Source organism: Hyperoodon ampullatus, assembly GCF_949752795.1.
Source record: "Hyperoodon ampullatus genome assembly, chromosome: 10".
Lineage (NCBI taxonomy): Eukaryota > Metazoa > Chordata > Mammalia > Artiodactyla > Ziphiidae > Hyperoodon > Hyperoodon ampullatus.
This window is the reverse complement of record NC_136923.1, coordinates 68,886,014-68,957,906: the sequence shown is the minus strand read 5'-3', so window position 1 is coordinate 68,957,906 and position 71,893 is coordinate 68,886,014. Positions and strand designations below refer to the sequence as shown.

General features: G+C 48.6%; 1 protein-coding gene across 1 annotated transcript; it reads right to left on the bottom strand.

Annotated features, from left to right (window-relative positions):
- Positions 1-43,322: 43,322 nt before the first annotated feature.
- On the bottom strand, positions 43,323-71,626 carry FGD2 (FYVE, RhoGEF and PH domain containing 2; the record flags this gene model as incomplete). The annotated part of the gene is made up of 16 exons (XM_079712765.1): positions 43,323-43,873; positions 44,221-44,367; positions 45,543-45,689; positions 48,720-48,851; positions 56,163-56,255; positions 56,694-56,724; positions 56,810-56,889; positions 62,333-62,422; positions 63,148-63,294; positions 63,538-63,593; positions 64,104-64,242; positions 64,430-64,586; positions 65,823-65,971; positions 66,676-66,756; positions 68,332-68,563; positions 71,559-71,626. The coding sequence occupies 16 exons, from the start codon at positions 71,624-71,626 to the stop codon at positions 43,658-43,660; spliced, it is 1,965 nt and encodes a 654-aa protein (XP_079568891.1). The 3' UTR covers positions 43,323-43,657.
- Positions 71,627-71,893: the final 267 nt, after the last annotated feature.

Here is a 71,893-nt window from a genome sequence, read left to right as displayed (position 1 = left end):
CTCACTAAAGTAACACAATAAGCTGGGTGATGAGTTCCATCAACCCGTCTTTTACAAACTGAGACTTAGAGGAAAGCAGCTGGAAAGGAGCACACAGCTAAAAAAGTTCTAAAGCCAGGGTTCCAACCCAGGCCTGTCGAACTCCAAAGCTCTTGTTTTTATAAGATCATCTCAAGCTATTGGACTAGTGGTACAAAACATACATATATCACATAATCCTTGAAATATTGAGAGCAGGGCCAAACAGAGAAAGAGGAATAACCTCCAAATTAATAGAGGGAAGCATTCAATGGCAAAAAAAAAAAAAAAAATTAAATCCAAAAGAGGGAAAAAAGAGGAGAGAAAAAAGAATACAGGACAGATGGAACCAATAGAAAGCAGAGAGTAGATTTAATCCTAAATATATTCACAATTACATTAAATATAAATGGATGAAATGTTCCTGTTAAAAGATAAAGGCTGGGGCTTCCCAGGTGGCGCAGTGGTTGAGAGTCCGCCTGCCGATGCAGGGGACACGGGTTTGTGCGCCGGTCCGGGAAGATCCCACATGCCGCGGAGCGGCTGGGCCCGTGAGCCATGGCCGCTGAGCCTGCGTGTCCAGAGCCTTTGCTCTGCAACGGGAGAGGCCATAACGGTGAGAGGCCCGCGTATCACGAAGAAAGGAAAAAAAAAAAAAAAAAAGATAAAGGTTGTCAGAGTGGATAGAGGGCAAATCCCGACTCTGGGGTCTGTAAGAGATACATCCAAGACATAAATAAGGATTCAGAAAGGTGGAGGGCAGAACCCAAGTCTGAATCAAAAGTCTCTGAGGCTGCAGGACTTGCTCTCTCTCCCAGATCTCAGCCCCCTAGCTTGTCCCTTTCTTGCCTTGGCCTCAGTCATCCTCTGAGCATGTGGTTTATTGGAAGGCACTCAGGCACTGGCATTAGACAAACCAGTGTGACCCTGGACTTTATTAGGCCACCTGGGCCTCAGTGTCCTCCTCTGTAAAAGGAACACTAATTAATACCTTAGAGCAGTGCTGTAAAAGCTGGAGACAACAGGTTCATGGCAAGCGGCACACGGTGGAACTTGTATTATGTTTATTTTTTGTTCACATTGTGATCATTTTACTTGTGCCTATGTAATCGATAAGACCCCGTGGGCTGCCCTGACAGTGTGATAGAATATGAAAACCTTTCCTCTGCGTGTTTTTGGGTAGTTGGGGGAGCAGGGTGGGTGGGGAGTAGGGGTGAGCCCACTCTTGATTCTGTGCTGGGAAATTCAAGTGGGGCCAGGATGCCCTGTTCCTGTTTGTTTGCAAGCCTGACCAACCTGTCGTTCTGTCTTTGATTAGGTCACACTCCTGCTCAGGCCCTAACCGTGGCAACTTCCTACCATCCATGTGTCAGGGTCCCTCCTGTCTACAAGGCCTCCATGCCTTGCTTTCTGCCCTCTCCTTCTGCCTGTGGACTCACCCCTGCAGGCAAGCTATCAGCCCTTCCCCTGCACACCCCTCCAAGCCTGGTCGGCTCTCCCCCCAGGGCCGCCCCTCCTCCTCTGTCATTCAGGCTCACACTCCCTTGTCTACAATTCTGAAAGCCAAAAGCTCTAAAAATCAGACTTTAAAAAAAAATAGGTTTGATATAAACTGATTTGGCCACAAATCTGGTCTGCCGTGATGTGAGACTATTTAAAGTCTTTAATATGTCTCTTACTGTTCATACATTTCGCCGCAAAAGCTTTGCTGTGTTTAATTAAGGGTGCTGCCCAGACCCTGCTGGGTGTTCTGTAGTGTCAGCACCCGCATCATGTGAGCTTTCTGAAATCTGAAAGCTCTGAAAACCCACAGGCGTCTGACCCCAGGGCTTCGGGTGAGGGGTTGTGAGCCTGCAATAATGACAGCCTGAGGGCCCGCACCGTGCAGGCACTTTATGTATTTATCTCTCATCCTGGTTACAGCCCTGTAAGGTGGGCATTCCTCCATCTCACACATGAGGGTACAGAGGCCCAAGGTCATACAGCTGGCAAAGTGGCTGAACCAAGTCCCTCTGAGTTCCCAGCTGCCCACACTTTCTCCTTTGCACCCACTTCCTTAGTTTCCTCAGGAGCTAGCCCCCCTGCTCCCTGTTTCTGTCTTTCTGATGCTCCTGGGACTTCCATATACAATAATGCCTAATTTCATTCATCTGACAGTATTCATTGAGGGCTTCTACACTCTGATATGCACACAAAATCTTAAGATGCTGAATCTGATGTAATAGGTTTGGATGTGTTATTCTGCATTCTTAACCAGCTCTCAGTTGCTGGTGGATCCCACTTTGAGGAGTAAGGGGCTAAGGGAGAGGTGGGGACAGAGCTGAATAAGATTCAATCCCTGCTGTCATCACTCTCATGTATAAGAGCTCTCTATGTACCTGATCCGGATGTGGGTGCTATTATTATCCTCATTTGACAGATGAGGAAACAAGCACAGAGAGATTAGGTAACTTGCCTAAGGTCACACAGCTCAGAAGTGGCAGAGCCAGGATTTGAACCCGGTGAGCCTGTCTCCAGAGTTCACGCAGTTAGCTACTACACAACACACAAGTTGGACAGCTGGACCCTGTCAGTGCAGTGTGATGAGACAATCATTGCAGGCAGGACTGGCAATACCAGAGAGGAGGCCTGGGCTCCTTTTTAGCACATGGTCAGTTTTCAGGGCAACTGAAACTCTGCCCTTTAAACACCTAAACCAGTTTTCTTTAGAAGATCTTTCTAAAATGGATTGTACATCTTCCTGCTGTATTTGACCTTTTCTTGATAACTCAAGACCACTGTTACGATTACCAATGTTTGTAACAGCTTTCAGTTTCTCATAGCTATTTCTATGCATGCTTCCAATAAACCGCGGGCTGAGAAACCAAGTGACCAACCTCATTAGAATAATGTGTAAAGTAAGGGTATGGAGGTGCAGAGTGGGGCTAGAGCAGTTTGTTGCTTTTTTTATTTTTTTAAATTTATTTTATTATTTATTTATTTATTTATTTTTGGCTGCGTTGGGTCTTTGTTGCTGTGCGTGGGCTTTCTCTAGTTGCGGTGAGCTGGGGGCTACTCTTTGTTGTGGTGCGCGGGCTTCTTGTTGCAGTGGTTTTACTTGTTGCAGAGCACGGGCTCTAGGCGCACGGGCTTCAGTAGTTGTGGCACGCGGGCTCATTAGTTGTGGCTTGCGGGCCCTAGAGCGCAGGCTCAGTAGTTGTGGCGCACGGGCTTAGCTGCTCCGCCGCATGTGGGATCTTCCCGGACCAGGGCTTGAACCTGTGTCCCCTGCATTGGCAGGCGGATTCTTAACCACTGCGCCACCAGGGAAGTCTGAGCAGTTTGTTTTAAGACAAGCATGTTTCATCTTTTGTGCATAAAATTTATGAGATTCAGTTTGGTTGCTCATTTACATATTTTTGCTTATTTCCTGGGTCATGGCTGTGTTTTTTGAGAGTTGAGGGGGTTGATTAAGCATCCTCTATATCTGATTTTCAACCTGGAATGTGATCAGACTCCTAGGGGAATTTTCAGAACTGCCTAGAGTCCTGTTTTGTACTCCGAGGTGGGATGTGGGCCTCTGCATTTTGAAAAACTGCATTTGGAACCATCAGAACTTATTGAACACCTACTGCATCCTCACAAGTACTGAGCACTATGAACAAGAAAACCTGCAAACCCAGCCCTCAGGCATTACAGCAAGTTGAGTAGACAAGTTGAAACACACAAAATCAACTAAGGCTAGTTCACCTTCAGAGAGGGCTAGTGAGCGTACCGCACTAGCGGTACCGCAGCATAGTGATGACATCTGTGGGGACGGGACAGGAGGCCACTTGGTGTGGTGAGACCAGCTTGGATGTGGGGTCAGCAAACGTGGCTCTGAGTTTCTGCTCCCTGGCCTGCCAGCAGACTCAGATCCTCTCTGAACATCAGTTTCCTCACCTGTAAAATGGGGATAAACTACTCTCCCTCCCACAGTTGTTGTGATGAGAGAAGTCCTAGGAATGCATCACATAAGCTGTAGAGTACTGTCCACATGTGTCGGGTAAGACTCCTACAGGCTGCAGGGGACACAGACCAACTCTGGTTACTTCCAGGGTTGAGCCTTTATTGTAAGGTTGTTTAGGAAGCCCAGGAGGGGTCTCACCAGACAAAGAGCAGCCCTCTGGAACAACTGGGTCCTCATTCTGGAGTCACTGGATGCTTGCAACAAGCCCAATTATGGATTCTCTTCACCTGATGTCTTCTGCTGCCTCCTGGTTTCTACCTCCTGACTCCTGTCCACTACCTTCTCCCCATATAAACCTCACTTTCTTTTTTTTTATTTATTTATTTATTTATTTTTTTTTGTGGTACGCGGGCCTCTCACTGTTGTGGCCTCTCCCGTCGCGGAGCACAGGCTCCGGACGCGTAGGCTCAGCGGCCATGGCTCACGGGCCCAGCCGCTCCGCGGCATGTGGGATCCTCCCAGACCGGGGCACGAACCCGTGTCCCCTGCATCGGCAGGCGGACTCTCAACCTCTGCGCCACCAGGGAAGCCCCTTTTTTTTTTTTTAATAAATTACTTCAGTGACTGTAAAGAGAACAATTAGAAAGTGGTTGTAGTGGCACCTGTGGTTGTATCTATATACATATATATTTTAAATTAATTAATTAATTAATTTGGTTGCACTGGGTCTTAGTTGCGGCAGGCAGGCTCCTTAGTTGTGGCATGCAAACTCTTAGTTGCGGCATGCATATGGGATCTAGTTCCCTGACCAGGGATCGAACCTGGGCCCCCTGCATTGGGAACTCAGAGTCTTGTCCACTGTGTCACCAGGGAAGTCCCCAACCCTCACTTTCTGACCACTTAATGGTCCTCTGGTTTTCAAGCATCCTGGTGAGAGAGAGCTGGCTTGGTGAGCCACTGTCCAATAGAGAAGGTCCCCACCGGGCAGAGTTTTAATGCTGGGCTGCTCCTCCTGCACATCCAGCCTATAAATGGCTGCCTTTGTGTCAGGCTGAACCTTGGCCAGGGCAGTTGTGGCCAGGGTGTGGGCTCCCATGCCCCAGCAGTGCCAGGTTGTGCCTGTGGGGGCTGTGGGTGCGGCTCGCCCTAAGAGAGAGTAGCGCGGACTGTCCATTGTAGAATGTGAGCTATTTTTATAGAGGGAGGACAGCACTAAGGCTGCTAATCTGGCCAGTAAGCAGCACCTTCCTGCCATGTCTCACGGGCCACTCAGGGTGGGCTATCCGCAGGCCACGCCATGAGTCCGTGAAGGCTGTGGTGCCCTCAGTCTCCACGTTCCACAGGTTTTCGGTAGACAACACTCTTCTCAATGGTGTCCTGCCCCCAGACACTGGCATGTAAGTGTGTGCTCCCTAATCCCGTGATTAAAACTTGCTCGCAGCATCTCTACACAAGAATGTTCATTGCAGCATTGGATATCATAGAGAAAAATTAGCACCAGCTTATTGTCCAGCAGTGGGAGGACTAGTTCCCTATTTGGGTATATTTATATGACAGTGTACGTGTATGTGTTAAGAGTTATGATATCAAAGAATATTTAGTGACATGGTATAATAATAAAAGAAAGTGCCGATTTGGCATTATTTATACGTGTGTATGCGAATGTGTTTGTGTACGTTTATCTACACATATATAATTCACATAGAAAAAAGACCAGAAGGGAATTCCCTGGCGGTTCAGTGGTTGGGGCTCCATGCTTCCACTGCAGAGGGAACAGGTTCAGTCCTTGGGTTGGGGTACTAAGATCCCACAAGCCGTGTGGTGCGGCCAAAAATAAAATAAAATTAAAAAGACCAGAAGATTTTTACATAAAAATATTAGTTTTGTTATCTCTGGGTAATATTCTGTGAGCAAATTTTGTTTTATTTTCTCATTTATGCTTTTCTCTTTTTCTACATTTTTCACAACAAATGTGTTACTTTTATAATGAGGAAAAAAAAGAAACATTAATATCTTAAAAAATAAAAAAAACAAACCTTGTCCTCAGGAAAGAAATTTAAAACTCAGTTTGTATTCTATACTCTTAAAGGATTCACAGTTCCCATGAGGGAGTTGTATTTTCAAGGAAAATGAAGTTTTCTGTTAAAGGTATGACATCTTCACAGTGGAATTTCAGGCATCAGTGACCTAGTAGAGAAATGTTTGGACTTCCCTGGTGGCACAGTGGTTGAGAATCCGCCTGCCAATGCAGGGGACACGATCCCTGGTCTAGGAAGATCCCACACGCCGCACAGCAACTAAGCCCGTGCACCACAGCTACTGAGCCTGTGTGCCACAACTACCGAAGCCCGTGCACTCTAGGGCCTGCATGCCGCAACTACTGAGACCGCATGCTGCAACTACTGAAGCCTGTGGGCCTAGAGCCCATGCTCCGCAACAAGAGAAGCCACCGCAATGAGAAGCCTGCGTGTTGCAACGAAGAGTAGCCTCCACTCGCCATAACTAGAGGAAGCCTGCACACAGCAACAGAGACACAACGCAGCCAAAAATAAACAAACAAATAAATAAGTAAAGTGTGTCTTGGGGAAAAGAGAAGTGTTTGGAGGCAGAAAGCCTCCTAATTGCCTTGAAATCAACCCCCAGAGGCCTCTTTCCCTGGTCTTCCTCACAGGGAGGTGATAAGGGCAGCCAGAGGTGGGGGAGGTACAAGTGTCCAAAGTAGATGGAGCCAGGACACGTCTCAGACAGAGCACTTTGTCACCAACATATTTAAAAGGAATTAAAATCAACTGTTTATGTTGTCAGTCAAAACAGTGACTGAGTTTTTGTTTCACTTCTTGGGAAATCACTGCCCCCTTCCCTCCAACAGGAAGAGAAGAAGAGAGGAGCTGTAACAAACATTATCAAACTGCCATCAGTGATGACCCCTGGGTGTGTGGGGGAGGGGAGAGTGAGGAGTGGGGAGATGAGGGTGTTTACTTTTTACCTTTTGTCCTTTATACAGTTAAAAAAGAGAGAGCATTATGGGTGCTTTTTTTGTGCTTTTGTGGGTTTTTTGGTAGCCCTCAATTTTTTTAATTGTGAACACAAGATACTTTTGTAATCAGAGGAAAAAATGTCATAATGAAAGGACCAAACAGATGTGGTTGGCCACTGGGTGGCCATCCTGCTGCCCCCACCTGCAGGCCACGACCACCCTCACTCTAGGGCCAGCATCCTCAGGCTTGCAGCTGTCCACACTTGGCAGGGGGTGGTGGGATGGGGGTGCGGGAGATAGGGCAGAGAGCAAGAAACCTCGGTCCTCTCCTCTGCCCCCTCTGGCCCCTCTGGGCAAAGCTCCAACCCCTGGGCAGCAGACCAGGTTGGCTCATATTGACACCACAGCCTTAGCTATGTCCCCAAGCTTGACCCCATCTGTGCCTCCCTGCCCTGTGTCAGCTGCCAGGCCTCCCTGCTTAGCTGGACTCCAGCCTGACCCCTTTTGAACAACCCTTCCCTGGGCCTGGGAATGCCCCAGCATTTCACTCACTGGCACATGGTAGTTGGCTGGGTATTTGATGCTAAAACTGCAATCTCAAGAAAAGCGTCTCCAGCCTTCATGCGGACTGTCCGGCACTTATTTGGCCTTGGAGATCAAGGCTCACCCTCTTGGTCAGCAGGTGAGCATAGCACAAGATCAACAGAGAAGGCTGAGTGAGAGAGAGAGCCTGGCCATAATTTATGAGGCCACCTGTGAAAGCATCACAGACTTCGGGGGCCTGAGACACCTGTCCAGTCATGCCTCCAGTGATTGTAATCCCAGCTGGGGGACCTTGAACACATCCCTCTGAGCTGTGCTTCCCTCATCTGTAAAATGCAGATGATGATGATCTCTTTTATCCAGGGATACCATCAGGAGCAAATAGGTTAACGTATGTGAAAATGCTTTGTGAGTCGAAAGTACTTAAATGGTACTTTCCATGAAGATGTTACCTCACCACACTCCCTGCTGCAAGGATCACTGTGAGGTTGGCTGTTGATGGAGTGGGACTTCTAACCACCTTGCTGATGGTCGAGAGCTATGGGTCTTGCACTAATGGTCCAATGCTAACAGCTGCACACCCACCTTGCCCCTATTACAATTCCCCCCTTTTCTTTGATATTCCTCAATCTTGAGGAGAACACATGAGTATAATGTTTTGGATAGAGAGGTTAATCATAAACTCAGCAGAGGAACTCAGTTTTAGGGGGACTCAGTTTCAACCTCCAATCCTGTTTCATCCTTCCCCAAGTCTTTCAAGGAATGGGGCAACGACCACTCTGGCTACTTCCTGCTAAAATGGGCTGTAGTCCTACTTTGATTTGGGGAATGGATACCGAGTTGGAAATAGTCCTGAGTTCCAAGTCCTGGATCCAAGTCTTGTATAATAGTTTTAACTAAGTAGGTTTTAACCTCTAATGTGGTATTAACATATACATAGCTGGAGTTATTGGCCACTACATGTCTCCTTTTTCTGCTAATAGTTACCAGAGGAGACCTTGAAGTTATAAGGTTGAAGCTGCCATCTGCCAGCAGACACTGCTTTGAGAATGGCTGGGGGAATCCTGAGTATGACACAGCTCAGAAAATTCAAGTCCTCAACAATACAGGAATGGGTCTGAAATCACATCCACAATGGCCACCTAGTTTTACCTTGAATGTCTGAAGCACAGCTATTCCATTTTTGACTTTCAAATGTATCCCCCTCCTGAATGGCCAAGACAGATGTACAATGCATGCTCAAAAGGCCACAAAACAGACTGCTCTGGTCAGTAAATTTTAAGTTAAATCACGTATCAGCCAGAATGACTTCCCCATAGCTCAAAATATGTGCATCATCTCCTTTTTTATTTATTTATTTTTTCTTTCTTTGGTGGCACCACACGGCTTGTGGGATCTTAGTTTCCCAACCAGGGACTGAACCTGGGTCCCCGCAGTGAAAGCACCAAGTCCTAACCACTGGACCACCAGGGAATCCCCTGTCATCTCCCTTTTCAATTGCAAATCCTTCAACAAACCAAAACATGTCCCTTGACGCTGGAGTTATTTAGCTGCTTGCCCTGGGTCTAGATCGTGCCCCTCAGTGCTAGGCCTTCTTTATATTTGCCTAGATATTCACATTGGGGAAAAGTGATCAGATATTGTGAACAGGCTCTGAAGTATGTTAATGGGGAAACACTTTATAGGCCATATATTGTGTCACTTATGCCCAGTTGTCACACAAGCATTGTGCATGTGCTTTCAGCAACAGACTTAAAGCAAGCAGTGTTTTTCACAAACATGCCAAATCAAGACTAATTTGTTTGTAAAATAAATCTGGTCAATTGACTACTAGGCTCCTCTGCACTGGCTTTGATGGAACTCCTCAGGAGTCTTAGACTGAATTCCCAAAAGGCCTCTCAAGGCCAGGAAATGCTAAAAGCCTGCCATCAGATTCTGCCTTAGTGGAATTCTCGGCCCCCAAAATATCAAGATTCCTGTGCATGCTAGGAGATAGTCTTTCCCTTTCACCTGATAAGGCTGCCCAGAACCCAAGAATCTCCAGTTTCTGGAGGGACCAGCCAGAGAGAAAAGAAAAATATTTCAATTTTACTCAAAGAGGTAAAATTTACCAAATTGTTGTTAAGTCAGGAGTAACGTGAGGGGAAGGGCTTCCCTATATCTGGAGAACACAGATCAAAATCAGTAATACTCCAGACAAAACCCATAAACATTGTAACCATATTCACCAGTTTACACGGTACCCAATCTTTCTGTTAACTTTTTATGAAGTCATCACGTTTTCCATTAGGATTTTAAATTTCTTACCCAGTTCAGCAGTATAATCTGAGATTTATTAGAGACCTGTACTTGTCAGAAAGTCCTTCCTATGAATCTTCTTGAAGATGAAGCACTTTTGCAGAGCATCAGATTAACTATCTATTAAAGACTTAAAAAGGCAAGGTTAAAGATCTGATCACAATGTGTTGACAAAAAAGCTTAATCAAGTTGCTCTGATATAACCAGAATTATGGCTGATAGATTATACCAGGACATATCTATATTTCAGAAACTTTATATAATTTCTAGAATATCTATAGTAGTAACATTTATCCATACCGTATAATCTGAGAAGATTTATCACTCATTTGACAATGCTTCCCATGTAATTCAATATACCAAATAATACTAGTTAAATATTCCTCTCTGAGATGCCTCAGGGGCCCTCTAAAGCATCCCAAAGTTAGCTGGAGGTCAAAAGAACTTTAATTAAAATTTGATATTTGGCAAGTTTTTCAAAAAGTTTCAAAACATTTCGTTAAATAAGATCATAGGTCACTGTAAGACATTACTTATTTCTTATCCAAAGTGAGAAGAGATCTCAAAAGCCAATACAGATCACTTAAAGGCAAGGAAGTTCATATAATCTGTTATCAAAATCAGTATTCTAAGTAAACTTGTTCTTTTAGCAGAGAGGAACCAAATCTAGTCTTGCACTACCCTACTTTTAATAACAAATTCCATTTACCTAACTAAGTTTAATCTAATCTCAGCCTGACCATGCATAAAACTCCTTTTATAACAAAGTGAATCAGCTATACATATACATATATCCCCACATCTCCTCCCTCTTGCGTCTCCCCCCCACCATCCCACCCCTCTAGGTGGACACAAAGCACCGAGCTGATCTTCCTGTGCTATGAGGCTGCTTCCCACTAGCTATCTATTTTACATTTGGTAGTATATATAAGTCCATGCCACTCTCTCACTTTGTCCCAGCTTACCCTTCCCCCTCTCCATGTCCTGAAGTCCATTCTCTACGTCTGTGTCTTTATTCCTGTCCTGCCCCTAGGTTCTTCATAACCTTTTTTTTTTTTATATTCCATATATATGTGTTAGCATACGGTATTTGTTTTTCTCTTTCTGACTTACTTCACTCTGTATGACAGACTCTAGGTCCATCTACCTCACTACAAATAACTCGATTTCGTTTCTTTTTATGGCTGAGCAATATTCCATTGTATATATGCACCACATCTTCCTATCCATTCATCTGTCGATGGACACCCAGGTTGCTTCCACGTCCTGGCTATTGCAAATAGAGCTGCAATGAACATTGTGGTACGTGACTCTTTTTGAATTATGGTTTTCTCAGGGTATATGCCCAGTAGTGGGATTGCTGGGTCGTATGGTAGTTCTATTTTTAGTTTTTTAAGGAACCTCCATACTGTTCTCCACAGTGGCTGTATCAATTTACATTCCCACCAACAGAGCAAGAGGACTCCCCTTTCTCCACACCCTCTCCAGCATTTATTGTTTGTAGATTTTTTGATGATGGCCATTCTGACTGGTGTGAGGTGATACCTCATTGTAGTTTTGATCTGCATTTCTCTAATGATTAGTGATGTTGAGCATTCTTTCATGTGTTTGTTGGCAATCTCATACCAGCATTTTCTGATTGGAAACTTATGCTTTAGTTTTCCTCTCCTCAGAATGCAAAGACAGGTAAACTTAGATTTGCCCAGCAACCAATGTTCCAATATTTTAGCCTATTTGATTTTTGTTTTTTGGGTTTGTTTTTTTTTGGCCGCACCACGCATCATGCGGGATCTTATTTCCCCGACCAAGGATTGACCCCGTGCTCCCTGCAGTGGAAGCTTGGAGTCCTAACCACTGGACTGCCAAGGAATTCCCTTATCCTATTTGAAATGACCCAGATAGTCAATAAATTCTTGCCATTTAACTTAGTTCAGTTTCAAGTTACCAAAATCTGGAAAGGCTATTTTATTTTATTTATTTATTTATTTGGAGAGGCTATTTTATTATTATTATTTTTTTTTGTGGTACGCAGGCCTCTCACTGTTGTGGCCTCTCCCGCTGCGGAGCACAGGCTCCGGACGCGCAGGCTCAGCGGCCATGGCTCACGGGCCCGGGCGCTCCGCGGCATGTGGGATCTTCCCAGACCGGGGCACGAACCCACGTCCCCTGCATCGGCAGGCGGACTCTCAACCACTGCGCCACCAGGGAAGCCCCCTGGAAAGGCTATTTTAGATAGACTTAAAGTTTCATCATATCAAGTTATTTTCCTTGCTGACAAATTTGCAACAGATATAAGGTCTTATTTGATCTCTAGTATACCTAGATACAACAGAAGTATTACACTTAACAAACCAATAAGCTTAAGTTCGCTTCAGTACCAGATATCAATTCAGTACTACATATTTCCAAAATCATAAGGACCTGAAATTCATTTTGGCCAATTTTCTTTCTTTCTTTCTTTCTTTTAAAATTAATTTTTATTGGAGTATAGTTGCTTTACAATGTTGTGTTAGTTTCTGCTGTACAGCAAAGTAAATCAGCTACATGTATACATATATCTCCTCTTTTTTGGATTTCCTTCCCATTTAGGTCACCACAGAGCATTGAGTAGAGTTCCCTGTGCTATACAGTACATTCTCATTAGTTACCTATTTTATACATAGATATAATCTGTCAATCCCAATCTCCCAATTCACCCCACCCTTGGACAATTTTCTAAATATTAGGAAGTATTTAATTTCTAAGTGCTTACTTTTAAGTCTATGAAATATAGCTCATTTACAAGTTAATTCAGCAATATTATAACTGAAAGCGGTCCAATTCTGGAGAATGCACCTGAAGGGGCTGCATTTGGGAAACAAATTTGAGTTTCCCATAGCCGGCACACTTACACACAAGACAAATGCAAACATACACACAAAGAACAAAATCTAATTCCTGCAGGACAGAAACAAAAGGGTGAAGTCCAACAATTTCCTTAACTTTTTCAAACAAGGATCCCTCTTTTTAACAACAAACAACATGCAAATGGAAAGACAGGGAATCGTGACTGTGTGTGTCATGGCAATTCACCTGACAAATGCAAAACCAAAAATAACAGTTGAAATAAGTTAAATTTACTTAGTTAACTTCAAGATTTCTCCTAGAAATATTTTTATTTTCTCAGGGTCAGGATTCTGAAAAAAGTATTGCATCAAGCCAGCTTTCTCCAACTGCATATGCAAAAAGAACCAATTTTGGAATTTCAAAGGAGTTTCATCATAACCAATTTTCCTCTGAAGTCTAAAGAATATAGTGGCCACGCAGTGTTAAAACAAACAAACAAACAAACTACTTTCTCTCTCTTTCTAGGAGCATACTAAAAATCTCCCAGTTTTGCAAAATACACTCTAGGGGGCCTATAAAATGGAAAGAGCTCTGATTATCACAGCAGGCATTATCAAATATCAACCAAACAAATGCAATGCCAAACGGTCTTGCAGGATCACAGTTCCCTAGCACCAAAAAGGGAGCTTCCCAATCACTGCAAAGGGAAAATCCCAAACAACGCTTCACCACAGGTGAATCCCAACACAATAGGGAAGGATACCTGGTGTTGTCACACTCAGCTCCATTTATTCACCAAAGACGTCTCAACTAGCCAGTGCAAGTACTGATTCACACACATACAACATACAAATAACAAACATGGTCCCACAAACAAAAGTCCCACAAAAAAAAGCAAACCGGAGTGGCTCACCCCAAAATGATACACACAAAAACACAACAGATAAATTACCATCACACAGAAAATCAGAGGAGTTGTAGTCTAAATTCCACTTCCATAAGTCAGAAAGAGAAAGACAAATACTGTATGATATCACTTATATGTGGAATTTAAAATATGGCACAAATGAATCTACAGAACAGAAACTGACTCATAGACATGGAGAACAGACTTGTGGTTGCCAAGGGGGACGAGGGAGGGAGAGGGATGGACTAGGAGTTTGGGGTTGGTAGATGCAAACTATTACATTTAGAAAGGATAGGGACTTCCCTGGTGGCGCAGTGGCTAAGAATCTGCCTGCCAATGCAGGGGACACGTGTTCGATCCTTGGCCCAACTAGAGAAAGCCTGTGCACAGCAATGAAGACCCAATGCAGCCAAAAATAAATAAATAGAATAAATAAATAATTAAATAAATAAAATAAATAAAAAATTATAAAAAAAAGAACGGATAAACAACAAGGTCCTAATGTATAGCACAGGGAACTATATTCAATACCTTGTGACAAACCATAATGGATGTAACAGAATATTGAAAAAGAATGTCTATATGTGTGTAACTGAGTCACTTTTCTGTACCACAGAGATTGGCACAACATTGTAAATCAACTCTACTTCAATTAAAAAAAAAAAAAAATTCCACTCCCACTCCCAGAGGGAAGCCTCCAAACAGAGTTGACCAAGGGACTTCCCTCGTGGTCCAGTGGTTAAGAGTCCGCTTTCCAATGCAGGGGATGAGGGTTCGACCCCTGGTCCGGGAACTAAGATCCCACATGCCGCAGGGCAACTAAGCCCACACGCCCTGAAGCCTGCGCACAACTAGAGAGAAGCCCACGCAACGAAGAGCCCGCGGGCCGCAGCTAAGACCCGATGCAACCAAATAAATACCTGAATATTGAAAACAAAACAAAAAAGAGTGGCCCAGCTCTCAAAAGCGAATGGGCCCAAAGTGGCTCACTTCCCGCAAGGGAAGCAGCGCAAATGGGGTGGAGAGGGCTTCCCTGGTGGCGCAGTGGTTGAGAGTCCGCCTGCTGATGCAGGGGACACGGGTTCGTGTCCCGGTCCGGGAAGATGCCGCAGAGTGGCTGGGCCCGTGAGCCATGGCCGCTGGGCCTGCCGCAAACGGAGCCTGTGCTCCACAACGGGAGAGGCCACAACAGTGAGAGGCCCGCGTACCGGAAAAAAAAAAAAAAAAAAAAAATGGGGTGGAGAGAATTCCCAGCCTGTGCAAGCTGGAGCGACTTACCCTCAAGTGACACTGAATGTGGACCACAGCTCTCTGGACTGCTCCAAACAGCCTCGAGCGGGGAATGGGGGAAAGGTTCACTGCTGCCTCAAGGCCTGGGCCCCGGCCAGTGAGCGGCTGTGGCGAGGGCCCTGGAGCTCTGGAGAACACATCCCCCAGCCTGTCCCCGGCCTCGCAGCTCACTCATCAGCCAGAGGGCGTGGAAGGCCCTGGGGAGAAGGCCGCCATCCGCTCTGCCTCTCACCGCGCTCTCCGCCTCGAGGACCACCTTGAGGCTGACAGTCAGCAAAGCCGGACCTCTAACTGCGGCGGTAACGGTCACGTGATACCGCTCTTGCGCTAATGGGTAGCATGCGCGCGCGCCCCAAGGGCTGCGCATGCCCCCTGCCCCTAGTTCAAAAACGCTTCCTGGAGTTTTTGAGAACTTCAACAGTATCAACTTGGAGAAGTTTAACAATGTCAACTACTTCTCAAGTGTTTTTTACCCAGTAACTACGTGTGCCCAGTACTCGGTTTAATTCCCCTGGCAAGTCGAGGAATAGAAGATGCATTGGGCCTCACCCAGGACCTTGGGCTCCATTTGGGGAAATGGAGCCCTCATGTTAAAAGTTTGTTTTCTTTCCGTCAGTGATTGGGAGCTTGAATCAGGAGACACTCAGCCAGCAGGGGGACGAGGGCAGGGATAAGACTCCTAATTTGGAGGAAGACAAATCTGAGTACAAATTAGGGCTCTTCCCCTCACTGTGTTCCATGAAACTGTGGGTGAGTCAGTTTCTCTCACTGGGGCTCAATTTCCCAGGCTATAAACAAGGAATAGCAACGCCTACCACAGTAAGTCATGGTGGGAATGAAAGAAGATAACATGTATAAAGTGCCTAGGTTGGTCAGTATTATAAATCCCTCCAAAGTGAAGAAATCAACAGGTTCCCCCTCCCTTTTATTCATTTATTTATTTGACTGCACCACGTGGCTTGCAGGATCTCAGTTCCCCGACCAGGGAATGAATCCAGCCCCAAAATGCTAAATCCTAACCCCTGGACTGCCAGGGAATTCCTCCCTCCCTTTTAAAATGTTATTCTAATTATGGTAAAAAAAACCCATAAAATTTACCATCTTAATCATTTTTAATCATATAGTTCAGTAGTGATAAGTATATCCACATGTTGTGCAATCTCTAGAACATTTTAATCTTGCAAAACTGAAACTATACCCATTAAACAAAAATTCCCCATTTTCTCCTCCCCCTTGTGCCTGGTAACCACCATTCTACTTTCTGTTTCTATGAACTTGACCACTTTAAATACCTCCCATAAGTGGAATTATGCACTTTTTGTCCTTTTGTGTCTGGCTTATTTTACTTTGCAAAATGTACTCAAGGGTCATCCATGTTGTAGCATGTGACAGGAGTTCCTTCTTTTTTAAAGTTGAGTAATATTCCATGGTATGAATATACCACATTTTGTTTATCCATTTTTCCTCAATGGACACTGGATTGCTTCCACCTCTTGGTGGAATTGTGGATAACACTGCAATGAACAAAGGTGCACAAATAGCTCTTTGAGACCCTGCATTCAATTCTTTTGGATGTGTATACATCCAGAAGTAGGACTGCTGGATCATATGGCTAGTTCTATTTTATTTTTTGAGGAAGCTCCATACTGTTTTGCATAGCAGATGCATCATTTCAAAATCCCACTGACGGTGCACAATACTTCCAATTTCTCCACATCCTTGTCAACACCTGTTATCTTCTTTTTTTTTTTTTAAGTAGCTATCTTAATGTGTGAAGTAAACAGGATCTCTTTTTGCAGAACTATTATCATTTCTTCTCACCACTCCAGAAATGCTGCAAATGAGTCCGATTGCAGGATTGACCCAGCATTTGGTCAAAGGAGTGTGTTTTGTCTGTGATCCTTGGAGAATCAAGCCGAGTTGGACAGGGATGCCAGGGCTTTCAACCTGCTGAGAGCTGTCCACTGTGGCCTGCAAATGGGGAGGCGCACACACGAGCTGCTAAGGTTGGCCAAGTCTGCTACTATATTTGCTTTGGCTCCAAAGATCTCACAAAGGAAACAAGGGACCGCTGCGGGGGGGGGGGGGGTGAGGGGGGGCAGATTCCCCCCCACCCCGCCCCGTGCAGCCCTTCTCATCCTTCTCAGTGACCTCTCCCCACTGTTATCTTGCTCCTGACATGTCTCCCGAGATTACCTTTGGTGAAGAAATTCTTGTTGAGAAGTTCAAAGCCAGGGCTTTGGGGCTCTGTTGAAGGACTCTGGGGGCGGGGCCTCGAGGCACTACGGAGACCAAGTAAAGAGGTGGCTTGCATGGGGTGCTGCACAGCTGGAAGAGGTCCCTGCAGTTGGGAAGCTGCATCAAAAGCTCGGGTGCTGGGCTTCCCTGGTGGCTCAGTGGTTGAGAGTCCGCCTGCCGATGCAGGGGACACGGGTTCGTGCCCCGGTCCGGGAAGATCCCACATGCCGCGGAGCGGCTGGGCCCGTGAGCCATGGCCGCTGAGCCTGCGCGTCCGGAGCCTGTGCTCCGCAACGGGAGAGGCCACAACAGTGAGAGGCCCGCGTACAGCAAAAAAAAGAAAGAAAGAAAGAAAAAAAGCTCAGGTGCTGCCCAGGAGAGAGGGATGAGCAAGAGGAAAATTCCAGATATGGGGCCCTGCAGAGAGAGAATCTCAATCTATGAGGGGTGCAGCTGAGCAGGGCCAGTGGTGCTTCCCCAGAGAGACAGTGAGTGCAGTGGTTAGACCATGGCTTGTGAAGTCAGAAGAGACTGGGGTTCAAACCTGACCCGGCTCCACCACTTACTAACTGTGTGGTCTTGGGCAAGTTATTAAGCCTCTCTGAGCCTCAGCTGCATCTTTAAAATGCGAACAAAAATGCAACCTCTGTGAGTTATTATGAGATCAGTATCAGTATTATTTATCACAGTAGCTACTGTTTTTTGTTTGTTTGTTTTCTGTTTTTTGGGGTGCACCATGAGGCATGCGGGATCTTAGTTCCCCAATCAGGGATCGAACCCGTGCCCCCTGCATTGGGAGCACAAAGTCTTAACCACTGGACCTCCAGGGAAGTCCTAGCTACTGTTTATTAAGCACTCCTACCCCCACCGCCTATGTGCCAGAGGCTTTGTCAAGCACCTGCTAAGCATGCGGTGTGATAACAGAGGTCAAGTGTGAAGGCTCTTGGTGACTGACAGACCTTGGTGAAAAGCCCAAACCTGCTACTTGTTAACTGTTGGACCCCAGACAAGGCTGTTAACCTCCCAGCGCCTCAGCCTGCTCATCTTTAAAATGGGGATGATAAATGGGAATGATAATACCTGTCTCCCCAGGTATCACGCAGTGCTTTCCTTCAAGGGTTCATAACATGCCTTTGTCACTTCCATCTTCCCTGTGCAAATGGGAGGGGTGGGATGGGGTGTCCCGAGGCTTTGAAACCATCCTGGTATTTACTGCAGCCCAGAGAAGAGACTCTGGAACTCGTGACTGGAAAGATCTGCAGGAGATTGCACGTTCTGGTATGAAGATGCCATCAGACTGGGGCACTGGAAGAATGCTGGCCTGACGTCTGGGGGCCAGGAGAGAGGGCAGTTGTCCTGTTCAAAGGGTGGGTCTCCCAAGAGACCCAGTGCTGACTGCTCAGTCCCTCATTCTCCCCAGGAGAGTGTCCGGGGCACACTTGTCCTGCTTCCGTCCTTGCTGAGAGCTGGCCCTGGCTGCCGGCTACAGAGCTATCTCTATCCACCCCCTTGCCATCCAGCATGTGCATGCTGCCTGTGCGTGGTCGGATTCCTGAGTTTTCAGCCTCACTGCCCTCCAATCCCAGGCGCAAACCGGTCCCTGTCACCAGAGACTTTTCTGTGAGGCTGACACAGCAAAAGGAGCCGAAATGCTCTCTCGTCAACACAGACAGAGCAGGAGAGAATAAGAGCTGTGGTGGGGGGGGCCCTTGCTGAGCCCGAAGGGACTCCGGACCGGCCCCTGGGAGCGGTGCTGACCTGAGCAGCTGGGCCTAAGAGCGCCTGCCTAGGCCAGCTCTTCTCCCCCTCATCCAGGGGAAGGCTCCGAGAACCAGCCGACTAGTTCCTCCTCCTCCAGGCCTGTCACCATTTCCACACACAGCAGGGTCTGGGGGTGGAGGCTTTTTCCAGACATGTATTTAAGTGAGGAGAGAAAACAAGGCGAGTCGCCCAGGATTTGCCAAGTCAGTAGGCAGGAACACAACCCGAGAGGCCAAAAATAAGACAGCGGCGAGGGTCACCCTGCTCTCCTGAGCTGGAGACAGTTTACAACCCGTGCTGAACACTCCATAATCACACTTTTGTTTGAGGATGCCCCTTGATCCCAGGGCATCGGTCTCCTGGTTGGAAGGTAGCTGAGCCCTGATTGTGGGCAGTGAGTAATGGTGACTCAGGGAAATTCGAAAGGACACAGGGAGCACCATTGAAGTCATCTGGGGACATGCCCTGGTTCCCCCTGCCGGTCAGGGAGCCAGGAGTTCTGGTCTCCATTGTAAAGGAGGAATTTCTGAAGTTTTCTCTGGAACTTTGGCAGAATTCTATGGGCTCTTTCACAGGAAGCATTACGCTTTGGGTGTTTTTTTTGGGGGGGGGAAATTACTAAGATTTCTTTCACCTTTATAGCTACTTATGAATTAGCTCCTTTTCTGTTTTAGCTCCAGATTATACTCGTCTCTTTATTCTGATGGGGCATCTGTTACCTTGTATGACGAACAGCACTCCAGAAAGCAAATAATGACAGTAATAATGGCTAAAATTTATTCAGCCCTTATGGCATGCCAGGTACTGGTCTCTCCATATATTTTTGTGTTTTGTCAAATCTGAGGCTCCATCAATCTTCAGATATTCCACATATGATGTATCACTAAAGAATGCTGCCAATTAATCCATGACATGCCATTGATTTTAAGACTCGGCCAGATTTCAGAAATGTTAAAACAGGAATCTGAGAATCAATGAAATCCAGTAACCGATTCTCCGTTGTCATCCTTGCCTTACAGATGGGTAAACTGAAGAACAGAGAGTCTGAGTAAAGCTGCCTGAAGTCACATAGCGAATATGTGGTGGAAATGGAACTCGAACCCAGAGTCAGGTTTCAAAGACTGGGCTTAAACCACTGTGCTGTATTGTGTCTGAGAAGTGGTTTCTGTCTATCCATGGGCAGGACAGAGGGAAGGACGCAAAACAAGAGGGAAAGTTGGACTCCACCCTCTGCTCCCTCTTCCTCATCGTCCCCAGGGCCAGTGTGGATGTCCCTTCTAAAAACCGCTCCCAGATCTTGCTCCTCCTCTCACTCCCAGCAGCTGGCACCCTGGTTCTCTCCTTCCTTGACACTCTCTTGCCCCTGCTTGGATGATTGCAGTAGCCTCTTAGCTGTCACCCTCCTCCAATTCCCCCCCACCTGCATGCACACTGACCCAGAGTCATCTTCTTAAAATGTGAATCTGGTCTTGTTACTGTTCTGAAACCTCTAAGGGATCCAAATCCTAGCAAGCGATTCCTCATTCATTCAGCTGTTTCAGCACCTACTCTGCATCAGGCTCAGAGGATGGAAAGGTGAGCAAACCCCTATGTGGTCCACAGCCACCATCTCACGGAGAAGCGAGACCCCTCAGGGGGCAGATAGGACCCAGTGTGAAAATGCCTCAAAGGTGGGGTGGGGTAGAGTGCTGAGCTGGTGGGAGAAGCACCTGCTCTGGGGACTCAGGGACCCGTTTGTGGAGGTTGAATGGAGTTCACCAGGCAAAGAACAGCGAGGATTCCCAGGCAGAGGGAACAGCATGTGCAAAGGCCCAGAGTTGAGAGAGAGGCTGGAGCAGAGTGTGGGTGTGTCTCCGATGAGTCTAGAAGGACAGGCTTGGGGTGGCTGGGCTCTCTCCTTTTCAGCCTCTGCTCCCTCCTCTTCCTCTCCCCACAACATCCCTCTGCAGTAGGTACTTGTTTCTCAAACTGGCATCTTCCTCTTCACCCATCCTCCACAGGTAGCAACCCCTCTGCTCATCAAACTCATCCTTCCAGACCCTCCTCTGTGAAACCACCCCTGACCCTTGACTTCACTCTCTGGCTTCTGAGCCAGGCAGAAGCCTGGGAAACTTGTCTTGGGTTCAGTGTGGGGGATTTTGGAGAATCTTGACAGATTCAGCTGAGTAAAGGCCAAAGTTCTTACAAAGGTTTATAAGACCCTGCACAGTCTGGACAACCCGCCCCCAGCCTTGGACCCTGTTTTCCACTGCTCTCCTCTTTGCCTGCTCTGCTTCAGCTACACTGGTCTCCTTGATGGTCCTTAAATATGGCCCCCACCCTGCATTCTTACCCCAGGTCCTTTGTACCTGCTGTTTCTAGTACACCTTTTCCCTCCCTTATTTTACACCTTCATCAGATTTTCCTCAAATATCACCTCTCAGAGAGGTACACCCTAATACTCTACTTAAAACTGCAACCCCTATCTCACGCTCTTCCCTGCTTTTTCCCCACAGCACTCACCATCTTCAAGAGCTCGTATGATTCACATACTTATTTGTTTACTGTCTGTCTTTCCCCGTGAAAAGTGAGTTCCAGGAGGGCAGGGATTTGGGTCTGCCTGGTTCATTCTGTATCCTTAGAACCTAGCAACGGTGCCTGGCATACAGTAGGTGTGTAATAAATATTTGTCGGTTGAATGAATGAATTCTGAGTTCTGACTGTGTGCCAGGCAGGCTCTGCCCTGGATGCCACGGAAGCTGGAGAGCAGGAGGAACAGGGTCTCTGTCTCTCCAAGGGTGCCAGCCAAGCTGGTTCCAGCGGGCAGTGGGACAGGTCCCTGACAGCTAGGTGAGTCCTGGGTGAATCACCGCTAATGAGATGGTGAGGGCCACGCCAAGCTGCTTCCCACACAGGCGGCCGACAGGTAACTGCCTGTCGCCAGGAAACTCCTCAGTAAGGATTGAACAGGACCCTGGGCTGGGGCAGGAGGAAGTGCCCGCCTCCCCTCGAGACCCCACCCATTCCTGAGGACTGAGTCAGCTCACCTGGGCTCCCCCACCCCCAGGCCTTGGTGAGACACTGGTTTCTCAACCTTGGCTTTGAGATGATTTCTTTCCTAAAAGGAGTTTCACTCGCTGCATCCCACAACCCTCCTGGGCAGGGCCTGTTTGTCAGCTAGCCCTGTCTGTGTCACCGAGTCTGCAGAGGGAAGGCAGGTGGGCCTGGAAAACCCCAGGACCCCGTTGGGAAGCCCTAGGGAGAGTCAGTCGACCAGAGTTTATTAAGTGGGCACATAGGATCAATGGGGTTTTTAAAGCCCGACTGGACAGTGTGAAGGGGTCTCCCTGACCACATTCCACCTGCCCATTGGAGCCTTGGGCCCACCAGGGTGCCTGTCCAAGCCCAGGCAAGATGACCACCCAAGTCGGGCCATTGATTTCTGTGAGCCTCCATTTCCTCATCTGCAGAGTGGGGCAAAGCCTCCTGGCCCGTGGGCGGCCGCAGGGCCAGCATGAGATCATGGGTACACAGAGCAAGGAATGCAGGTGGGCAGCCAGGCCTCCACCCCACAGCCCAGAAGATGTGGCCAATGTGGCAGATGTCTGGGGAGGAAGCTGGCCAGACCCTGTCCCAGAGTCAACGAGACCGGTCCATCAGTACCTCTCTCCCTTCCTCTCAGTCGGGGCACTTGGAGTCCCAGCAGGCCCTCCTACCCAGAACCCAAAAAGCCCCCAGCTGGGTTGCCTCACTGCAGCCCTCTGTCTGGGTCTGAAATCCCCATCCTTATTTATTTGTATCACAGTAACACGTCTATCGCTTTCAGTGAATGTATTTGTTGGCCAGTTATCAGATGTCCAAGGGGCACTGCCCAGCTGCCAGGCACAGTGCCCGGTGATGGATGCAGAGATGGTGAGGCCTGGCCCCGTCTCAAGGGTGCACAGTCTTGTAAATATACCGCATGTGAAAACACCAGCAGGGCTCCTTGGGCACTCAGAGCAGGAGTGGTCGGTGGGGTGAGGGGGGTGTCGGGCAGAGCCTCAGAGAGGAGCTGCAGCTTGGACAGGGCTGTCCTTGTGCTTTGCTGACCTACCTTTGCCGTTTAATCCTCACCACAGCCTTGTGATGCTGCCAGCACAGGTATCATCATACCCATTTTATGGATGACAAAACCAAGGTTCAAAGAGGTGAGGGGACTTGCCCAAGGCTTCCGTGATAGTGAGTGGCAGGGGCTCATCTGGAATCCCAGTTTCCCAGTCTCCATGCAGCAGTCTCCCATGCCCTGCCTCAAGTTCCTTCTTCCCCTCACGTGTTCATTTTTATGGCAAACACTACACGGGTGCTTGGCATGTGCTGGGCGCTGTCCATAAGCTGGCGACTTATAGGTGGCAAGGTAGGGTCTAGAGGAGAAACCACACACATACCCAGATGCTGAAATCTTTCATTCAGTTTTCCATTCAACAGGTTCACTGAACACCTACTGTGCATCAGGTGCTGGGGATACAGCAGTGAACAAAATAGGCAAAGAGGACTGCCCTCGTGGAGGTTTTCTTCCAGTAGGAAAACAGACAATCAAGTAAGTGGGCAGTGCCCTGAAGGAGCATCACACAGGGTAAAGGAAAGAACACAGTGGTCAGGGAGGGCCTTTCCAGAATAAGTCATATTAGCTTGTGGTTTTTTCTGAGAAGACATTTGAGTGGAGGACGCCTGTGGATAGCCAAGGAAGTGTGCCAGGCAGAGGAAACAGCAGTGTAAAGGCCCTGAGGCAGGAGTGTGCTTGGGTGTTTTGAGGAGCATCAGGGAGCTGAGTAGGTAAGGAGGGGAGTGGTAGGAAGTGAGGTCAGGGAGGTAATGGGAGTGGAGGAGGTACAGATCCTAAAGGCTTGTAGGTCATACTGAGGTCTTTGCTTTTAACCCTGAGTGAGGTGGGAGCCATTGGAGGGTTTTGAGCTGAAGGGTGACCTGGTTAGACTTAAGTTTCAAAAGGATCTTTCTGGCTGCTATGGAGATAGGCTCTAATGGGGCAAGGGATGGAAGAGGATAGGGAGACAATGGGGGGCTGCTGAGACCATCCAGGCAGAGATGGGCTAGGTTGGTGGTGGTAGAGTAGGAAGAAGTGGTCACCTCAGGATGTTCTGAAACTAGTCCCAACAGCATTTGCAGACTGGACAGGAGGTATGCAAGAAAGTGACAAGGTCAAGAGCGACCCTGGCTCCAGGAGCAGGAGGGCAGCTCTGCCCAGGCCAGGTCCAACCAAAGATGGCACATCCTTCGCCTGGAGCATGGCATGGGGCGTGGCACTGCCCAGGAGGACGTTGAGGCTGGGCAGTGCTGAGCCCGCCTTCCCTCCCACCTTGCGGCCGCATGGCCTCCTCATTTCATTTCAAACGCTGTGAACTGGGCCCAGCAGCTGCCACTCCCCTCCTACCCTGGATGGGACCATCAACCTGCACAATGTTTCTGGAAAGCATTTTGTCCATACGTATCAAGAGTCTTAAAACTTGTCATGCCCTTGGACCCAGTGAGTCCCTTTCTAGGAGGTTCCCCTGGAGAAGTCACCTGAAACGCTGGCAGCAGTTAATGCATCAAGAGCTTCACTTAGGCTCTCGTGCTGCCCTTAAATTCTTGTTTCCTAAGGGTTTTAATGTCAAAGGACAACATTTATGCTACAATGTCAAGTGGATACTATATTGTGCATGAGACACATATACAAGGAAGGAAATAGACAGTGATTACCACTGAGTGACTGGAACTTCGATCGCTATTTTCATTTTCTTCTTTATACTTTTCTGCTTTGTACTGATGTTCTAAAATGGACATGCTTTGCCTTCATGATAATTTGATTAAAAAGCACTATTCAAAAAAGAAAGAGAAAGGAAATGTGAGTTCCCAGAAGCTGAGGAAGCACAGCAGAGGCCAAGCCAGGAGCAGAAAACCAACTGACCCATCCCTTTCAGGGAAAGGCAGCAGCCACGTGGAGCAAGGCAGGCCTGGTGCCCCGCCAGCCGGACAGCCGGCCCCTGGGCTCACTTCCTCCAGCATAACTGCCCAGAGGCTGAGCTGAGAATAGTGGCGGGAGAGAGCAGAGCCAGGTCCAGAGGCCACTCTTCCTCCCCTTCCTACTGCTCAGGCCACAGGGGTATGTCCCTTTTCCTTGGGCCCCTATAGCCCTTGGAGTTTGCCCTTCCATCTCCTCTGCTTCCATAATATCTCACCAGAAACCTGCTGCTTTTGTGCTGTATTTATAACCTTGTGTCTCCACTGACTATGAGTATCCTGTATCCAGGGGTTCTCAAAATGTGGTCCTCAGACTAGCAGCGTCAGCACCACCCAGGAACTCGTTAGACGTGCAAATTCACAGGTCCCACCCCAGACCCACTGAATCTGAAACTCTGGTGGTGGAGCCCAGCAACCTGTGTTTTAACAAGCCCTTCAGGGCTACAGTTTGAGAGCCACTGCCTTATGATACAGCCCCACTGTGGTCCTTGTTTTGCATCGATTATTTCATTTTACACATTGCCATGATTTCCAAAAAACAAGCTCAGAGAGGTTAAGGGACTTGGCCAAGGTCACACAGCCAGTCAGAGGCAGAGCTGGGACTCTGAGCCCATACTTTTATTTTAATCTTTGTGCTCTGAGGCTGCCTGGACTTCAGGCTCCCTTGTGGGTCTTGGCTCTGGGCATACACAGTGCCACGGACATGGGTTGAACAGGAGTTTGCACACTGCGGCATCAGAGCCCTGGCTGCTCGGTCGGAAGACCAGAGCCATTCCGCATGAGACCCAGTCAGCCCGGCCTCCTGTGCGCTGAGGGAGGCAGGCTCTGTGTGCCTGCTGAGGCCCCTCCAGTGAGGACAGCCAGTGGCAGTCAGGATGGACAAACACCTCAGTAGAGGGGCGCAGTGCCACCTGCTGGCCCGTAGCACATCATCAGCGATGCTGGCTGATAAACGCAGGGACCCACACACACTCAGGGACACTGTGACAAGCAAGCACGTGTCTCCTCCCACTGCACTTGGATGGACACATCCACACATGGATGTCTGGACCTGTGGGCACGTGGGGCTCTCAGCCACACGGCCTGGCAGATAGCATTAAATCCACTCATTTATTCATTTCTTCCCTCACCAAATGTTCGTTGAGATATGCCAAGCCCACAGCTCTGGCTGGTTGATGATCAAGAGACTGGGCAATCACTAGGCGATGTGGATAAAGGTCCTGGGAGGAATGTGCCCGGTGAGGTCACAGAGGCAACCCCTAACCCATCTAGACTAGAGTTAGGGGCAGGGACAACTTCCCCAGGAAATCCATGCCCTGCTAGGTCTGAGTATGTGAGCAGGAGATGGCTGGGTGGGTGAAGAAAACAGAGGCTCAACAGAGCAAAGCCCAGGGGAGGAGCTGGAGAGGAGAGTTGGGAGCCCCAGCAAAGGGTCTTACACACGGGCCACAGAGTCTGGACTCTGTCCCCGCAGGCAGTGGGGAGCCATGGAAAGTTTTCAGCAGGGGAACAGCATGGCCAGTTTCTGGTGCCAAACCTACTGACACATTTGTACTAACACTTAGGCCCCGAGGGTCTCTTAGCCCCTTTTGTGGCTGGGCCTTGCATGTGATTTGTCCCTGTGTACTGTCTCCTCCTGCTGCAGCAGCTGCCCTTGGATGAGTCTGGGAAGGGGAGAGGCACCCCCCAGCACCCAGAGGGAAGCTTGTGTCCAGTCTAGAAATGAATGAATGAAGCAAACAGCAGCCACCGTTAAGGCAGGCATCCCTGTGTGCCCAGTATATGCCCTTTTTTCAACTCACCAGGCCATCCGAGACAGCTCAGAGGGTGTGACCTATTCCAAAACGTAGCTCCCTGTGCCCACTAGGTCCCCCAGTTCCCCCTACTAGAGGACCGGTGCCTGTCTGCGGGATGGATGAGTCATGATGGGTAGTGAATACAGTAGGGGAGGCTGGAGCACTGACACAAGCACAGTCCGGGTTAGAGCCCCGCAGGACGGCGGGGAGGGGACCCTGGGTGGCTGATAGAGAGGGGAGCAGCATGAGGACTGCCCAAAGAGGAGGTGGCAGGTGGAGCTGAAGAGAAAACCTTGGCAGCTTCCCAATTCAACTTGGCCGTGACTTTGTCAATGGCCAGCTCTGCACAAGTCTGGCCCCTGGCCTGGCTGCGGCCTGCGGTTTTCCTCAGTAGAGCAGCGGTGGCAGCTTCCGAGAAGCCCCACCAAGACTTTCCTGTCAGGGCAACTCCAAGTTCCTCTTAAGGAAGGGGAAGTGGTGGAGTTTCTCCTAAGGGCTTTCAGTTTCTTTCTAAGAAGCCGGAGTGTCCCAACCCCAGGGCCCTGTGCAGAGCCAGGTGTTAAAAGGAGAGAGGGTCCACATCGGGGGCTTTCCCACCTCAGTTCCACGTGAAGCTCATTTGTTGGGGCCCCGGGGTGGACATTGCAGAAGAGGAAACAAGACCTGTGTTTTGCAGGTCCTTTCCCATGCCCCCTCCTTTCTTCCTCCTCCAGGGACACACCCCCTGCACTCCCTCCCTGCCCCCACCAACAGGGCACGTGCACAAAATGCGGCCTGCCCTCCCTCAGGGACATCCCAGGTGGAAACTTATTTCCTCAACCCTCAAATCCAACTTCTTCTGAGTCCTGCTTCCTCCGGGCTCTGCTGGGCAACTGAACATCTAACCTAAACCAAGAGCCAACAGGTGACATCAGCTTCTTGCTGACTCTGGGCCAGGAAATGTGCCCATTTTGGAGACCCAAAGCTTCTTGAGGACACAGTGTGGGAACCCCAAGAGCCGAGAGCCCACCTTTTTAAGAAGACCTGGCTTGGCAGTAAAGCAAAAGTCCTGATGTGATTATAACAATAGCCATCATTGAGGTTAAGCACTTACCGTGTGCCAGCATTTTACATTAATTTCCTCCTATAACCCAGTCCCCCTGGCAATCCCATGACAAGGACACAATCATTATCCCTGAAGTCAAGCAACCTGTCCAACTCACACAGCCCACAAGCCCATTCTTCCCAGTAGACCTCTTCTCAGAAAGGTGGGGAAGAAAGACTATCAGGCCTTCAAAGTAGCTGGCTGGGGAGGTGTGATCTCCAATATCACCAAGATTCTCAAAGTAAGCTCTGAAAGCTGAAGAGCAAGCGATCTAGTTAAAGCCTGCTTGCAGCACTGCCACGGCTGGGGTTCTCCCCAGTGACTTACACACTCCGGTTGACTCTTCTATTTTCCTCGAACGGGCACTGTTTTAGGGTTTCTGTATTATGTCCACATGCATTATGGGACAATGGGGGGATTCCCCCAAACCGTGATGCTGTTCCGTTCAAAAACATTTGCCTAGAGGTCCACAGCTGTGTGACTCATGCTGCTGAGGTGGCAAGAAAACTCACAGCTGCAGGGGGGAGGGTGGGCAGTTTAGTAAATAAAAATACAGGACACCCAGTTAAATCTGAATTTCAGATCAACAGCAACATTTGGGATGCCCTGATACTAAAAAAAAAAACCAACAACAACAGTGTTGTTTATCTGAAATTCAAATTTGACTGGGCATCCTGTTTTGTACTTGGCAACCCAAGACACTCAGCACCTGGGGCAAAGCTCCAGCCTTCCCCAAGTTTCGGCAGGGAGCTGTCAAGAATAAGAGGCAAGCAAAACTGAGAGAAAACTACTCACCTGGGATGAAAACAAACCTAGGAGTTTGGTCAGAGAAAGATGGAAACACTGCTTCAAGGGTTCCTCCTGAGCAATCTCAAAATCTCACTCTCAACCCAGGGCAGAGTTCCGAGTGCAAATTCTGAAAAAATGCATGGTGTTCCTGAAGAAGACCTTCCTGCTCCTGGGTCTCAGTTTTCTCATCTCTGTCATGGGTAGGAGGTTTGGACTCTATGATGGCTAAGGACCTCCTAGCCCTTGGCTTTTCTGGCCTCATTGAAAATCTGCTAGAAGTGAGAGAAGGTGGGAGGTAGCCAGGGAGCAGAGAAGGAAGAGACAGCTCTGCTTGAAAAAGTGCCATCCCTCCTACCCTACAGCACCCAAAGGGGATTGGGGCATTGCGACTGGACCCTGGTTACTTGGAGGGCTCCTCTGGGGTCAGGCCATCCAGCTTTTCAAACACCCCTGGAAACACCTGAGCCACAGCTGGGATCATTGCTAGCTCCAAAATTAGAAAAGTATATTGTAAGGATGAAATGGCGAAATGGCTACAAAATGTTAACTAGATGATTGTAACTCAGCTCCTGTAGTTTATATAACTTGTGTAACTTATATGTGCTGTGGCACGTGGGTCCATTTGAATACATTTGAGGGATGTGGCCTCTGAGAGTAAGATGCGCAGGGCTTTGAAGCCCCACAAAGAGCGGTTCTGTAGATGTGCAGACAGTGAATTCCTCCAGACCACCAACCATATTCCGCGGTCTGATGGCGGTGTAGAGGTGACTCTCTGGAGATAGAGATGAGGGAAGGGCAGGTCTGGGAGTCAGGGAAGGTCCCTCTGAGAGGGTCCCAAGTGGTCCCTGGAGGGGGACTGGTGAGACCCAGCAGGGGCCTCAGGGCCAGTCTCCACGTAGGGCTGCAGTCTTGACAGGGAGCTAGAGCCCACATCACAAGGCAAGCCCTGGGTGCTTCTCAGGCTGATGGGTGCTGGGATTACTTCCCAACCTTCGCCTGCTATAAAGGCCAGGGTTGTTCACATGTAGGTTGCAGTGGTGGCACCTAAAGCACTGGGTGTGCCCAGGGCCCCCATGGTCACCATCAGCTCCATACCTCAGAGTCACCACCAAAAGGTAACAGTCTTTGCTGTGGACAAAGCACATTTTCTCAATCTTGCATAAAAGTGTATCTTTAGGAAACTTGGTGAATTAGTTTGCTCAGGGATGTTGGCAGAGTTGATCTCTTCTGAGGCCCCTCTTCTCTTCTTTGTCTTCACGTGGCCTTCCCCGTGCCTAGGTCCTAATCTCCTCTTTTTTTTTTTTTTTTTTTTTTTGCGGTACGCGGGCCTCTCACTGTTGTGGCCTCTCCCGCTGCGGAGCACAGGCTCCGGATGCGCAGGCTCAGTGGCCGTGGCTCACGGGCCTAGCCGCTCCGCGGCATGTGGGATCTTCCCGGACCGGGGCACGAACCCGTGTCCCCTGCATCGGCAGGCAGACTCTCAACCACTGCGCCACCAGGGAAGCCCCCTAATATCCTCTTTTTATAAGGACACCAGTCATATCAGATTAGGGCTCACCTGTTGACCTCATTTTACCTTAATTACCTCTTTAAAGACCCTATCTCCAAATACAGTCATATTCTGAGGTACTGGGGGATTAGAACTTCAACATAACACTTCAACAACAACAACTTCAGCCAATAACACTTGGTGATTTTTAACCTAAAATTGGAGATGAAAACAGCATGCTGGTTTTGGAAATGCAGGTTGAAGACTGGTCTCAAGACCACTCCTCAGAGATGACCACCTTTCTCTAGACATTCTGGAGCCTCTCCTGCCTACCAGTTTTGATCAGGGGTAGTTTGGGGATGCAGCCCCTGTACGTGGCCCCCACTGGCCAGTGGGCTGGGAGGGGGTCAATATTGTGACCAAAATGCTGGGACGTGGAATAGGGTGGGCAGCTCTCTCTGCCCAGTGATAAAGGTCTGGTAATCTTTGTGCTTGAAAAAATGTGGTCTTTAAAAACAAAGTTTCAAATTATCTACTGGGAGCTGCTATTTATAGGATCATTTATGAGTCTCTAAAAAAAGAGAGACAAACTTTCAGCATTTGTATTTTTACAAAAGTAGTACATGTTTATCGTTGAAAACACAAATGAAAAAGAAGAAAAAATTAACAATAATCAGTAATTGGACCTCCCAGAGATAATCACCATTAACAATGGGTTTCTATATCTATCTGTATCTATCGATGTGTCTTAATCTCCATTTCATCTACATTTATATAGTTGAATTTACTTTAAAGATAAGATTAACCTTACCATTTCATAACTTCTTATCCATTACTATATCATGATCACTTCACTGGGCATTGAATTGTTTTCTATGATGCCACTTTCGATGGTGGCAGATACGCACCATAAGCTACTCAACAAATTTCCTACTGTTGAATAATTGGGTTGTTTTACCATTTTTATGTTATTAAATGGAGCTGTGACAGCATCTTCATAGTTAAATCTTTGCCGTGATTATTTACTAAGGGTAAATTACTAGAGGTGAAATTTCTGAGTTAAAGAGAAAGCACTATTTAAAAATTTTAAACTTTATTTTTGAATAGATAGTATATTCACGAGGTTCAAAATTTAAAAGGCATCTCCCCACCTCTGTTCTGAAGTCAGCTAGTTCCCCTCCCCCGAGGCAATTGCTGTTACCAGTGTCTTATTTTCTTCCCAGAGATATTTTATGTACGTATATAATATATACATGTACATAGTATGTATGTATATATACACACATATAAAAATATGCATATGTACATATATATCTCTCTATATATACATATATGTATATACATAATTTTTTCACAAATGATAGTATCTTCTATATACTATTTTCTTTTTAAAAATAAATTTATTTATTTATTTATTTATTTTTGGCTGTGTTGGGCTTTCATTGCTGTGTGTGGGCTTCCTCTAGTTGAAATGAGCGGGGGCTACTCTTTGTTGCAGTGCATGGGCTTCTCATTGTCATGGCTTCTCTTGTTGCGGAGCACGGGCTCTAGGCACACAGGCTTCAGTAGCTGTGGCATGTGGGCTCAGTAGTTGTGGCTTGCGGGCTCTAGAGCTCAGGCTCAGTAGTTGTGGCACACGGGCTTAGTTGCTCCACGGCATGTGGGATCTTCCCTGGCCAGGGCTCGAATCCATGTCCCTTGCATTAGCAGGCAGATTCTTTTTTTTTTTTTTTTTTTTTCTGTACGTGGGCCTCTCACTGCTGTGGCCTCTCCCGTTGCGGAGCACAGGCTCCGGACACACACAGGCTCCACGGCCATGGCTCGCGGGCCCAGCCGCTCCGCGGCATGTGGGATCTTCCGGGATCGGGGCACGAACCCGTGTCCCCTGCATCGGCAGGCGGACTCTCAACCACTGCGCCACCAGGGAAGCCCAGCAGGCAGATTCTTAACCACTGCGCCACCAGGGAAGCCCAAATTTTTTTTATTTTTAATTTATTTTTAGACCGCATCACGAAGCTTGCGGGATCTTAGTTCCCTGACCAGGGATTGAACCTGTGCCCCCTGCAGTGGAAGCACGGAGTCCTATCCATGGCACCGCCAGGGAATTCCCCTCTATATACTATTTTTGCACTTTGCATTTTTCACTTAAATCATCTTGGAGGGCTGTCCATGTCAGTACATAAAGAACTTCCTCTTTTTTCTTTAAGCAGCTGCACGGTATTTCATTATATGTATGTACTGTAATATACTTAAATAGTTCTCTGTTGATGGACATAGAGGTTGTTTACTAATTATATAACTATATAACAAATTACCCCAAAATATAATGACAAAAACCACAATAATTTATTTTCTCTTATGGTTTCTGTTGGTCAGAAATTTGAGAAAGGGACTTCCCTGTTGGTGCAGTGATTAAGAATCTGTCTGCCAATGCAGGGGACACGGGTTCGAGCCCTGGTCCTGGAAGATCACACATGCCGCAGAGCAACTAAGCCCGTGCACCTCTACTGAGCCTGCTCTCCAGAGCCCGCGAGCCACAACTACTGAGCCCGTGCACCTAGACCCTGTGCTCCGCAACAAGAGAAGCCACCACAATGAGAAGCCCACGCATTGCAGCAAAGAGTAGCCCCTGCTGGCCACAACTAGAGAAAGCCCGTGCACAGCAACAGAGACCCAACACAACCAAAAAAGAAAAAGAAAAAAAAAAAGAAATTTGAGAAGGACCCAGCTGGGCAGTTCTCACTTTGGTCTGTCATGAGGCTACAGTCAGATGTTGGCTGAGGCCACAGTCATCTGAAGACTCAACTGGGGCTGGAGGATCATTTCTAAGTTTACTCACTCACATAGCTGGCGAGCTGGTGCTGTCTGTAGGCTGAGTGCCCCAGTCCTTTCCACATGGAGCTCTCCACAGAGCTGCCAGAGCATCACTTCTGCCACATCTTATGGGTCGAAGCAAGTCACCAGGACAACCCAGATTCAAGAGGAGGTGAAATTGGGAATTCCCTGGTGGGCCAGTGGTTAAGACTCGAGCTTCCACTGCAGGGGGCATGAGTTCAATCCCTGGTTGGGGAACTAAGATCCTGCAAGCCAAAAAAAAAAAAGAGGAGGTGAAATAATTCCACCTTGTGGTAGTAGAAGCAGCAAAATCATGTTGCAAAGAGGCATGAACACAGGGGTGGGGGTAATTCTCTCCAGGGCCATTATTGTAACAATACTCCATAGGGATGGTACACAAAGTTCCTACACTGGGTCAGCATGCCTCACACATGCACCCAGAGACCAATGAACTTTAGCCTCACTCTTGACAACAACCTGGCGCCTCCCAGCTTGTTCCTAACTCCCTTCTCAGCCAGTCCAGCTCAGAAGCTCTGCCCATTGGCTGTGCCTCCGGTTTGGGGCCCTGTTTATGCCCTTTGGCCTTGCTGATGCATGTGAGGACTTTGATTCGGATTACCTGCCAGTCTTCCCGTTCTTGGGTGGCCCCTACTCTGCTTCCTGGAACTCACAGCCCCACACCCTCAGCTGCCCTCTGGCAGGGCCTGGTCTGCCCTCCCCCTGGGAAAGTTCATACAACACCAGTGGATTCTTCTTGACCAATTTCTCAGGAAAACCTCCTAATACATCTGAAAGTACGATATATGTCTTTCCCCTTTTATTCACCCCAACCTAATAAGCTCCAGTAATTCAGACCTTTGAGAAATTCTACAATTTATGCTCCAAATTTTAGTCCCCCCCTTTTTTTCTTGGTCTGTCATACATGTCCTTTAGAACTCATGAGTTACTGAGAATATAAACCAATGACACTGTTATTTGATAAGAGCTATAAAAGGAAAAGATAATACCAATAAGATAGAATCTCATACAACGGTTTATTGAGTGGGCCGAAAAGTTAACATGAGTCACATTTTCCTAATTGAATCGTATTTTTTGATGTAGTAGTTTGCTGCCTAAGGGCCCTCAGAAGGCCATAAGGCAGAGCACAGAATTATTTAGTAATAAAATTTTAGATTTTTTTATAAACCAAATTTTTTGTAAGGGGAAGTCTTTTGGTAAAGATATTAATTTGCTAATTATTAAAATAACTCTAGTGTTTTAAGATGTATTGTTAAGTAAAAAACAACAACAACAAAAAACGAGGTGTACAACAACTGCACAGTCAAGTACCTTTAGGGTGAAAATGGGCTAATCTATACAACATAACAAAACATAAAACATAATATGATGTAATATGTGTGTGTCTATGTATCTCCTTTCTTTGGAAATATCTATAAGAAACCAGTAATATTTAGACTTCCCTGGCAGTCCAGTGGTTAAGTCTCTACACTTCCACTGCAGGGGGTATGTGTTCATCCCTGGTTGGGGAACTAAGATCCCACATGCTGCTAGGCCAAAAAGAAATTAAAAAAAGAAACCAGTAATATTGACTCTTAGGAGAAAAAAATTGGTGTCTGACAGCAGGGTGGGAGGAAGATTTGTCAGTTTATCCTTTGTTCCTTTTGAGTTTTGTACCAAAATAAATCAAAACTGTGGGAACAGGTATCACCTGGGAGGAGCATGAGGGAGTTCTCCAGGGTGCTGGAAATGTTCTGGGCCTTGGTCTGAGTGATGATTAAGTGGGTGAAAACATGTGAAAAGTTATCATTCCATACACTTAAAATCTATGCACTTTATTATAAGTTATACTTCCAAGAAAGTGGTGACTTTCAATGAAAAAAATTAAATATATTAAAAATAATTTTTTGTTGTTGATTTTTGTTGTTTTTTGGGGGGCGGGGAGGCGCCGTATAGCATGTGGGATCTTAGATCCCTGACCAGGGATCAAACCTGTGTCCCCTACAGTAGAAACATGGAGTCTTAACCACTGGACAGCCAGGGAAGTCCCAAAAATAATTTTTTAAGAAGAAAAATAAAGTCAGACTAGGCAGGCTGCCAAAAAATAAAGTCAGACCTTGCTTTGCTCTACAAAAGTAGATGCGTTTCTGAAAAGTTTCCTTAAGCCAGTTTCTATAAAGTGAAGCATAATTTCCAGTTGGCTTCCATGATAATGTCTAAGAAGTGTTTGTGGACTTCATCCAGTGCTGGTCTTGATCTGAGCATTGGAACCCTGCTGGGGTGAACCCTCCCGCCCTCTGAGTCTGGGCTTGGTGATAGTGAGAGAGGGGAAAGGTGATGAGTCTCCCTGAAAGGCCTGAGAAAGGGGAGCCCAGCAGAGAACAGAGGAAAAAAAGTTATTTACTGAGCGCCTCTGTGTCTGGGCCCTGCACATACTGGCACAACCAAGGCAAAGAACCCTTCAGAGAGGCAAGAGAGAAAATAAAAATTGGAAAACAGAACCATATATGATTAATCCACTCATATGCTCAGCATTTCAACATTTTCAAAGCCCTTTTACACCCATTAGTTCATTTGACCCCAAAACAACCCCATGAATGGACAGGGTACGTGCTGTTCATCCCATTTTATGAATGAGGAAGGAAGCTGAGGCACAGAGAGAGAAGTCACACGGAGGTACCAGAGTCAGAACTCAAACCCGTGTTTTAAAATTCTAAGTCCGATGTGATTATTGCCGCTTCCCAGAAAGGTCACAGAGCATCCGGAGTCAGTTCTGGCTTCCCCACTTACCAGCAGTGTGATTTACGGTTAGTTGCTGAATCTCTCTCTGCCTCCCTATTCCCATCTGTACGATGGAGCTGGTTTGTAGATTAAGTAAGTGTTCATTAAAAGTTAGCTCTTGAGGGCTTCCCTGGTGGTGCAGTGGTTGAGAGTCCGCCTGCCAATGCAGGGAACGCGGGGTCGTGCCCCAGTCCAGGAAGATCCCACATGCCGCAGAGCGGCTGGGCCTGTGAGCCATGGCCGCTGAGCCTGCGAGTCCGGAGTCTGTGCTCCGCAACGGGAGAGGCCACAACAGTGAGAGGCCCGCGTACCGCAAAAAAAAAAAAAAAAAAGTTAGCTCTTGGGACTTCCCTGGCAGTCCAGTGGTTAAGACTCTGCACTTCCAATGCAGGGGCCACGGGTTTGATCCCCAGTCGGGGAACTAAGATCCCACATGCTGTGGTGCGTCGCCAGAAAAAAAAAAAAGTTATCTCTTGTTTTTATTCCCACAGGTAAAGAGAGACAGTTAGAATGCCAAAGATGAGAAATGAGAGAATCATGGAGAGAAGAGGGTAAGGAGAAGAAATCAGAGGCAGAAATGGCTCCAGCATGTCAGTGGCTCAGGGAGTTAGAACAAGAAGGATGTGACAAGGTAGAGGCCAGGGTCAGGCCAGGAGCACCAGTAGGAAGGTGCCCTCACCTCCACCTTGGCCTTTGACTTGCAGAAGCTCACTGTGTATAGGCCGAAGGCCAGCTAGCAACTGGCCCAGGATAGAGCCTGAGGCCAGGCAGAGGAGAGAAGAGATGGAAAAGGCACCTGGGTCACCTTGAGGGTTGCAAGCTCAAGACGTGGACAGGTGAGCAAGGTGGCTTCACTCAGTTACCTCAGGATGCCAGACTTCGTGGATGGTGTCGTGCTGGCAAAAAGTAACAATCAGACCTCTGTTGGGGGATGAGGGATAAGAGGGGGGCTGATTTGCCAATTTCCATGGCAGGACCACTCCCACCATGGCCAATTTCAGGAAGAAGCAGGGCCCTGGGGTCCAGTCATGGGGCAGAGACAGGCAGCCAGAAGGAAAAGGCAAAGGTATGAGGCCACAGTCATTGTTAGGAGACCCTTGTCCTGGTCCCTGAGAGAGTCCACAGAAGTGCCATATGACCTTGCACACATCATTCGCACCTCTCTGACCTCCAGTCACCTCAATGGAAGAGAATTAATGCCTGCCATGTTGGTAGCCTGACAGCGCTAGTGTGAATCCAGGCCAGAAGGTGTTTTTCAAGCACTTACTATGTGCTAAGTTCTGGGATACAGAGATGAATAAACGAGCTCTGAGAGGCAGCCAGGGGCCAGATCACAGAAAGCCTGGTGGACTGTAGGAGGGAGGCATCAGATTGACTTCTTACCGTGATGCCACGGGAGGGTTGGGACCAGGACCCTGGATGGGAGTTTCAGATGGAAAAGAACTCCTGCGTCTGCTGTTTGGAGTACGACCACCAGGGGGAGAGTGTATGAGTGCAGGAGCCAGGGAGCAGCTCTTGCAATCAGCCACCTGAGAGAGGGCATGGTGGCCTGGACCAGAGAGGTGGCTGTGTGAGAGGTGTGGGGTGCGAGGAGGCTCCATCTGGAATATATCCTGAAGGCAGAAGCAACTAGACTTGCTGCTGGAACAAATTATCCCAGGAATGTTGCTACATAAAGAGCGTAGCTAATAACAACTCCCAGCTGTTGAGCCCCTCCTGTGGGCCAGGAGCTTTCCCTGCATTATCTCCTTTGGTTTTCACACCAAACATGCAAGGGGGCATTGCTCAATCTATTTACAATAAATAAATGGAGGCTCAGAGACACTGAGTGATGTGCCCAACGTCCCACAGCAAGCCCACCACAGAGTTGGGATTTGAGCCTTTTAGACTGTCATGGATGCCCTTCCCATGATACCAGCTGCCCCTAGGATTTTGGAAGGATTAGGATACTGTCTGGTACATAATAGGGCCTTAAATGATTATGTTTGCAAAATATTTACTATTACAGGCCCTTATTTCATTACATTCATAAACTCCCGCCAGCTTTATTGAGGTAAAATTGACAAATAAAAATTGTATAGATTAAAGATGTACAACATGATGTTTTTGATACATTCATAAACTTAAAAAGTTGTAAGTACTACACACCCACCAGAATGGCTAAAATTTAAAACAAACAGGGACTTCCCTGTTGGTCCAGTGGCTAAGACTCCGTGCTCCCAATGCAGGGGGCCCGGGTTCGATCCCTGGACAGAGACCTAGATCCTACACGCCACAACTGAGAGTGCACATGCCTCAATTAAAGATCCCGCGTGCCGCAACTAAGACCTGGGGCAGCCAATTAAATAAATAAATAAATATTTTAACAAACAAGCAAAAACCCTGCTTGTGCCAAATGCTGGCAAAGATGTGAGCAATGGGAAATTCTCATTGCTGATGATGGGAATTCAAAATGGTACAGTCACCCTGGAAGACAGCTTGGCAGTTTCTGAGAGACGTAATCATACACCTACCATATGACCCAGTGATCCAATTTTAGGTATTTACCTTAGAGAAATGAAAATGTATGACCACAAAAAAAACCTGAACATGAATGTTTACAGTTCATAGCAGCACTATTCACAATTGCCCCAAACCACAAATAACCCAAAGGTCCTTCAGCTGGTAAAGGGTAAACAAACCATGGTATACCCACCTAGGCGATACTACTCAGCAATGGAAAGGAACAAAGTACTGGTCCATGAACAACGTGGACGAGTCTCAAATACATGAGGCTGAGTAAAAGAAGCCAGACCCGAAAGTCTCCGTACTGTATGATTCCAAATATACGACATTCTGGAAGAGACAAAACTATGGGTCAGAGAACAGAGCAGTGGGTGCCAGGGACCAGAGGGTGAGGGGAGAGGGTGACTACAAAGGGGCAGCACAGGGAAAGTTCTTGGGGTGGTAGAGCTGTTCTATGTCTTGATTGTGGTAGTGGTTGCATGACTGTACCTTTGGCCAAAACTCATAGAACTATTTTATAAAGGGTGGATTTTGCTGTATGTAAATTATACGTCAATAAATCCTAAATCATTTAGTGCCATAGTAAGGCCACTTCCCCCATTCCCCACTCAGACTAACCATTGCTAGGGAACCCCTGGGGACCTGAGCCAGGGTTCCCAAGCTCAAGAACTGGTCCTGCCCTTTCTGAAGGGACTGTTCATCAGAACCACTGGTGAGCTTTAAAATGCTGATGTCACAGCCCAGCCAAATGAGGGGTTCTGATTTAATGGCCTTGGGGTGCAGCCTGAGCATTGGGAGTCTTTCAAAAGCTTCCCAGGTGATTTAAAAGACCTAGACACTGAGCTCCCTAAGAGCAGGGACTATGATTTACTCCACTTTGTATTCCCAGATACTCCATAAATATGTGCACTGCAGTGCATAGAGGCAGACAGTACAGAGTGAAACAGTGAACGCCTGTAATAATCACGTGTGGCCACCACTGCTCTGAGTGCTGGACCCCCCTCCCCCGCAGTCCCCAGGGAGGTAGGACCATGGTTAACCCCCTTTGCCAGGTGAGGAAACCCCAGCCCAGAGTAATGAAGTCTCACCCAAGACAATGTAGCCAGTAAGTGGCAGAGCTGTGGGGAGGCCTGGACCCACTAACCACTGGGGATACTGCCCCCCAGTGCCAGCTACGGGCGGACTTTGGAATAAGACGAGCCAGGGTTTGAGTCTGGGTTCATTACTTACAGCCTGGTTGACCATGGACAATTTATTTAGCCTTGACTGGTTTTACCTTCCTCATCTGTATGTAAAACGTGGACAGTCGAACCGATGCCAAAAGGCTGTTACTGAATGAATGAGATGACGTGTGCCGAGTGCTGACTGCATGGTAAATACTCAATAATTCTAGCAATAATGAATGTAGGAAGAAATGAGTGAATGAATGAGTGAATGCCATTCCCAGAGCCCCAGGACCAGGAGGGAAGGCAGGGAGAGGCAAGGTCTTCTGCTGACTCGGGGTCCACGAGGCCCTCCAGAGATGCCCCCACCCTGGCATCTGCCAGCCTTCCCTCCCCCCACCCCCAGCTCCCCTTCCAGGGTCAGGGCACGTGGGCAGCAGAGCCACCAGACTGCTAGGGGAGCCTCCAGCCTTTTAGATGTAAGGGGCTTCAGGAGTGAAAATTTGAACCCCTTAGAGTCTTCCCTTCCTGATGTAGACCATGAGCCTGGGACAAATAGGGTCATTGTGTGAGCAAAGCCAGGGTGAGATGCAGCCAGGGAAGGTCAGAGACTCCCCCAGGTCACACAGGCCTCTTTGAGCTCCCAGGAGAGAAGCCTTGAGGATGGCACCCTCTTGGTGTCCATGGCTTTCTGGTGGGACCCTGAGTTCTGCCAGGTCCAGGCTCTGCTCTACCCTCTGATCACTGCACGTTTCCACATCGTCACACTCATTCATGGAATAAGCACTCCATTCCGGCCAGTGCTTCCAGGTTGCGTTTCCCAGCGGCCGCTGGGGTATCTAGGCTCTCGGCTCTGGCACTGATGCCTAGTGATCCCACGTGGTGGCAGCTCAGGATCCCGGGAAGAAGGGCAGGGCGGTTGAGTTTTCCTTTGGTCCTTTTTTTTTTTTTTTGCGGTACGCGGGCCTCTCACTGTTGTGGCCTCTCCCGTTGCAGGGCACAGGCTTCGGATGCGCAGGCTCAGCAGTCATGGCTCGCGGGCCCAGCCGCTCTGCGGCATGTGGGATCTTCCCAGACTGGGGCACGAACCCGTGTCCCCTGCATCGGCAGGTGGACTCTCAACCACTGTGCCACCAGGGAAGCCCCTGGTCCTTCCTTTATTGTTCCCTTAACACAGGAAAGGCACTTTTGTTCTTGTGATTATAGAATAATACCTCATACTGAAAAAAAATTCAAATACCACAAGCATGTAAAGAAGAAAGCAAAACCACCACTTGTAAAATGTGTTCTGTACCCCTTTTGTTGGTGCAGATGTAAAATATCTTCACCCACAGCCCAGTGGGTTGGAGTGCTACCTCTTCTACCCCATGTTATGTGACCACAAGCAAGTTTTACTCAACCATCGTTGCTTCGGTTTCCTCATCTGTAAAGTGAGGATTTGGTATAGTGTCTACTTCTAATGTTATTATGAATTAAGTGCAATAATCTCCACCAAGGCCTTAATTCAGTGCTTGACACAGAGTGAGTGTTTTAAAATGTTAGCTCCTTCTGTAGTTATCGCCCACTTAACACCTCACAGGCGTCTTCCTAGGTGAGTTCATTAAGATTGAAGCCTTCTCATTGAACAGCGGCACGGTTCTCCACTGTGTGTACGCAGCAGTTTGCCACAAGTTCCCTCTCCATGGGCGTAAGTTTATTTGCTGAGTCTCCTTTGGATGGATATTTATGTAGTTTCCAGTTTGGGGGACTATTGTAAATAATGTGCGTGAGTCTTGTCACACTGATTTGTCTCCTTGGGGTAAATTCTCAGAATTATAACTGCAGGTCAAAAGGTTAGAATGTTGGGGTGTGTGCAGCTAGAATGTCAGGGTGTTAACACCTAGAATTTGGGCATGTGCACAGTTCAAATGTTGGGGTGCACAGGGCTCGGTCCTTGGACCCCTTCCTTCTGTTTCACACACACGCTTTAAACCCCGTCTCTGGATGACAGCTCTCATGTTTACAGCCCCAGACTAGACCTGGTGCCTGAGCTCAGATACCTGACTACTGGCCGAGGCCGTGAGTGGGCACCTCAGCTATAACTCGTCCACGTGAGAGCTCCTGGTGTGTCGCTATCCCCCAAACTGCCCCTTCCACGGTCTCCTCATCTCAGTTAGTGGCACCTGTACCCCACCACCTTGTTCTCAGGTCAGAGGCCTTAGAGTCACCTTTGGCTCCCTCTTTCTCTACCACCATATTCATTGTATAGGGGAGTCTCCTCCACTCTACCTTCAAAATATACCCAGAATCCTAGCCCTTCTCACCACCTTTACTGCTCCAACCCTGATATAAGCCTCCTCCTCTCTCACTTGATGGTAGTGGCAGCCTCTCAACTGCTTCTACCTTCATTCCTTTCAGTCTGTTTCAACAAGCGGCAGGAGGGAGTCTGTTAAAACAAATCAGGGCTTCCCTGGTGGTGCAGTGGTTGAGGGTCTGCCTGCCGATGCAGGGGACATGGGTTCGTGCCCCGGTCCGGGAGGATCCCACATGCCACGAAGTGGCTGGGCCCGTGAGCCATGGCTGCTGAGCCTGCACATCCGGAGCCTGTGCTCCGCAAAACAGGAGAGGCCACAACAGTGAGAGGCCCGCGTACCGCAAAAACAAAACAAAACAAAATAAATCAGATTCCCCCCAAGACTCCCCATCTCATTCAGCCCTGCCTCCACTGACCCCCACCCTTAGTTTAGTGATGATTTGATGTCTTCTCCTCTGATCTCCTTCCTGCCCACTCTACTTCAGCCACAGTGACCTCCTCACTGTTCTTTGCATGTACCAGGCAGGCTCCCACCTCAGGACCTTTGCACTTGCTGTTCCCTCCACCTGGAATGCTCTTCCCCCAGATATCTGTGTGTTTCCCTCCCTTTCTTCTTTCCTTGAGGTTGTTTTTCAAACATGTGTGTTTTTCACACACACATCCTATTCCCCCTCTGATCCCTTTCTTGTTTTTTTTCTTCCACTAAAGTGATGAACCATCCTGGTTTGCCTGGAACTGAGAGGTTTCTTGAGACTTAAGACTTTTACTTTTAAAACTAGGAACGTCTGGATGGTTTGTCACTCTATTTGAGCACTCATCACATCTGATATGTTCTACCTTTTATACATTTATTTTGTTGAATAAGAATATAAACTCCATGAAGGCAGAAATGTTGTCTGTCTCCTTCACTGCTGTACCCCCACTATAGGTACTGCATTTGGCTCAAAGAAGATGCTCAACAAATATTTGTTGAATGAAGGAATGAACTTATGGCCAGGTCAGCCTGGTCCCCAAAGAGATCATGCCAATTAGGTTTTCTTGGGCTTTAAAAAATATCCTAGGGAAGGGAGGTGGCCTCAGGTTGGGGGGTGGGGGTAGGCAAACTGCTGGGCCTAGAAGGGGACAAAGATCTATGACTGGTCTGTCTCACCGTCTTCAGGGGCAGAGCCCAGCCGCAGCTGGGCCTGATGGAAGTGGCTTCGGGTGTCAGGGCCCGGGCTGGGGTTCTTGGATGTGGCCTGCTGGTCATTGCCACCCCCTGGTGGTCTCTTATGAAAAAGCAGCCTCACCCACCAGCCAGAGATGCTCCTGCCCTCTCCTCCTGCTCCTACCTTTCCCCTCCTGTCTTTCCCCATTTCCTTCCCTCTTTCCTCTCCTTTTCTGCTCAGCCAATTGCTCTGCTACCCGATGGACAGAGCCTTCACCTTAGTGCACTAGGTTAAAACCTGGCTCAGGCATCCACCAGCTGTGTGACCTTGAGCCAATGACTAAACCTCTCTAAGACTCAGTGTCCTCATCTGGAAAATGGGGATTATAAGTCCTGAAGGTAAAACGAGATAATCCATGTAAAACACTTAGAACAGTGCCTGCCTCAGTAGATGTTTGATATTTGTTATTATTATTAACCTCATGCCTAGCACTTGGTAGTTTGCTTGCTTTGTTCTTCATCCGGATAACCTAGGCTGCACATCAGACTCATATGGGTACTCCTAAAACATACCCATGCCTCTCCATCCCAGACCAGTCAAATCAGAAATCTTTGGTAATGGATCCAGGCATTGTATTGTTTGAATTTTTAGTTTATTTTTATATTTATTTGTTGGTATCTTTTAAAGCTTCCCAGGTGATACATATGTGCAGCCAGCCTGTGAACCACATTGGTGACCAACAGTACTGGGTTACCTGGGACTTTCCTAGTTTTAGCACTGAAAGTCCCACGTTCCAGGAATCCCCTCGGCCCTGGGCAAACTGGGATGCTTCGTCATCCCCTCCCCAAAGGAATGAACCCATGTTTTCTGAATCTCAAATCAGGACACACGGTCTGAACACAGACGACTGGAAATCGATTCTTTGAAAGCTCAGCTTGGGGCAGTGGGTCGGCTGAAGTGTCAGCCCGTGCGTGGCAGGAGCAGGGCTCTGAGGGGGAGAAGGCCCGGCTGTGGCTCAGTCAGACAGGTCCCTGTCGTTGGGCCCCCCAGGGCTCCAGCCGCTGGCCGCCCGCTCCATGGCCTTCACCCAGCGATCCTTCAGCTCCTCGGTTTCGGCCTTGAAGGTGTAGAGCTGGCCTGATTGTTGCAGCTGGAAGACCCGGGGGTCCGCCTGGGGCCCAGAGGTCACCTGGTAGCCCAGCAGGGGGATGGAGGTGTGGGCCCGCATGTCCTGGGAGGGGAGGGCAGAACTGTGGGCCGCTGTCCTCCCATTCGGCGCCACTGCCTCAGATGGCTGTTTGGAAGGTACCAGGCACATACCTGCCTCTTGCCCCGCAAAAACCCATGAAGTGGGGTGGGGTGGCAGGAGGGCATTGAGGAAGAGGACTGGTCACCCCCTGAGGGCAAAGCAGTCGCGACCTGGAGTCTGGGCCCAGCTCTGAAAGCCACTAACCCTGTGACTTGAGGGAACCAGGTCCTCACTGAGCCTCATCTGACTTATGGGGCCAACAGTACTCACCCCCACCGCCACCCCTGACACACACACATACTGTGAGGAGGGGCGGGGCATGGCATTACCTGAGGGGCAGCGTAGACATAGAGCACGAGGGGGTCATCCCGGGGGATCACGCACCAGCCCCGGGACCCACTCTTGCCCCACTTGTCCCCGAGGAGCTGTAGGAAGCTGCACATTAGGCTCTGCTCGGACCCTGCCGCAGCTCCTTTCTGAAACCAGAGAGAGGGACTGTCAGGGAACAGGGCACCCACTACCTGACAGATGTTGGTCATTAGAAATCACTCTTTCTAAACCTTTCGGCAACCCTGCAAGGAGGTGTTATTTGTCCCTGAGGCTCAGAGAGGTCCCATCAGGGACTTGCAGTCACAGAGCTGGCCAGTGGCAGAGCTGCAGTCAAACCTCAGCCAGGCTGACCTCTGCGCAGGTGCTGGGAGGGCTTATCCCCTGAGAGCTGCCCCAGGGAACAGAATTGGAGCCTGAAAAGGGGCAGACAATTCCTTCTCTCCAGGAGCAAAAGCTGTGTGGTATGGTCTAGTGATTGGGGAGGGCATGGGCAGGGCCGGGGCCTAAAAGAATGAGGGAGGATTGGAGAGTGGGCAGATGTCAGTGGAAAGGAACCAACTTGAACCTGGGAGCTGAGTTCAGCTGGAATACGCTGGGGTCTTCTCCCACCTCCCAAGGACAGTGGGATGTCAATCTGGCTTTAATGAGGGAGTGGCAGAGGGGCGGGGGTAACCAGTGGCTGGGCTCGGTGCTAGTGCCCCAGAGGTGCTGACCAGCAGTGGGAGTGCCTGGGCGGGGGGGAGTGGCTCAGCCCCAAGGACAGCAGAGAACATCTGTGGTAGAGATCAGAGAGCTGGTTCCTAACTCGCTGTGTGACCTTGGATGAGTCACTTCTCTGGGCTTGGGTCTCCAACCAGCTGGTCCCTGAAGTCCCTTCCAATTACAATGGAGTCTCCAGGCTGCCTCTTCCCTGCAGTGGGACTCTGACCTGCAGCCTCAGTATCCCCATCTGTAAAATGGAATCAGCCGCACCAGCTCTTTTCACCTCCTGGGACTGCTAGGGCAGGGCATGGGGATGTGAACAGGAGTGGTCCAGGGGGCCGTGCGATTATCGGATGAGGATGCAGAGGAAAGGTGGAGAGCCTGGGCCACAGCCTGGAGCCAAAAGTTGCTTCTATTTGGTGACAGGCCCAGCTCTGTTTTATTTGGCCAGGGCCGGGCCGGGGTGGGGGTGGGGTGTTCCGTCGGGGGGCTGTCTGTGGGCAGAGAGAGAAGGACAGGGAGTGTGACCACGGCAGGCTTGTTCCTCAGCACTGAGGACAGTGCCAGCACTTGGTGAGGCCATGCACACATTTGCCTAGTAGAGGAAACCGGCCCTCACCTCCAGGATGCCACGCCTCTTGTCCTCCTTGTCCTCAGGGAGCACGTTTCCGGTGAGGAACGCATAGCAGTCTAAGCAGACTCGGTTGGGCCTGTTGTCATCGTATTTGAGTTCAGCCCGGTAGTCGGAGCACCTGGCACACACCACCTGGGGGAAGACAGGCAGGAGAGGCTTGGGGGCTGAGGTGAGGCATGGAGGTCGCCGTTCGTGCCTTGGCCCAGAAGGTGAGGACGTGAGAGCAACCCGAGACCGGAGGAAGAAAAAGAAAGCTTCAGGAGAGAGATGGAGGCAGAGCTGGGCATCCCCTGCGCTGGCAGAGGCCCAGCCGCCTGGAGGCTGCAGTGCAGGGGGAGAGGGCCCGCAGCTGGGGGCTCGAGGCCCGGCCCCCACTGCGGGAGCTCAACCTCTCTCCCTTCACGTTCCCCGTTGTGAGGGCAGCTACTGATCCCGGGGGCTTGACCTGCACACACCCCTTGCATCTGATCACTTCTCTGAGTGCTCTCTCTCCCCTCTGCCATCTCACATGACTCCCAGCAACCCCACCAGGTGACCAGCCCTGGGACTTTTACTCTCACCTGCAACGAGGGGACAGTGACTTGACGAAGGCCACAGAGCTCTCTGGCAGCAACTGGCCCTCCTCAAACAGAAGGTGTCTTTACCATTCTACAGTTTAGCATTAAGAGTCATGCAGATTTTGCAGTCCACCCAATCCTAGAGTCAAACATGTTCTGATACAAAAATGATGAGCTGGCTGTTTTTGCCAGGAAGACCCGCCATGTGGAGTTTGTGGAGTGGCGCCCGGCCCCCAGCCCACCACGGAGACGTCCCCAAGAAGGCCGTCACAGATCAGGCTGGGGAGATCGGGTGAAAGAGGCATGAGGAAACCTGGGGAGAAACACAGGCACTGCAGGATGTGACTTCCAGGAAGACTGGAGTGTCACAGTGAGTCCAGGATGTGGGATTGGAAATGGGGGCAAGAGATAGAGACTTGGACGAAGGGTTATTCATCAGGAAGCCGGTCTGTGTGCCCAGCACAGCACGTGGCCTGGGAGGGAGCCACAGGGGACGGTCTGGGCTTGCCCCACCGTCACCAGGATTCCTGTCTGGCAGGCGGGGAGGCAGAAACTGGGCACCCAACCACAGAAAGGATGACTCACAGAGTACAAAGGTTCGTATGGGCAGGAGAAACCCCAGAATCGGGTGCCTCATACAGTCCCACACACAGGGCTTCAGCTACCTTGAGAATATTTTATTTTGTTTTATATTGAGATTTAAATTTTTTAAATACAATTAGCATGTATTTATTTTCTCTTCTCTCCTCTACCAACTTTTTATTTTGAAAAATTTCAAACCTGAAGACAAGTTGAAAGAATAATACAGTGATACCCCCACCACCAAATTCACGAATTGTGAACATTTTTGCACTTTTGAGTTCTCCCTCTCTCCCTTTCTCTCTCTCTCTCTCTATATATATATACATATATATACACACACACACACACATACATATATATGTTTTTTCTGAACCATTTGAGTTTAAATTATAGTCATCAGGTCACATCACCCTTAAATATGTAGCTGGTGTCTCCTAAGAACAAGGGCATTCTCCTCCCTATCTACGATGTCATGATCACACACAGGAAATTTAACATCGATACAATATTGTTACCTATATATGCTTCATAATCAAATTTCCCCCAATGGTCCCAGTAATGACTTTTGTTTCTGGTTCTGTTTTTCCCACCCAGGATTCGATCAAGGATCATACATTTCATTTAGTTCTCAGAATATTTTATTTCTTTTTGTCCCTGGAAGGCAGGTACATGGGTGTTGTTATATTGTTCTTTGTGCCTCTTTGTATTTCTTAACTATTTAAAATAATTTTTTAGAAACTACTTACAAAGTTACAAGTGTGAGTAGACTCAACTCTTATTTACTGATGTGACTCACCGAAAATGGAAACTAATCCCCAGATCCTTTCTATTTGGCTGTGGTATGAAACTCACTTACACCTGAACATAGGTGTGTCCCAGTCCTAGAAATTTACTTTGTGTCCTGATTGCAGTTTAACACATTTGGGGACGCCTCGCTGACTGGCCCCAACCTGCCCAGCTGGTCTCCTCCTGTCCCCCGAGGTCATTAAAGACGGAGGTCATTAAAGGGCTTCTCTGTTTGCAGAGTAAATGGAGAGGGTTGTAATGTCAACAGAGAACAGCTCAAGTACAGCAAGTGCTTAAAAAGCAGCCGCAGAGCACAGGGAGATCAGCTCGGTGCTTTGTGACCGCCTGGAGGGGTGGGAGGGGGAGGGTGGGAGGGAGGGAGATGCATGAGGGAGGGGATGTGGGAACAGATGTATATGTATGACTGATTCACTTTGTTATAAAGCAGAAACTAATAATAAAAAAAAAAAAAAAAAGCAAAGCAAGATCTGCCTCTGATAACTGGGCCTGAGCTGACAAGAGGGAGGAGTGGTTCCTTCCTCAATCAGCTGGTGGCTGTTCCTCTGAGTGAGGCTGCCCAAGTGATTGAGGAGGGGGAAGGAAAGGGGGACAAAGAGAGGGAAGGGGGTGAACCTTCTTTTGTTGAGTCCTCACTACCACCCTGGAGGTAGGTGTTACTAATCCCCATTGTACAGGTGAGGAAGCTGAGGCTTGAACCTGGCGGGCAGAGTTAGCAGAAGAACCGAGCAGGTGCTGGAGTGCTGAGGGTTTGCCAAGAAGAGGAGGGGACAGTTAGCTGAGATTGGTCAAGAAAAGAGGACAGTGAGGGGTGGGTGAGTAACAGGCGTGGGGCTAATGAGGTGGTGGATGAAAGGCCCGACAGGGGCTGAAGGATTTGGGTGCCCCCACCCTGGAACTGGAGACCATTTCCTGGTGCTGGGCCCTGGGGGTCTTGGGAAATGGTGGTGAGGAAGCAGATGAATGAATAGGATCAGCTTTGGGGAGTGTCTTGAGCAGGTCGCTTAACCTGTCTGAGCCTCACGTCCTACCTGCAGAACGGGGCGAACAGCCGACCTGCTTCACACGTGGGCACCATGAGGTCCAAACAAGGTAGCTCACACACCTGGCACAGTTAGCGCCCAGTGCTTCTGGCTGTACCGGTTGAAGCGGGCAGGGTTGGCAGGGATGGGAGGGCAGGGCCTGAGCTGGGAAGGCAGAGGCCGAGGTGGGTACTCACGTAGCCGCAGGCCCGGCAGTGGTGGCGGCGGCGCATCAGGGCGTTGAAGGGCTCCTGGCAGCGCATACACATGGTCACCATCTTGTCACGGACCCACTGCGGCGCCCGGAGGCCCAGCTTCTCGGACTGCAGCTGTGAGGTGGCAGGGTGGGCACTTCAGGACCCCCTGTACCCACCTGCTTGTGGCAGAGATTATGTGTGCTATGTTTCCCAGTGGCTTCCACACGAAGCAGACTGGACGAATAAAGACCACGTAAAGGGGAGGTCAGTTACTATGAGTCCTATTTTACAGGTGAGGAAACTGAGCCCCAGAGAGATCAAGGGACTCAGCAAAGGCACCCAGCAGGCCAGAGTTCAGAGCTCAGATCTGAAATCAAGTCACAGACGCTCTCCATAACTACCACCCCACCTGCCTTCCACCTTCCCTTGGTCTCACATTTTTCAGGCACTTTCAAAACCCAAACCTGGACGTGCGCTCACTCCCTCTTGCAAGAACAACGGAACCACGACTAACTGCTGAACAATCATTGACAGGAAGACAATGGAATTCGCCAAAAAAGATACCCCACATCCAAAGACAAAGGAGAAGCCGCAATGAGACAGTAGGAGGGGTGCAATCACATAAAATCAAATCCCGTTACTGCTGGGTGGTGACTCACAAACTGGAGAACACTTATACCACAGAAGCCCACCCACTGGAGTGAAGGTTCTGAGCCCCACGTCAGGCTTCCCAACCTGGGGGTCTGGCAACAGGAGGAGGAATTCCTAGAGAATCAGAGTTTGAAGGCTAGTGGGATTTGATTGCAGGACTTCGACAGGACTGGGGGAAACAGAGACTCCACTCTTGGAGGGCACACACCAAGTAGTGTGCTCATCAGGACCCAGGAGAAGGAGCAGCGACCCCATAGGAGACTGAACCAGACCTACCTGCTAGTGTTGGAGGGTCTCCTGCAGAGGTGGGGGGTGGCTATAGCTCACCATGAGGACAAGGACACTGGCAGCAGAAGTTCTGGGAAGCACTCCTTGGCATGAGCCCTCCCAGGGTCTGCCATTAGCCCCACCAAATAGTTGGGTAGGCTCCAGTGTTGGGTCGCCTCAGGCCAAACAACCAACAGGGAGGGAACCCAGCCCCACCCATCAGTAGACAAGTGAATTAAAGTTTTACTGAGCTCTGCCCACCAGAGCTCAACACCCAGCTCTACCCACCACCAGTCCCTCCCCTCAGGAAGCTTGCACAAGCCTCTTAGATAGCTTCATCCACCAGAGGGCAGACAGCAGAAGCAAGAAGAACTACAATTCTGCAGCCTGTGGAAGGAAAACCACATTCACAGAAAGATAGACAAAATGAAAAGGCAGAGGACTTTGTACCAGATGAAGGAACAAGATAAAACCCCAGAAAAACAACTAAATAAAGTGCAGATAGGCAACCTTCCAGAAAAAGAATTCAGAATAATGATAGTGAAGATGATCCAGGACCTCGGAAAAAGAATGGAGGCAAAGATCGAGAAGATGCAAGAAATGTTTAACAAAGACCTGGAAGAATTAAAGAACAAACACCTAGAAGAATTAAAGAACAAACAAACAGAGATGAACAATACAATAACTGAAATGAAAAATACACTAGAAGGAATCAATAGCAGAATAACTGAGGCAGAAGAATGGATAAGTGACCTGGAAGACAGAATGGTGGAATTCACTGCTGCAGAACAGAATAAAGAGAAAAGAATGAAAAGAAATGAAGACAGCCTAAGAGACCTCTGGGACAACATTAAACGCAACAACATTTGCATTATAGGGGTCCCAGAAGGAGAAGAGAGAGAGAAAGGTCCTGAGAAAATATTTGAAGAGATTATAGTCGAAACTTCCCTAACATGGGAAAGGAAATAGCCACCCAAGTCCAGGAAGCACAGAGAGTCCCAGGCAGGAAAAACCCAAGCAGAAACACGCCAAGACACATAGTAATCAAACTGACAAAAATTAAAGACAAAGAAAAATTATTGAAAGCAACAAGGGAAAAATGACAAATAACATACAAGGGAACTCCCATAATGTTAATAGTTGATTTCTCAGCAGAAACTCTACAAGCCAGAAGGGAGTGGCATGATATATTTAAAGTGATGAAAGGGAAGAACCTACAACCAAGATTACTCTACCTGGCAAGGATCTCATTCAGATTCAATGGAGAAATCAAAAGCTTTACAGACAAGCAAAAGCTAAGGGAATTCAGCACCACCAAACCAGCTCTACAACAAATGCTAAAGGAACTTCTCTAAGTGGGAAACACAAGAGAAGAAAAGGGCCTACAAAAACAAACCCAAAACAATTAAGAAAATGGTAATAGGAACATACATATCGATAATTACCTTAAACGTGAATGGATTAAATGTTCCAACCAAAAGACACAGGCTCACTGAATGGATACAAAAACAATACCCATATATATCTTGTCTACAAGAGACCCACTTCAGACCTAGGGACACATACAGACTGAAAGTGAGGGGATGGAAAAAGATATTCCATGCAAATGGAAATCAAAAGAAAGCTGGAGTAGCAATACTCATATCAGATAAAATAGACTTTAAAATAAAGAATGTTACAAGAGACAAGGAAGGACACTACATAATGATCAAGGGATCAATCCAAGAAGAAGCTATAGCAATTATAAATATATATGCACACAACATAGGAGCACCTCAATACATAAGGCAACTGCTAACAGCTATAAAAGAGGAAATCAACAGTAACACAATAATAGTGGGGGACTTTAACACCTCACTTACACCAGTGGACAGATCATCCAAACAGAAAATTAATAAGGAAACCCAAGCTTTAAATGACACAATAGACCAGATAGATTTAATTGATATTTATAGCACACTCCATCCAAAAACAGCAGATTACACTTTCTTCTCAAGTGCACAGGGAACATTCTCCAGGATAGATCACATCTTGGGTCACAAATCAAGCCTCGGTAAATTTAAGAAAATTGAAATCATATCAAGCATCTTTTCTGACCACAACGCTATGAGATTAGAAAGCAATTACAGGGAAAAAAACCGTAAAAAACACAAACACATGGAGGCTAAACAATACATTACTAAATAACCAAGAGATCACTGAAGAAATCAAAGAGGAAATCACAAAATACCTAGAGACATATTACAACAAAAACACGACAATCCAAAACCTATGGGATACAGCAAAAGCAGTTCTAAGAAGGAAGTTTATAGCAATACAAGCCTACCTCAAGAAACAAGAAACATCTCAAATAAACAATCTAACCTTACACCTAAAGGAACTAGAGAAAGAAGAACAAACAAAACCCAAAGTTAGTATAAGGAAAGAAATCATAAAGATCAGAGCGGAAATAAATGAAATAGAAACAAAGAAAACAATAGCACAGATCAATAAAACTAAAAGCTGGTTCTTTGAGAAGATGAACAAAATTGATAAACCTTTAGCCAGACTCATCAAGAAAAAGAGGGAGAGGACTCAAATCAATAAAATTAGAAATGAGAAAGGAGAAGTTACAACGGACAGCGCAGAAATACAAAAGCATCATAAGAGACCACTACAAGCAACTCTATGCCAATAAAATGGACAACCTGGAAGAAATGGACAAATTCTTAGAAAGGTATAACCTTCCAAGACCGAACCAGGAAGAAACAGAAAATATGAACAGACCAATCACAAGTAATGAAATTGAAACTGTGATTAAAAATCTTCCAACAAACAGAAGTCCAGGACCAGATGGCTTCACAGGTGAATTCTATCAAACATTTAGAGAAGAGCTAACACCCATCCTTCTCAAACTCTTCCAAAATACTGCAGAGGAAGGAACACTCCCAAACTCATTCTATGAGGCCACCATCACGCTGATACCAAAACCAGACAAAGATACTAACAAAAAAAGAAAATTACAGACCAATATCACTGATGAATATAGATGCAAAAATCCTCAACAAAATACTAGCAAACAGGGCTTCCCTGGTGGCACAGTGGTTAAGAGTCTGCCTGCCGATGCAGGGGACACGGGTTTGTGCCCTGGTCCGGGAAGATCCCACATGCTGTGGAGCGCCTGGGCCCATGAGCCATGGGTGAGCCATGGCCACTGGGCCTGCGTGTCCGGAGCCTGTGCTCTGCAATGGGAGAGGCCACAACAGTGAGAGGCCCACGTACCGCAAAAAAAAAAAAAAAAAAAAAAAAAAATACTAGCAAACAGAATGCAACAACACATTAAAAGGATCATACACCATGATCAAGTGGGATTTATCCCAGGGATGCAAGGATTCTTCAATATATGCAAATCAATCAATGTGATACACCATATTAACAAATTGAAGAAGAAAAACCATATGATCATCTCAATAGATGCAGAAAAAGTTTTTGACAAAATTCAACACCCATTTATGATAAAAATTCTCCAGAAAGTGGACATAGAGGGAAAGTACCTCAACATAATAAAGGCCATATAAGACAAACCCAGAGCAAACATCATTCTCAATGGTGAAAAACTGGAAGCATTTCCTCTAAGATCAGGGACAAGACAAGGATGTCTACTCTCGCCACTATTATTCAACATAGTTTTGGAAGTCCTACCCATGGCAATCAGAGAGGAAAAAGAAATAAAAGGAATACAAATTGGAAAAGAAGAAGTAAATCTGTCACTGTTTGAAGATGACATGATACTATACATAGAGAATCCTAAAGATGCCATCAGAAAACTACTAGAGCCAATCAATGAATCTAGTAAAGTTTCAGGATACAAAGTTAATGCACAGAAATTTCTTGCATTCCTATATACTAACAATGAAAGATCAGAAAGAGAAATTAAGGAAACAATCCCATTCACCATTGCAACAAAAGTAATAAAATACCTAGGAATAAACCTACTTAAGGAGGTAAAAGACCTGTACTCAGAAAACTATAAGACACTGATGAAAGAAATCAAAGATGACACAAACAGATGGAGAGATATACCATGTTCTTGGATTGGAAGAATCAATATTGTGAAAGTGACTATACTACCCAAAGCAATCTACAGATTCAATGCAGTTCCTATCAAATTACCAGTGGCATTTTTTACAGAACTAGAAAAAAAAATCTTAAAATTTGTATGGAGACATAGAAGATCCCAAATAGCCAAAGCAGTTTTGCAGGAAAAAAAACGGAGCTGGAGGAATCAGACTCCCTGACGTCAGAATATACTACAAAGCTACAGTAATCAAGACAATATGGTACTGGCACAAAAACAGAAATATAGATCAATGGAACAGGATAGAAAGCCCAGAGATAAACCCACACACCTATGGTCAACTAATCTATGACAAAGGAGGCAAGGATATACAATGGAGAAAAGACAGGCTCTTCAATAAGTGGTGCTGGGAAAACTGGACAGCTACATGTAAAAGAATGAAATTAGAACACTCCCTAATACCATACACAAAAATAAACTCAAAATGGATTAGAGACCTAAATGTAAGACTGGACACTATAAAACTCTTAGAGGAAAACATAGGAAGAACACTCTTTGACATAAATCACAGCAAGATCTTTTTTGATCCACCTCCTAGAGTAATGGAAATAAAAACAAAAATAAACAAATGGGACCTAATGAAACTTAAAAGCTTTTGCAAAGCAAAGGAAACTACAAACAAGACGAAAAGACAACCCTCAGAATGGGAGAAAATATTTGCAAATGAATCAATGGACAAAGGATTAATCTCCAAAATATATAAACAGCTCATGCCGTTCAATATTAAAAAAACAAACAACACAATCAAAAAATGGGCAGAAGACCTAAATAGACATTTCTACAAAGAAGACATACAGATGGCCAAGAAGCACATGAGAAGCTGCTCAACATCACTAATTATTAGAAAAATGAAAATCAAAACTACAATGAGGGGCTTCCCTGGTGGCGCAGTGGTTGAGAGTCTTCCTGCTGATGCAGGGGACACAGGTTCATGCCCCGGTCCAGGAAGATCCCACATGCTGCAGAGTGGCTGGGCCCGTGAGCCATGGCTGCTGAGCCTGCGCATCCGGAGCCTGTGCTCCACACGGGAGAGGCCACAACAGTGAGAGGCCCGCGTACCGCGAAAAAAAAAAAAAAAAAAAAAACTACAATGAGGTATCACTTCACATCAGTTAGAATGGGTATCATCAGAAAATCTGCAAACAGCAAATGTTGGAGAGGGTGTGTAGAAAAGAGAACCCTCTTGCACTGTTGGTGGGAATGTAAATTGATACAGCCACTATGGAGAACAGTATGAAGGCTCCTTAAAAAACTAAAAATAGAACTATCTTATGACCCAGCAATCCCACTACTGGGCATATACCCAGAGAAAACCATAATTCAAAAAGCCACATGCACCCCAATGTTCATTGCAGCACTATTTACAATAGCCAGGTCATGGAAGCAACCTAAATGCCCACTGACAGACGAATGGATAAAGAAGATGTGGTACATATATACAATGGAATAGTGCTCAGCCATAAAAAGGAACAAAATTGGGTCATTTGTAGAGATGTGGATGGATCTAGAGACTGTCATACAGAGTGAAGTAAGACAGAAAAACAAGTATCGTATATTAATGCATATATGTGGAACCTAGAAAAATGGTACAGATGAACTGGTTTGCAGGGCAGAAATAGAGACACAGATGTAGAGAACAAACATATGGACACCAAGGGGGGAAAGTGGCGGGGGTGGGGGAGTGGTGGTGGGATGAATTAGGAGATTGGGATTGACGTGTATACACTAATATGTATAAAATAGATTAATAAGAACCTGCTGTATAAAAAATAAATAAAATTTAAATTTAAAATTCCCCCCCCCAAAAAAAAGAAATGTTGGGAGATGGTTCTCCTAGGGTCTCTTGTGTTTCCTTTTTTCTGGACTGTCTTTTCAAGAATCTTCCTATAGCAATCAGCCTTGAAAATAGATGTTGTCTCTCTAGAGCATAGGGCAGACATGTTCACTGCACATTACAAAAGATTCAGGGACTGATTTGCTTTTATTTGCTGACATAGTCAATTCTGATTCTTTCAAACTGAGGACCAGTCCCTGCCCTTGGAGCATGAATTAATAGAGATAAATGAAGAACTCTTGGAAGATAGCAAAAAAAAAAAGAAAAAAGAAAAACCCAAACCTGCACACACACCGCCCCCACAGCCCGAGTTATACATATAGATGTAAAATCCTTCCTAGGGGTAGTTGCACATAAAGCCTCCCAAAGGAATTTTTTGCTAATGGGGGAATCTCTGGCATTGAGTTTCTGAGTAGGGTGATGTTGGCGTGTGTGAGCTTCCCCTGATCCCTTCAAATCATTCATGGTGGGTGACACTCTCCAGCCCTCCAAGCTGGCCTAGGTAGAACAAAGAGAGGGAATCATTCCTGTGTAAGGCTGGCGGCTCCAGGAGGGATACAGAACCTTCATTTACCTCCTGCTCCTGGGTGTCTCCCTCAGGGCTCTGGACCGCAGCTTTGAAGGTTTCATTCCGCTTCTCGATTTGGTCAATGGCGGCTTGGCAGGCCTGGGGCAGGTGGCGGAGCACAGGGAGGTGGTTAGGGGGGCGGCAAGAAGGGCTTGCTCATCTGTGAATCCATCTACACATTCCACAAACATTGCTAAAAGCCTACTGGTTGCTAGGCGTTAGATTCTAAGTGTACATTGCCTGATTTAAGGGAGGAGAAAATATTAGACCCAGATTACAGATGTGAAAACTGAGGCTCAGAGACATTAAGTGACTTGCCCCAGGCCACCCAGCTAGGCAGTGAGAGGCAGCAAGATTTGAACCCAGGTCTGACTCCAACTACTACAGAGCAACTTTGAGGAAGAACAGGGAGCAAGCAGGTGGGTGTGCACTCACACACACACACACACACACACACACACACACACAGCATCCCTCTCTCCCCCGCAGCCTGGGTAGGGAGGTCAGAATCCTAGGGGCCCTGGAGCATTCTGATACCTGCAACCAGGAGATCATTTCCTCCTGGGACCTGCTCGGAAAGTGAACACAGGTGTTGAGGAGAGCAGCCCCTCGTAGTTTTCCCATCTCGCCCGGCCCTCAGCCTGCCTGCCTACCGGGCCCGCAACTCCAGGGTGCGCTGCTTCCCAGACACCAGGAAGGAGTGGGGGAACTCGGCGTCAGTCAGCTCCCGCACCTGCTCGGAATGGGAGGGAGAGACTGCTCAGACTCGCCCACCCGCCCCCCAGGCACTGTGGCAGGGAGGTAGGTGAACTGTGCCCCAAGGACAATTCAAATTAGAGACAAGGATAGGGAGCTTGTTCAACTGCTCCCTAATCCCATCAAGTCAAGCAAATGCGCCTGCAACCTGGCCTCGCTCTGTACAGCAAATGAGACTTAGGGCTCCGGGAACTTTAGCAGGTAAGTTGGCCCAGTGTGAGGAAAGCGTGATGGCTCCTGACAAAGGAATCACCCAAAATGGAAACTGGGTCACAAATTGGGTTTGGGGACACAGCTTTTTCAAGACCAAATGTACGGCCTAGAACAAGACCTTTTTACCCCATAGAGTGAATGGAGGAATTGATCACCCAATTCACAGATCCAACAGACCCCCCACTTCCTGTCTTTTACCATCCTTGTCCCAGAACTCCACAGGTCCCGAGTCCGTTATGAAAGCCGCCCATCACAGAGCACCTACTGTGTGACAGCCACTGAGCACCCCACACATGGTCTCATTTAATCAGCACAACTGCTGAACCCACTAATCAATTCTAATGCTTAATGGCCATCATGTGCCCCTGAAGGCAGTGCCTGTCAACAGCTACAGTCCCCTGGCACAGCTGAATTTATGGTTACCTACCAGTTTACAAGAAATATGGGGGACCGAGGGACATGCTGAATGACACCACAGGGGTGCGGTCAGCAAAATCCAGACTGTGAGAAACTCTACCAGAGAAATGATCTGATTTCTTCAACTAATAAATGAGAGAAAAACTAGAAGAGGGAGGTATAATGGATAAAAGGGGATGTAAGAAGCATATTACAAATGATTCAAACAGATCAGCTGTGAGAAGACAATTATGAGACAGTCAAGGAAAACTAAGGGATCTTAATGTTATTAAATAATTATCATTAATTTGTTAGATGTAATAATGGTACTGTTGGCAACTTTTAGGGCAAAAAAAGAGTTCTTATTTCTTAAAGAGACATACTGAAGTATTTATAGGTGAAATGATTATGTGTCTGAGATTTGCTCTTATATAATCCATTGGAAAAGGGGATTAAGAGGGGGATGGCTGAGGAAACCAGTTTTAGCCAGGTGATGAGTATATGGGGGTTCATTGTACCATTTTCTCAGCTTAAAAGTGTCCAGAATAAAAAGTTAAAGAAAATCTTCACAACAGTCTGGACAGGTAGATATTATCACCCTCATTTGGGAGATGAGAAAATGAAGATCAGAGAGGGCAAGAGACCTGCTTGAGGTCACACAGCATCTAAAGAGCATAATGAAGATTCAAATTCAGGTTTTTGGTTCCCAAGGGTAAAGCAGAAGCACATCTATTTCCACCCCACTCCCAGAGCCCAGTAAGCACAGACTTCTCCCAGGCAATGTGGAGACAGAGTCACAAAGGGAAGCTAAGATACAGACCTAGAGCCCAAGGGCCTAGCATGGAGGAACTTTGTTGTCACTGAATCCACCTGACATGTGGGCCCCTCTGCTGGCTCCCTGTCACGAGGTGACCAGGCCTTGGCACACTTTCAGGCGGCCCACCACACCTCAGAGAGCATGACTCTGGGAACATTCTTCCTCATGTTAGACCTAGTCTACCTCTCGGGCCCACAGAACCAGTCCGTTCCCTCTAGAAGGGGCCTGATGTGATTTGCACTTGATACCCTTGACAATGGGGAAGCTCTAAGGGTTTATAAATGGAGAAGCTCATGTGGAGAGAGGTGTTTGGGAAAGCCACTCCAGCAGCTATGTATAAGGGTCGAAGGGCTGGGGAAAATAGGACAAACCAGCAGCCCAGAGGCCGGTAGGGAGGGACACCCTGAATGGTCCATGCCTGCCTGGAGAGAGAAAAGGTTTCTACCTGGGGAACAGTATCGGGAATCTGGCAAGACTCCATGCCTGATTGGGTGAAGGAGAGGGGAGAGAGAAAAGAAGGGAGAAATCTAAGGTCTGGAGTCCACGGCCAGGAAGAAACATGATGCTTTTAATAGAAAAAGGGGAACTGGGAAGAGCCCCTGACCTGAGGGACCACCTCTGCAGAGGGGCAGGATGAAGGTTTCTAGAGGACAATTCCCCGAGCTCCGCAATACCCAGGCTCAACCACCAGACTTGGCCAGTTCAGGCCCCTGCCAGCCCACACAGTGCCTTTGTGCTAATTAGAGAAAGACACCCCTTCCTCAAAACACTTTACTGACATCTGTTGGCAAACTGGCGTAACATTCAGTCAAGTGTCTGGTTTGTTGAACCAGACACTTGACTGCCATCTGCCGGACAGTGAGAACTGTAAATATGCAATCTATGCTGTCGTCTGTGGATGAGGTGTGCTCATCTTAGTTGAGGTGTGCTCGCACAGTGCACAACCTGCACAGTTGTCCATGGAGACGCTGAGTACATATGTACCCTTACCCCTTCCTTCTTCCCAGGCTGGCCCTGTACAGGATGGCACAACGATAGGACCAAGTCAGACCCTGGTGGGGCAAATCAGCTGCTGAGAACTAGGCCTCCTTGACACTCAGGGAGGAGGAGGGAGTGGGAGCCATCATGTTGGTCAAAGTTCAGACCCGCCTCCAAACCTTAGACTCAGGAAATGATTCCTGCACAAATGCGTGTAGGTGGACAGCTCTGCTGCTGCCAGGCCCGTGCCATCCAGGAGTGGGCGCTGTGCGGCCACCAGAGCACCAGACACGCCCTGTAGGGAATATGTTCACTGCGACTGGAGATGCCAGGAACCCAGCACACACTGGGCCCGGGAGCCCTCGGCACATACCCTGAGCATCTGACACTGTCAGGCCCATTTCTATGTATTTTCTCTTTACGATAGTCTGTTGTGGTCTCCATATTTCTTGGCTTTTCTATCTGTCAATTTCTGCCTCTCTTTTTCTATGCCTGGGTCTCTGCCAGTCAGTCCTAAGACAGGGCTGCCTGTCTCCATTTCTCTGTCTTTAACTCTCCATAACTTGCCTTTCTCAGTCTCACTCACCAAGGCTCCCAGACGTACAAGCTTGCACGCACCCTAGCCTCTGGGACATTCTGGCCACTTCAGTTAGGAAAGCTGGATGACGCAAGGTGGGGGGGCTGCACTCCTAGGGGAACTCAGCTGAGATATGGGGGACGGGCTGTGAAGCCCCAGAAGGTGCCCAAGTCCCTCCATCAGCCCTCATCACCCGCAGGCTACACCCCACCCCCAAGTCCTTGATTCAGCCCCAAATGCCAGGCAAGCCCAGTCAGCAGCAGGGGCAAGGCCCTCCTTCTGGGGGCTCTCAGAGGCTCAGGGGTTCTCCAGAGGCGGAGAAGTGTCCTGGTTCGAGTTCTGCCTGCAGCTCCCTCCTGCGGCAGATCCTGGGAGATGGGTGGGGGGAGGGGGAGTCAATAGGGATAGGGAAGGGGGAGAGGGAAGGGTACCAAGATAGAGGCCAGATCTGACCTCTGCTTCTTCCAGCCCCAGCCACCAGGACTCAGGAGCGATCAGAGAGGGGCTGTCAAGAAGTTTCCCCTCCCATTTCCTCCACTATGCCTTCAGTTCCGCCCTATGCTTTATCCTTCCAGGTTGAAGCCTTAGTAGGAGATTGTATAGTATGCTGGTTAGGTACAGAGGCTCTGGACTCTGTTATACCTGAGTTTGATCATGCAAACCAGGATTTGCTGTGTGACCCCCAAGCAAGTTACTTAATCTTTCTGGGCCTTGGGTTTTTTTTATTTTTAAAAAAGACTTTTTTTTTTTTTTTTAAGATCAGTTTTAGGTTCACAGCATAATTAAGAGGAAGGTACAGAGATTTCCCATATACTCCCTGAGCCCACATATGCACAGCCTCCTCCATTAATAACAATCCCCCACCAGAATGGTACATTTGTTAGAATCAATGAATCTACACTGACACATCATTATTACCCAAGGTTCATAGTTTACATCAGGCTTCACTCTTGGTGTTGTACATTCTGTGGGTTTGGATAAATGTGTAATGACTGTTATCTACCAGTATAGTACCATACAAAATAGTTTTACTGCCCTTAAAATCCTCCATGTTCATCCCTCTCTTCCCCCAACTACTGGTAACCACTGATCCTCTTGCTGTCTCCATAGTTTTGCCTTTTCCAGAATGTCATATCATTGGACTCACATAGTATTGTACATAGTATGTATGTATATATGTAGCCTTTTCAGATAGGTGTCTTTCACTTAGTGATATGCATTTAAGTTTCCTCCATGTTTCTTCATGGCTTAATAGTGCATTTCTTTTTATCACTGAATAATATTCCATTGTCTGGATGTACCACTTTATTTCCCTACTTTTAAAAGTGGGATTAACTACAGATATACACACAGGCATACTGTACACAGTTATTCACTGCAGTCTCATTTGCAGACACTGACAACTGAGAACAATCTAAATGTCTGTCAGTAGAGGATTAGCTGAACAAATTACGGTACCTCCACATGCTGGGATGCTATGCAGCTATGCAAAAAGATGAGGAAGCTCCTAACGAACTGACTTCCAAGCACCTCCAGAATTAGTAGTTAGTTAAAAAAGTCAAGTGCAGAATAGTGTATGTGAAAAATAGTCTCACTGTTTATGTGAAACAAAAGTAAGGAAGCCATAATGAATATACTATTAGTTTGTGTATGCAAAGACTACCTCTGGAAAGCCTCACAAGAAGCAAAGGCTGCCTCCAGGAAGGGGAACTAGGGGATGGGGTGCATATATATGCAATATATATTGCATATATTTTTGATATAGTTTGATTTGGGAATGTGTATTATCTATATTTTTAGGTAATAAAGTTATTATTTTTTAAAGATTTTTAAAAACCAAAAAAATGCAGGGGATAATAACAGCCCCTACATCACAGGGCTGTTAAGAGGATCCAGTGGGATGATTTAGGGCCCAACCCAACCCACAGTGACCGCCCAGTCGATGGGCACTACTATGGACGGCTGTGCTGTCTCTGCTCATTTGTGGCCATCTCTGGATGGGGACACACCCAAGTCAGCAGCTGAGCTGAAAGTGGAGACCCTTCCTACTCAAAGTGTGGCCTGGGGAGCTGCAGTACTGGCATCACCCAGGAGCTGGTTAGAAATGCAGAATCTCCGGCCCCTCTCCAGACCTCCTGAATCAGAACCCACATTTTAACAAGACTCCCAGGGGATTCATGCATGTATTAAAGTTTTCAAAATACTGGTGTAGATGGTAGGGAAAGCAGAGCAAAGCTGGAAGCTGGGAAGGGCCCTGGACAGGAAGGCTGGGAAGCCAGGTGGGAGAGATCTAACCCCAAAACTTTTCCACCTTCATGTTGCCCCGGACCTGACACACCTGGGTTCCTGGACTGAGACCCAGGTTGGCCCCTCCTGCTACTCCACATACTCGGTCCCACCCTTGGGGTAAAGCCCGAAGGTGGTTAGGGTGCCTCTTACCTTCATGCTGGCCACATCGATACGGGTCCTGACCTGGAATTGGGCGCCCACCTGGATGACCCTGGGCACACAGTAGAGCATGTTGTTGAACTGCAGGAGACACAAGCATGAGTGTGTGCACAGTGGCAAGGGCAGGAAGGACAATCAGGCAGGCTTCCCTGGGTGTGGGCTGAGCCCCACTGGGTCTCCCTCCCCTCTCGCCACCTGCTGGGCCAGCTCACAGGACCTCACAGGTGTGATGAGGAAGTGGTTGTCTAGCCCCAATCCAACAGGTAGGTCACTGAAGGACTGCCCTACCTGTGGGCATCAAGGAACCACATCAGACCTCAGAAACCTACGAGGCCTTTCTCACAGGGGGCAAGGGTGGCAGGGGCTTATGAGAGATTGTAGCTCCCTCCCCAAAACCTTCAGGTGGGACCAGTTTCCAGATCTCCAGGAGACACCCTGGCTTCTTCAGTGCAAACTAGGGCAGTTCTTCCTAGCAGCCAACCTAATTCCCTCCTGCTGTACACTCTCTAGAGCACAGATTGATACCACAGGCTTTGGAGCCAAACAGACTGGGTTCAAATTCTGACTCTGCTGCTTCCCAGGGCATGTCTGGGAACCCCCTCAGTTAGAAATTCCTGAGGCCTGGAGGTAGCACGTGACGTGTCCCAAGTCACCTGGGTGCCAAAGTAGAGAAGGATAGAGAAGCAGGCTCGTCCCTGTTCGTCCTGCAGTGCCAGCTGGGTAGATGCCAGGCAGGCAGAACCTGGGGCAGAGGGCCCATGGACTTCCCTCTCCAGTGTGAGGCAGGTCCCCCAGCATCCCCCTACCAAGAAAAGGTAGCGCTCCATGGGGCCGATGCGGCGGAAGGAGATCTTGAGGACAGGGCCCTCGCGCAGCAGGGTGTTGGAGGGGTCTACTATGTCGTCCTCCAGGCCCAGGCGCTGGTACACTTCCCACAGTTCCTGCAGCCGCTCCTGGGGACAGGAGGTGCACCTTCAGCCGAGGCCAGGCAGGGCCTGCCTGCTTCTGGAAGGTTTGCCTTGTGTGAACAGGGACAGGGTGTGAGGGGGAGGTGGGCCAGGTGTTGTGAGGAAGGATCAGGGGATGAGGAGATACAGAGACCTGGGTGGGCTGGGGGAGGCTGAGAGCTGCAGAGAGGAGGTGACAGGGCCCCTGAGGATGCCCACTGCTTCTATTCCGAGGGCTGGGATGCTCACCATCTCAGTGATGGCTGCGTTGGAGTGCTGAGCGGCTGAGAAGATCATGTCAAGGGCTTATGAAATGGGGGCAGGGCCAGAGTTACCCCCTGAAAATACGGGGCTTGTGGCTGAGGCAGGAGGTCCTTGAGGCTTAATCAAGTGGCCTCAGGGCCTGCCATGAGCACCCCCAGGAGCAGCCTTCCCCTGTAGCCTGGCACATGAGGTATTTGGATGATGGGGGCCATTTCCCACCCAGAGTGGAGAGACTAGAAGCCACCAAAAAACAGGGCTTAGGCCGTTGGCTTCTGTGACTTTCAATGCCCCCCAGATCCAGAGGGGTGAAGGCATGGTTTCAAATCCCAGCTCTGTTCCTTTTTGGCTGTGTGACCTTGAGCAAGTCACTTAACCTCTCTGGGCCTTAATGTCTATAAAAAAGTGGCTGATGCTATAGACAATGTCTATGAAGTACCAGCGGTCAGTGTTGATGGCTGATGGTCATCATAACCATTTTAGCAGGTGCTCCATAAATTATGGAAGTGGCTCAAACCTCCCCAACCCCCTGGATTCCCTGGGGGTGTCCTCACTCTGGGCATCAGCCAGGTCTGGGGCCTGGGCTGGCAGCTTCTGGACATACTCCTTGAGCAGCAGCTCATAGCGTGGGATTCTCTGCACAGGTTCCAGCATGTGGTGCTGCAGGGTCAGGCTGCCCGAGGCCTCGCTGCTCTTGGGGAGGGAGGGGGGAGGGAGAGCGTGGGGGTGAGAGGGGGAAGGGGTGGGTCAGACTGCCCCTGAGGGTCGGGGGAGCGCGCAGCAACTGAGCCAGGGAGGTGCCCCAAATCACTGGGGAACCTGAGCCACTGCACACTGGGGTGGCAGTGCAGGCTCTGCCCCGCGCCCACCCCAACCTCACCTGAATGCGGGTGATAACCTCCTGGAAGGGTGGAGACTTGTCAGTCCAGGTGGCCAGCAGCTCGGCGGCTCGCTCAAAGTTCTTGACATACTCACTGTACATCTTCAGGAAGGGGGCCAGCTTCTGGATCACGTCGCCAATGCGGGGGGTGGTCGTCCTGCAGGAGGGGCACCAGGTACTGCCCTCAGCCTGGGGACCTCTTCTCTTAACTCCAGACAGGGTCAAGTTAGGTAAGGCTCCCCCCACCCCCCAACACAGCCTTTCTGCGGCACTTCTGGGTGCAGGTATGGGGGGGCGTGTCATCCTCACACATTTGTATGGTTCACTCCCCCTTAGACTGTGAGCCCCCTGAGGGCAGATGCTGTTCTCTCCCATGGATTGGATTCCCCTAAAGGCCCAGTACAGTGTCAGGCCCACAACAGGCGTTCAATAACCACCTGATGCTTGTTCATGTAACAATAACTAGGGCCACATGCCAGGCGCTGCCCAAGATTCGGTGCATGTCTCATCTCATTTAATTCTCACAACACTGCGTGGGGGAAGAGGGACAGTCAGCGGCCCATCTTAGAGACGAGGAAATCCAGGCTCAGAGAGGTAAGAAAAGGTCATTCGACCCAGGAACTGTTACAGCAGAGCAGTAAGGACTGACCATCTGGAGCTGGCCCGCCTGAGTTTGATTTCCAACTGCACCACTTACTCTAGCTGTGTGTTCTTGGGCCAGTCACCTAGCCTCTCTATACCTTAATTTTCCCATCTGAAAAAACTGGGCATGATGGTAGGCAACCTCACAGGGTTGTCTTTTTTTAAAAAATTTATTGCAAAAAATTTTAAGCAATCATAAAATAAAAAGAATATAATAACGAACCCCTATATATCTGTCCCTGCACTTAACAATTACTAAGATTCTTTTTTAACAAAGAATTTTAAAGGACATCCCAGACATCATGGCATTTCTTTGGCAAGATACTAATTTCAGCACTAAATACTTTAGTGGTCATCTCTGAAAACAGAGAGGGGTTCCTGCATAACCACGATGCCATCATCACACAGCAGGCTGATGTGAAGATTAAGCGAGTTAATAGGTGTAAAGCCCAAGTCAGGGCAAGTAGGAAACCCTCAGTTACTGTTGGTTATTTCCACTGCCTCCTAAGTCACTCAGCCTAGTGAGGACCTGATCCATCCCCTTCTCCAGGACACACACACACACACACACACACACACACGCCTCATCCAAGCCCCTCACTGTGCAAACAGAGCAAGCCCAGAGGAGGAGAGTCATGGCCACACAGCAAGGGCAGAGGCATAATAGGCCAAACCCAGTTCCCTGGGGGCTGCAACCAGACCTGACCAGGGCTGTGGTCAGGGGGCCTCAGGGGCTCCTGCTGGACCTCACCAGTCGTCCAGCCGCCGCTGCAGCTCTGGGAGGAAGAACTGTGCATGGAACTGGTAGATGGAGGCAGTGTTGGAGAAGATGAGCCTGACCACATCCTCGGGGAAGGCCTTGCTGCTGCGGGCTTCCTTCAGCAGCTCCTGGAAGAACACCTACAGCCACCGCTGGGTCACTGGGCCTGTGGCAGAGAAGGACCTCCACCCCCAACACAGCCCAGGGGGAGATAAGCACAGTCCCAGGGGCTTTGGGGTCCCTCCCCAGCTTGCTGAATGCTTCCACCTCCTTAATCTCCCATCAATCTCACGAAAACCCTGGGAAGAGAGAGAAGCAGGGAAGATTGTATTCCGGCCACTTTACAGATGCGCAAACCAAGGCCTAGAGACACAGGGACTTGGCCAAAGGCTGGCAGCTGATGAATGTCAGAAATGGGCCTATCTCGTGTCTGTCAAGTCTTGGACTTCGCCAAGCTCAAGATCCCACTGCTGATGTTCAGTGATTTAACCTTCTCGCCTTAGGGCTCCTTAAGAAAGTGTGAAGGGCTAACAATGGTGAGGATGTTGGGAGTTGGAATGACAGATGAGGATGCTGTGTGGGGCCTGGAAGGACTGGCTGGTGTGTTCTCCACTCCTGTGAGACCAGCCCAGGCACCAACGGTGGAACCAGGAGTGGCGCTAATGAGCTAAATCCCGATTTCTGCCTGAACTCCGGCCAATGGAGTTAAAAGACTAAGGCTTCCTAGAATCAAACCCCGAGGTCCTAACTCTCAGCTCGTGTGAGGTGGGTCAGAAGGGAGAGCAGGGGTGGGGTGAGGACACCCAGGTGCTGGGGCTCAGGAGCGGGCATCCTGGCCACTGGCCTGGTCTAGCAGGTGGAGGCGTGCCACATAGGCCTGCTCTGTCTCCAGCAGCTCCTGGACGATCCTCTTCTCCTCAGGCTCCTGCAGGGGAGTTGGGAGGAGAAGGGGGAGAGCTTTGGTCCCCTCTGATGGGAGCAGTATCCAAAGATGCCCCGGTGAAACATACCTCCCGGGATTCATGCCCTCCTGCAACTCATCTGGGCTGGCGCTGGGATCGATTTAACTGAGAGGATGGGGCAGGGTGAGGCTGCGCCAGTTCTGGGCCTAAAGCCTTAAGGGGCCTGGAAGCTTCCACTTGTGCTCTCTTGGGAGCCACGAACTACCCCATCTGGAGGTCTAGCTGCCCTGATGGAGAGGCCACATGGAGAGGAGAGGCCCTGGGACTACAGGGAGAGGGAGCCAGGGGTCCAGCCATGCCAGCATCCCAGCTCAGCACAGCTTTCCAGCTGTCCCTGCCCAGGCACCAGGCTTGGGAGATGAGCTATCTTGGGCATTCCCACCCCAGCCAACATCTGACTTCAGCCACTTGAGAGACCCTGTTATGGACTGAACTGTGTCCCCAAATCAATACATTGAAGCCCTAACCTCCAATGTGACTATATTTTGGAAATAGGGCCTTTAGTAATTAAGTTAATTGAGATAGAAGGGTAGAGCCTAATCCATTAAGACTGGTGTCCTTATAAGAAGAGGGAGGGACACCAGGAGAGCATGTGAACAGAGGAAAGGTCGTGTGAGGACATAGTGAGAAGATGGCCATCTACAAGCCAGGAAGGGAGCCTCCGCAGAAACCAACCCTGCCAGCACCTTGATCTTGGATGTCCAGTCTGCAGAGCTGTGAGAAAATGCACTTCTGCTGTTTAAGTCACCTAGTCTGTGGTATTTTGCTATGGCATCCCGAACTGACTAAGACAAACTCCAAGTGAGACCAACAGAAAAACCATCCAATAGCATTCCAATCAACCCACAAAACTGTCAGAAATAATAAACTATTTGGCCTCTACATTTTGGTGTAGTTTGTTATGCAGCAACTGATAACCAGTATACATAGTATGTACTACTATGATCACCATCACCATTTTATAAATGAGGAAACAAGCACAAAAGGGTTAAAGAGATTTGCCCAAGGTCACATAGTAAGCAGAAGAGCTGGGACGTGTACCCTGGTAGTCCGGCTCCAGGGTTCAGAGCCTCATGCAGCCGAGCCCTTAAATTCCACAGACAAGAAAACTGAAACCCAGAGAAGGGAGGTGACCTGCCCAGGATGAGTCTAAGGGCAGGAATTAGCGCTGACCTCTATTTCTAGTTGACACTGTTGCCTCCTTCAGTGGGTAAATGGAGGCCATCCCTGGGAAAGGTACTAGGTTCCAAGTTGTGTGGCCTTGGACAAGTTCCTTAAGCTGTCTGAGTTTCAATTTCCATGTCTAAAAGACTCCTATAGTGAGGGGTATGAGAAATAATGCCAGCAGTGGGGTGCATAGTAGACACTTAATCAATCACCCGTTAAGGGTGGGGTGGGTGTGAATCTAGCTTTCAGCTGATCTCTGGTCACACAAGACCCCACCTGGGGAAGTGCTGGCTCTGGCTGGGAGAGAATGTGTGGGAAGGAGGTCAGTGGAGGGGCCCCCACCCAGCTCCCCACTTCTACCCCTCGGGCACCTGTGTCCCTGGGCCGGGGCAGGTCCTAGCCTGGCAAGATTTCCTCCAGTCCCTGATGGACAGCTTGTTCTTCAGAGAGCTCAGATACCTCCTGCTGACCGTCCTGGGCCCGGAGTCCATGGCCTCCTCCATGGTGGGCTTATCCCATGGCCCTGTGGGTGAAGGAGGCCTGCACTCAGGGTGGTGATGCCCAGCCTCCAGGCCGTGGACTCTGGGTGCTGCTCCTGGGGTCCTGAGGAGAAGACAGCAGACCTGAGGGTTTCCATCCTGTAGAGTAGGGAGAAGAATAGCACCTCTCTGGTGGGGATTTTGGGGCAATTAATGCAAATCACAGATGTTCACTGGCCTCTGAGTACCTGGTGCACAGGAAGAACTGGCTGAGACTTCTACTTCCCTCCCCTACAACTTTCTTGGAGGGAACTCCAGTCTTCAAAATGAGTCAGCATAGACTGTGTCCTGTTTTCCGGGGAACAACACACTTCCCTGTTTAAAATGCAGCTAGGAACCCTTCTTTTTGCACATAGAGGGTTTTAAGTGCCCTCCCAGATCACCTCGCCTGTGGACCTCACCCCTGGTTTTAAGTCTCTGTAAGCAGGAAATCCCCTAAAATCCCAGTAACTGATATATCGAGGGAAGGTGGGAGCCATGGAACACTCTAAAGGGAGGGCAGAGCTGATAAAGCTGGGGCTTTTCAGTGTGAGCTATGCCCTCCACACCTCTAGTGGTGGGAAAAGCCAGCTTGGGATCAGTTTCCCTCTCCCTCCAGGGATGAGCTTTCGTAGTGTGGCTTTGTTATCCTGCCTATTGGATTTGTAGGCCAGTTAAATTCTTTAGATAACAGAGGCCACCATCAAGGAATATATCCAATGACTTGGGCTGCGACCCATTCCCTTTGGTGTGGAAAGGCTTGTGGTGACAGCACAGGGTGGGCACCCTTATGAGAAAGGCAGGCTGGGAAATGGAGGACCAGACAGGTACAAAATCTTCAAAACTCTGTGAGAAAGTTTCTCATTACCCCTATTCTGCAGCTAGGAAAAGAGAGGATCTTGTAGCAAGAGGGGGGCAGAGGTGGGATTCAGATCAGGCAGGCTGTCTCCCGAGCCTGAGCCTTAAACTGCCCCTCTGCATGTGAGTCAAGGAGAAACAGGTGCAGAGGGTCAATGTGACCTGCCCCACGTCACACCCCGGTTGGTGGCAGAGAGAGGATTGGGACCCAGTCCCCCATGGCTCCTCTCTGGCACTCCAATGCACCATGGTTCCTCAGCACACTGGTCTGGTCTGCAGCTCATGGAATTAGCTGAGTCTCAGGCTTTCTGTTCTACATTTGGTTTCAGCTTCTGCATTTCTCTCCAAGTGCCCAGGCCAGCTTCTGTTTCATCTTCACCCCTCAGTTTCAGATCAGTTAAGGCACTGAAGGGAAGTGCCTCACAAGAAAGCTCAGGGCCAAGGCAGCTGGCATGGGGCCCCTCACACAGTAAGGAGTGACTCTCACCCTCCCGACAAGACCTCCTCTGACCCCATCTGGTCTGAGGGCTGCCTCCTCCTGCTAGGAGTGCTGCCTAGGCAGAGCACACATGCTGAGGGTCTCCACTGGGCATGCCTGGCATGTTGAGTGGGGTGGTGGTCCAGGAAGGTGCTGCCTAGAGCTGTCCTCGGTGCTGAAGAGAATGTGCCCGGCAAAGTCCTCTGGGAGAGGCAGGGTCAGGTCACCTGCTCAGGAAGCTGAACTGCCCTTCTAGGTCCACGTCTATGCTGCCTCCACCGTGAAGCCCACAGGAGACTTTGCCTGCTCTGAGTACACTCAGCAGAGCGTCAAGGCCCCTCCCATGATATCTATTGTCCATGACCTGGCATCATGGTCATTCCATGAGCTTAGCACGAAAGACAGAAGTCCTCCAGGCAGGGATCATTCTTTAGGCTCCTGCATCTGATACAGTTCCTGTGCGATGCTGTGCTATGCCACCCACACCCCCTCAGCACTGAGGCACTCTTCCCCTAGCTTCTGGTGGTATGGTGGCTGACAGGTTATTGACTGGGTCCCTCCCTGGGAATTGCCCTCTCTGGAAGAGAGCTACCTCATCTAAGGTCAAGTCCACATCCAATGACTAGTCCATGTGGGGGTACAAAGACCTAGCCCTTTGCCTCATCTGGAACAGCCTGAGAGGCCTCCAGCTCCAGAGCTCTCTGGGACAGGCTGCAGCCTCTGTGGCAAGTGATCGGCAGTTCAACCTCTCCCTGTGCCCAAAGCTGCCTCCCTCACCCACACAAGTATTGTTCCCAAAAGCCTCCCCAGCAAATTTCCTGAAGCAAATCTCTACCCCGGAGTCTATTTCCAGAGAACCCTACCTACAACAGTCACAATCCCTAACACAGTCCTGGGCTTAAGAAATGCCTGCAGAATGGATTAATGTCACATACAGACACACAATGACCTACCTCTACACATCCGGTCCAGGCTTTTCCCTTCAGATGGAAGCCCCTGCATTGCTCCTTGCCCATGAACTTAAAGCACTTAAAGCCACCCCACCTCTCTGTGCCTCCCCTTTCTCATCTGTAAGATGGGTATAGAGATGGAACCTACCCCCAATAGGCTGTTAGATGATTAAATGAAATAAGTAGCAAATGCACTTAGAACAGTGCCCTATAGGTAGGCTGACCACACATCCCGGTTTGCCTGTGATAGTCTCAACCTTTCCTATTGTCCCCTCCCTCCCACCAAAAAAATTTAATGGCATTCACTTTCAGTTTCCATTGTGTCCTGGTCTGAATGATAAATTGTATGGTTATCCTACTCATAGGGAGTAAGCACTTGATAAGTATTAGCTATTATTTCTGCTGGAGAGACAACGGGTGGAGTTCTGCAGCCCAAATACGGCATCTGGTCCACCCACGCTCACCCATAATTACACACACATCTGGACTCTCCCCAACACATCAACACACACGCTCTCACCCCTGCCCAGGCCTGGTGCCCCAACAACACTCTCCCATGCTCCAAGGAACCCATGGCCGGGGGACGTGGGCACTGCCCAGACAGGAGGAGGTGTGCAGGACAGGGCCCAGAGAGAGAACTGCTCACTGTGAGGGTCCAAGATGGCCCCAGCCCTGCTCCTTAGCCTGGAGACTGGGAGGGTCTGGGCTGCCCAAGGGCCCAGGGGTGGGCAGAGGAGCTCGAGAGAGACTGCCAGTTGGCCATGGTGACCCTTCCCACCTCCACTACCCCGTACCTGCTATTATCAAACACAGTCACCAGATTGGACACAGATGACAGCTTCGCCTTACTCGCCCCCTCCATCCTGCAGGCCTCTAAGGTGGTCCTCAGCTACCCCTGTAGCAGGGAGAGAGGTCTCCAACCAGCACACTCAGCCACCCCCACCTGGGGTCACAGGTGTGCTAAGGCATCCTGGAGTCCCGTTTTTCCTGAGGCCTCAGCAGGCCTGCTCCCTGCTTCAGAGTGAGGAAAGAGGAAGTGGTCCCAGAGCCACAGCCTTGAAGGGGAAAGGCGGGTGCTCCCCACAGAGGGAGGAGCCTGTTTAGGCCCCACCTCACCCCCATGGGGCCT